Source organism: Muntiacus reevesi, chromosome 3, assembly GCF_963930625.1.
Source record: "Muntiacus reevesi chromosome 3, mMunRee1.1, whole genome shotgun sequence".
NCBI lineage: Eukaryota > Metazoa > Chordata > Mammalia > Artiodactyla > Cervidae > Muntiacus > Muntiacus reevesi.
In genome coordinates, this window is record NC_089251.1 from 246,056,693 (window position 1) to 246,128,781 (window position 72,089).

Below are 72,089 nucleotides of genomic sequence, written 5' to 3' on the forward strand. Positions count from 1 at the left end.
TCATCCATCTCATTAGAACTGATTCAAATGAATTCTTTTTAATGGCTGAGTAATATTCCATGGTGTATATGTACCACAGCTTCCTTATTCATTCATCTGCTGATGGGCATCTGGGTTGCTTCCATGTCCTGGCTATTATAAACAGTGCTGCGATGAACATTGGGGTGCACGTGTCTCTTTCAGATCTGGATTCCTCAGTATGTACGCCCAGAAGTGGGATTGCTGGGTCATATGGCAGTTCTATTTCCAGTTTTTTAAGAAATCTCCACACTGTTCTCCATAGTGGCTGTACTAGTTTGCATTCCCACCAACAGTGTAAGAGCGTTCCCTTTTCTCCACACCCTCTCCAGCATTTATTGCTTGTAGACTTTTGGATAGCAGCCATCCTGACTGGCGTGTAATGGTACCTCATTGTGGTTTTGATTTGCATTTCTCTGATAATGAGTGATGTTGAGCATCTTTTCATGTGTTTGTTAGCCATCTGTATGTCTTCTTTGGAGAAATGTCTGTTTAGTTCTTTGGCCCATTTTTTGATTGGGTCATTTATTTTTCTGGAATTGAGCTTCAGGAGTTGCTTGTATATTTTTGAGATTAATCCTTTGTCTGTTGCTTCATTTGCTATTATTTTCTCCCAATCTGAGGGCTGTCTTTTCACCTTACTTATAGTTTCCTTTGTTGTGCAAAAGCTTTTAATTTTCATTAGGTCCCATTTGTTTATTTTTGCTTTTATTTCCAATATTCTGGGAGGTGGGTCATAGAAGATCTTGCTGTGATTTATGTCGGAGAGTGTTTTGCCTATGTTCTCTTCTAGGAGTTTTATAGTTTCTGGTCTTACATTTAGATCTTTAATCCATTTTGAGTTTATTTTTGTGTATGGTGTTAGAAAGTGTTCTAGTTTCATTCTTTTACAAGTGGTTGACCAGTTTTCCCAGCACCACTTGTTAAAGAGATTGTCTTTTTTCCATTGTATATCCTTGCCTCCTTTGTCAAAGATAAGGTGTCCATAGGTTCGTGGATTTATCTCTGGGCTTTCTATTCTGTTCCATTGATCTATATTTCTGTCTTTGTGCCAGTACCATACTGTCTTGATGACTGTGGCTTTGTAGTAGAATCTGAAGTCAGGCAGGGTGATTCCTCCAGTTCCATTCTTCTTTCTCAAGATTACTTTGGCTATTCGAGGTTTTTTGTATTTCCATACAAATTGTGAAATTATTTGTTCTAGTTCTGTTTGCAGATGACATGATCCTCTACATAGAAAACCCTAAAGACTCTTCCAGAAAATTACTAGAGCTAATCAATGAATATAGTAAAGTTGCAGGATATAAAATTAACACGCAGAAATCCCTTGCATTCCTATATACTAACAATGAAAAAACAGAAAGAGAAATTAAGGAAACAATACCATTCACCATTGCAACAAAAAGAATAAAATACTTAGGAGTATATCTACCTAAAGAAACAAAAGACCTATACACAGAAAACTATAAAACATTGACGAAAGAAATCAAAGACGACACAAACAAATGGAGAAACATACCGTGTTCATGGATTGGAAGAATCAATATTGTCAAAATGGCTATTCTACCCATGACTTTGACTATATGGACCTTTGTTGGCAAAGTGATGACTCTGCTTTTTAATACACTGTCTAGGTTTATATACCTTTTCTTCCAAGGAACAAGCATCTCCTAATTTCATGGCTGCAGTCACCATCTGCAGTGATATTTTAGAGCCCAAGAAGATAAAAGTCTGTCACTGTTTGAATCCATCAACATAAGTAAATAAGTATAATTATATAATATATATTTTATATAATATATATAATATATATTATATAAATATATAAATAAGTAATAAGTATAATGGAATAAGTAAAATCCATCAACCCTAACACATCTCTAGAAGGATTATCAAAAGACATGTGGTTATTCAGATTTCCTTTCCTTAGATGGTTTATCCAATGAATTTCTCCCACCTCTCCCTTTAATTTCAAGCATACTTTACCTCCTACTTCACACACACAAATATGCAAATTATTACAGAAGGATTTTCCCAATTTCCTGCCTAGATTTGAGCCCTAGTCTAATTTAACACATGTTCTCTTAACTAGGCTAACAGCTTCAGCATTGTCTAAAAAAATAACCATTTTGTTGGTTAGTGCCTATCCCATAGAAAATGCTCAGTAAGATCATCACTAAGAGTGAGCAACTTAGCTAAGGTGACGCATTTAGAAAGTGACGGAGCCTTGATTCTGGCCCAGGTCTGCCCACATCAATTTCACACATTTCTTTTACACACTGATAACACATCCCGATCAGAGAAGTGTCCTTCCTCCCATCTATGGGAGGAGAACTCTTCCAGTCCTCTAGGACCCATTCCGGCACTTAACCTCTCCCTCGTCTTTATATCCAGCTTGCCTCATAAGTTCCTCACCCCCAGCATTTAGACATACTCAAGTCTTTCCCATTGTTAAAACCTATAAATAAACCAACTCCACAGTGGTCCTTTCCAATGACTGTATTTATTCAGTTATCATCTCTACTTCCTCATCACTGTTCTCATGAAGTCCCTTGTTCCAAAGCCATGACCCACCTTTTGGCTATTAAGTCTAAAGCATACTTCTCAGTTCTCATTTTACTTGACTGCTGGAGAATATTTAATGATAGCCAACACCCCCTCAATATTGAAAATGCTTTTTTCTTGGCCTCTACTATTGTCATCTCAAATATTTCTGCTGTGAGGGATTCTCTCTTGCCTCCAACACCGTTCCCAGGTGATCTCAACAATCCCAATTACCAGTAGAATTAGAGATAGTGGATTATCTCCCAATAGTCCTAGTAAGAATTTAAGATTGCCAATGACAGTGTTTTCTTATTCTTTGAAAATTTTATCTTAAGAGCTTGTAGATACCTTTAGACAGATATTAATCATCTTCTTCCTTGTGCATATAATAGGAAAATGTAAGTGAAATAAATTGGTTAAGATTTTCCAAGAACTTTTTCTTTATATTTTGAATCTTCCAAATTAACATTTAATTCAGAATAATATGCCTGCCAAAAAGTATTGTGATGCAGCATTTCTGAAGAGAGCGCTCCACAGTTCAGGATTTTCTTCCAGACAGCGGATACCCAGTCTGCAAGTTCTGATGATCAGACATCAGCAGGGTCAGTACCCGTACTGATAGGAATTGAGGACCCTGTCGATTTATGAAGTGTTAAAATGTGAAAGAAACAAAAAAGTATCAATGAACTATGGCAACTCACATTGTTCTGAAGAGGACATGAGCTTTTTACGCAATCTTCAGTTACAGGTTCCTGACAGACAGTGGGGGCACCCCCTCAGGCAGAACAAATGGAGAAGAACCCTTCCATGAAGCCTTTCGGTTGGTCTCCTGAGGGTGGGGGAGGCGTCTGGGAGGGCTGGAAAGCGACCAGGAAGCCAAAGACTAGCACTTCAGGCATAACGCTCTGCGTGGCCTGTGGTTATTCGCAAACTGAGGTGATGACTGCAGTCAGCTGTGTGCTTTGACAGAATCTTTAACAATTATAATCCAAAGTCCCACCTAAAGAACTTTCTTGGTGAGTTATGAATGAATGAAGGCCAACAAGCTTAGGGGCTTTGTGTCTTGCAGTAGGGAGGATTGGGTTTTTTGAGGCCCATGGTGGGAGGAGTCACATCTTTTTTCATTTTAGGGCCTCTGAAGGTCCTAATCTGAGTGACCTCTGCTGATCTCTGTAAAGTAGCCTCCATGCAACACGCACACACACACATACACACACACACAGAGTAGTCTGTTCTATTATTGTTATAGCCTGTAGCACTCTCTGAAATAATCATATACATTTATTCTCTGTCTTTAGCCCTTAGAATGGAAGTCCTGTAAGAGCTGGGACCTGGATGCTTTGTTCAGTGCTGTATGCCCAGAACCTAAAATCATGCCTGCCCAGCACACTGCATGTCTAAGGAAACATTTACAGAATGAGTGAACCCCAGAAGTAGGTACCTAGAAAACTCAGAATAAATGAAATGAAATAAATAAAGGGAAATTGATGGTGAAACTAGAAATTTGGAGCTTCCCACTCCAACAAAATTTTAAAGAGAACAACTTGAACTGTACTGATGGCATCCATAATCCAGACATCTGCAGACTTCTTGTCCCCAGAATTCGCTGAAATGGAAAATTCCAGCGTGTCCAGATCCAGAGACAGTGAACAGTGGACAATTCTCACTGTCCAGGTCTGTAAATTCTTGGGGGTTTTTGACCTTAGAGTCCCCTTCAACCCAACCACTGCTTAGGCTCCTCAAGTGCAAATGTTGCTCCAATTCTTATGCAAAATTCACCCTTTTTACCAATATGCACAAAAGACCCAGTCTCAACAATCTTTTTTTTTTTTTTTTTTTCGGTGAACTTTACTGAGGGTTCAGGAAGCTCCCTCTTTTTGAAACAGCCTTTACAATCACCACCTCCCCTCTCCCTGAGCTCTGCAAAGTGTATTCCTCTTCTAGATTCCTGCAAGGCTGTTCTGAGAGCGGTCCCTGGGGATCTCCCTCTCAACTCCAGCAGCTTATCAAATACCTCCTCCAGATAAATACAGGGTTTTCCTTGAAACAAGTCCTGGTGAGCAGGATGGCCTCCATGTCGCGGCACAGGTAATTACTTGAATGATGGTCTTCCTTTAAGGAAGGCAAATGTAGGTGGAATACAATGCACTGTTCAGAGCACAAGTTTTTAGGGTGTCTGATTCTGATTCACTGTCTTTGAGCTATTTATAATGGTAAATTGTAGGTAATACAACATAATTCTTGCCTTATTCAGTTGCTAAGCTGTGTCCGACTCTTTGTGACCTCATGGACTGTAGCATGCCAGGCTCCTCTGTCCTCCACTATCTCCCAGAGTTTGCTCAAACTCATGTCCATTGAGTCAGTGACTGCATCTAACCATCTCATCCTCTGTCACCCTCTCCTCCTCCTGCCCTCAATCTTTTCCAGCATCAGGGTCTTTTCCAATGAGTTGACTCTTCACATCAGGTGCCCAAAGTATTGGAGCTTCAGTTTCAACATCAGTCCTTCCAATGAATATTCAGGGTTGATTTCCTTTAAGATCTACTGGTTTGATTTCCCTGCTGTCCAAGAGATTCTTAAGAGTCTTCTCCAGCACCACAATTCAAAAGCAATAATATTTTGATACTCAGCCTTCTTTATGGTCCAACTCTCACATCTGTACATGACTACTGGAAAAACCTATATTCTTGCCTATGTCCATGCAAATATGTTCTATCAGTTAGAGGTGGAGGGTTCCTGACTCCTAAGGGGAAAAGCCAGTTTTATAGCCCTTTACAAATTCATTTCTGTAATCCTATTTTTTTTGCCTTCCCCTTGAACTGGTTGTAGTATCTTCTCTGAGTCTCTCATTTAATGAAAGTGTTAATTAAAATTTCAGTGTGTTCATTTTACTTTTTCAGCTTCATTGAGATATAATTGACAAAATCATAGGATATTAAAAGTAGTACACACCGCAATAGAGATGTGTTCATTTCATAGCTGCATGAAAGTCATGATTTTCTCTCTTTTGTAAGTTACCTTTGTAAAGCAGTAGTCAGGGTTCTGGGGCAGGAAATGGTAGCGCACTCAAAGGGGAAACTGAAGAGTGTTTTCAGGGACTCTTTATAGAGGTGTGGGCAGAGTAGCGATGGAGGTAGTGAAGCACCCCAACTAACAGGAGAGGGAAACTGGTACCACCTTTAGGGCTCCCTGGGTACAGGAAGGGAGCTGTGGCCATACTTAAAAGGGACATAAGTCATGGCCCAGCAGGAAGGAGCAGGAGAATGAATGATCACTTTTCTCTCCTCTTGTCCTCTGGGCCCCATGAAGCCACAGGATAAAGGACACAGGGTGGCATAGTTCAGCTTCTTTCCTATTGCTTTCTCCATGATTTTCAGTCAAATCAATCCAGCAATAATCACAAAATCTCTGAATTTAGAGAATCCAGCCCAAGTCTGCTATAAAGAATTTTTTTAGAGAGCCTTAAATTACAATTATACTTTATATGTACATGCTGCTGCTGCTAAGTCACTTCAGTCATGTCCGACTCTGTGCGACCCCATAGACGGCAACCTACCAGGCTCCTCCATCCCTGGGATTCTCCAGGCAAGAACACTGGAGTGGGTTGCCATTTCCTTCTCCACTACCTTGTCCATTGTGTACATAGTTAAATAATATAGCCCTTTGGTAAAAATTATGAAAGACATACCACCCTTTGATCACTTTCTACCTTTGAATACATATCTTATGTATTTATATCGCTTCATTCATATCACTCATATCGTTTCCTCTAGATTATTTTTTACCGTAGTCTTAATAACCGTCAAGTTAACAGATACCTGAAAAAACCTAACATTCTTTCCAGTTTCTGGATCCTCAGCCTTTGACCAAGAAGTGAAAAGCTGATGCAATTTTGCATCTGTTTTTATATACTCATTCTCTATAAGTTGGGTGGAAGCTTGGTGAATATGTTTTGGAGAAAAGAAAACTTGGATTGGTTTCTGGGTGAACAAACCTTGACATAATAAATCCTAAACTTTCTGCCTGGCTTTTGTGCTTTCACATAAGTTAATGTTCAGTTGAGCACCTCAACATGCTTGGGTGGAAAACAGCAGAGTTGCAAATCGATGCTGAGGAAGCCGATTATAGTGTGTATGATAGTGTGAGGAGAATTCGGAGCTCAGGGAGTAATCTGGAAGGAAGGGGAGAAGGAGGAAGGCCACATGACTGGAAGCTGCAGCAGAGCTGCGGAACAGTTGAGGACTATTTTAAGGATGGCTAATGTTCAGTTGTAAACTGTCTTTTACCAAACTTTTGGTAAAGTTGGCTTCATGAAAAATGTGTGTGAGTGCTTCTGATTAAACCCTAATAAGGAAATAATTTTTTTAACAAACAGCAGTAATGGTTAAAAAAAAAGAAAAGATGGAATCTGAATGTTTCGTATATCCTGGGCATTGTGCTAACACAGATGGCTACACTATCTATTCACAGTCACCCCCAATAAGACAGCCAGTATCCCCCCTTTTTGGGGAAGGAGGCTGATGCTCAGAGAGGTAGTTCACTCGAGGTCACATAACCAGTACATGAAAGAGGATCTGACACCAGAATCCAGGCTGTGTTCATAGCACCACACTGCTTTGCAATCATCCTCCCCACAGCCTCCTTAAAAAGCTGTCCTTTAGTCTCTGTTATTGACAAGAACCCCCTCCTCCTCCAAGGTCACCCATTTCACAGTCAAAGGGCTGTAACCAAAGTTTTTCCACATGTGGGTGAGATTTGTCTCCCTACAGTTTCTATCCCTAAGTCTTCCATCTGCTGTTTGGGTCACTCAGAGCAAACACAATCTTTATTTTATGGAGCAGGCTGTCTAATATTTGAAGATATGTATGAAACTTTGACGATGGTGGACTTTACATAATGTGCTTTCAACAAATATTCATAGAGTAGATGAAGGAAGGCCACATTTGGAGGGTACAGAGTATGGCTGCTAGGACAGCAAATATATAAACAAGATTTGATTACTTTCTCTGCTGCTGCTGCTGCTAAGTCACTTCAGTCATGTCCGACTCTATGCGACCCCATAGACGGCAGCCCACCAGGCTCCCCTGTCCCTGGGATTCTCCAGGCAAGACACTGGAGTGGGTTGCCGTTTCCTTCTCCAATGCATGAAAGTGAAAAGTGAAAGTGAAAAGTGAAAGTGAAGTTGCTCAGTCGTGTCTGACTCTTAGCGACCCCATGGACTGCAGCCTACCAGGCTCCTCCGTCCATGGGATTTTCCAGGCAAGAGTACTGGAGTGGGGTGCCATTGCCTTCTCCTACTTTCTCTACCTATCTCATAGTCTTATGTTCATACTGCTTCCTCTAAGAAATTTTTACTAAAATGGTAACAACAACCAGGTTAACAGGTATCTGAAAGAATTCTTAGACGCACCACTTTTGGAAAATATGTTTACGTGCTGCTTCTACCCGAACCCTCAACTACCTACACCTGTAAAGGTGGTCAGTGTTTTCCGTCAAGCCAAACCTGTGGGACTAATGAAACTGAGGGCAGTCATCAATTTGATCCCTTAAACTATAACTTTTGTTTAATCAGCAGTATCAGTAACTTCACAGATCAAACCTACCTTAACTGTTCCTGAACACTACACGCCCTTCGTCAGGCAGCTTAGACAATCATATGACTCCTTTAGCTGCCCTCTAGAGGCAGTACCTCTGATGGATGGGTCACTATAGTAATGGTTTCAAAAGTTGTTTTTCAGGAACATGGAGCTAGTCTTGCCCAGTTTTGATCAGTTGAGACCACCAACCATTCAGCTGGGCCTGCTAGAGTGCTGGATGGAGAACCTCTTGACATCAGAAGGCCAAACACTCCACCCTCAGATGATACCACCCTGCCATTTTCTTCACCTTTTCCTTCTCCAATCACCTTTCCCCAGGCCTCAGGTCACCCAACTTCTTTGTCCCATAAATATCCCAAGCTCTTACCCTTAGGGAAGGTGAATTTAAGATTTGGTTTCCCTTCTCCTCTCTTGGCTGCCTCATGACTAACAAACCTTTCCCCTGCAAACCTTGGCATCTCAGAGTGTGGCATGCTGCACGCTGGGCAAATGAATGTAGTTTAGTAACACTAATATACCCTAAAAAGACATTCATCTCATTCTTTACACATATATTTTTATACAACCCAAGATCGGACCATATGGAGAATAGAATTGTTATTGTAGACCAATAACTGCTGTAAATATTAATGTATATACATACACATATATATAAAATCTTAAAATTGTATAATATATAAAATATACATTTTAAATTAAACTACATACCCAAGGAAAAGTAATTTGTTGGCATCTAAGACATAACAAACCACTGGGATTAGATATATGGCGAAGGAGCAGTGACAAGGGACGGTGGTGATTTTCACGGTAGACAGCCTTTGCAGCTCTGAGGGATTAAATTGAAATTAAAAATTCTCTAGTCTTATATTCCCTATTTGGGAACTGCAAAGGTTGGAGCAATCAACTGTGACGCTAAGACAGTTCAAGAGAAGGCCAGTCGGAGTTGTGGGAGCCTTTATATACACTGCTGCCCAGGCCTAGAATGCCAGTAGAGAAAGCTTCAAGTTGAGCCTCCAATTCTCTTCTCTTGGGACAGGAGTCGTTGCGCTATTATTTAGGGCCACATTCTATAGTGATCACCATGTGTACTTATGTACCACTGTTTAGCAGTGGTCCGCTCCGAAAATTTTGGGGGTCTCATTTTGCTCCTCCGTAAAATATGGGCTTGTTCTTTGGACCGTTTCTGGAACATGCTCTAAGCAAGACACTGTGGTGCCTGGAAGCGGATATCGATCCTGTGCTAGAGCTTTTCGGCGGAGGGAGGACAGGAAACCTGAGGAAGCAGGAAAATGGGATTTGTTTCCAAGGGGCTTGTGACCGGGCGCGCCACACCACGAGAGGCTCGTAGCTGCCCGGCCTCCACGCGAAAGCCTGCCCTCCTGCTCGGGCCCCGCCCCGCGGCGCGGGGGGCGGGACTTTGACTCGGGGGCGGTCCGCACGCGATCCCCGCCTCTGTCTCCGCCTCCTTCCCCTCCCCGGGCCCCGCCCAGGGGGCTCTGGCAAGGGGGGCGGTGGCCGCGGCGGTGACAGCCGCTCCCCGCCCCCGAGGCCGCCACGTCCCTCACGTACCACCCGGCCAAGCGGCGGAGCGGCGACCTGGCGCCCGGGGCTCCGGCTGCTCCGACGCGGCTCGGCATGAGGCTAGCGCGGCTGCTTCGCGGAGCCACCTCGGCCGGCCCGGGCCCCGGGCTGCGCACCGCCGGCCCTAGCGTCAGCCGCAGCCTCACCTCGGACTCGGGCTCTGGCCCGGCGCCCGAACGCGGCGTTCCCGGCCAAGTGGACTTCTACGCGCGCTTCTCGCCATCCCCGCTCTCCATGAAGCAGTTCCTGGACTTCGGTGAGTGGGGCCCGGACTTCGGGCCTTCCTGCGCAACCCCAGCCGGGAGCTGCGGCCGCTAACCCGGGCCGGGCCCGGCCCGCGCGGGTGCCCTCCCGTCGCCGGCGCGCCCCCTTCCTCAACGTCTCTCCCCCGGCGCTTCGGACGCCACCTCCGTCCCTCGCGGACGGATCCCTCTGCTCAGGTGCAGGCGTCCGCGCCCCCGAGAGATAACTGGGAGAGTGTGCCTTTTTCCCGTGTATTGTTGAAAAACAAGCCTGGGGCCCGAGCCGCTTTTCAGCGCACGTGTGCACCTCCGCGCTCGCAGCCAGGCCCTTTCGGAAGAGCCCAGCCCGAGTGAGAAGCGAGTGTGCTGACACCTCCGGGAGTCGCGTTCAGATTCTGCAGAGTACTGATAAATACTCAGTTTTGCATATGATGATTACATAAAAGTGGCGTGCTGATAGGGGAAGCAGGTTCTGACTGGCCCGGTGTTTCATAGAATGTTTTCTTTGCCACTGGCTGAAGCGTTTCCACCAACCGTACAATTCATTCCGTCAGCAACAGTCCTCAGCACGTGTAAAGTGCATGAGTACAGTATGCTGTGGGGTTTGTTTACCAAAGTGATTCTCCGCTTTCCTCTTTCTCAGATGAGTGCTTCCTGGTTTTCTCTAGAAAAGATGTAGAGGAATTGAGAAGTCAGGCATTTAACTTTGACTTATAGCGGGGCGCTAAGGTGAAATGGGAAAACTAATCAAGTCAAAATTTCGAAGAGACAAGAGTTATCTTCTGCATTGTGAGTGTGGTTTGGTCACCAACGGATCACAAGTGGCTTGAAAGATAGCAGCGTAGTTAGCCACTTAATCTTAAACTTGTGGTTTACAGTGTTGATTTTGTTTGGCTCAAAGCTCTTGGTTTTTGTTTTTACCTTAAAATGACTAGTGTTATTAAGAGGGTGAATTTGACCTCTTTCCCAAGTATGCCATTAACCTTCCACAATAAAATGTTTTCTTTTAATACGAGTATTTCTATTGACAATCTAGTTTTTGCTATGGTTGTCTCTTGCTAAAAGAGCAAATCAGTGAGTTTAAAATTCATCACTGAAGTAACATGACTTTTTAGTTTACGTTTAAGTGGAACTGCTTGCCAAACGCGATTCTGCAGCTGTTCTGCTTAGCATCTTGAGTAGGAATGGAGGAAGGAGCAGATTGCTTTCCAAGAATCAGACAATTGAATAGAACCTACTGGGGAAGAAGCTTGAAGATGATCACAGAGCAGGCATTTGCAGCTTTTGCTTTCTGTTGCCGGAAAGACTCCTCTTCATTTACTGTTTGCTTATGGCAATTAGTATAGTGGTTCTACCTGGACTCAATGAATCTTCTCATGAAGATGTCAAAATTTCCACTGTTTCTTAGACAGGTTTTTCTTAAACCTAGAGTTAGGAAACAAGTTTTTAAAATGACAGCAGCAACAGGTTATAGAGGATAGGCTTTCTACAGGTCCTACGTTAATCAAACTGTGCCTTGCTCAGACTTGCCTAGGTTGTCTTAGTTCTAAGATGGGAGTTGTGAATAACGGAGACAGGAAAATAACCTCACTGATGCTCTACAGTGTGGATGGAAGGTGGTTCAGGATGTCGCACAGCCCTAGAGACTGGACTGTCTTGTCCCATCCTCCTCTTGCCTTGTCATTATGGTGATGATATCACTTGCCAAATAACTCTGTCTGCATTTCTCTGCCTTATGGCTTCCACTTACTGCTGTTCACACTGTATTTGGTTTCAGGATCTGTGAATGCTTGTGAAAAGACCTCATTTATGTTTCTGCGGCAAGAGCTGCCTGTGAGATTGGCAAATATAATGAAAGAAATAAGTCTTCTTCCAGATAATCTTCTCAGGACACCATCAGTTCAGTTGGTACAGAGCTGGTAAGATTCACTGTTCTTGTGTTTGCAGTTTAAGTGGAGTTGTAGACTTTACCCAAAGTTACAGCAAATACTTCTTTACTCTTCAATGGTGTCTCAAGGTAGTAGCAGCATTCCTCCTCCTCTGTTTGGGTGTGTCTGGCCTGGTCACTTGAATCCTGGACTGTACTACTTTTTGGTTTTAAAAAAACGATCAGAAATACAGACACTATATTTGAGATTTGTGTTATTAAATCTCCAAGGATGTTATTTCATAATGTAATAAAAATATCTACCATAAGTTGATAGCTAGAGATTTATATGCTTTACCTTTAATCACTTCAGTAACCCTGCCCAGTAGGCATTCATTTTACAGATGAAGAAATGGAGGTACCTACAGATTAAGTCCTTTGCCTAAGGCAAAACCATTCATAGTAGAGCTGGGATTCAAACTCAGATTTGCTTGTTTCTACTGTTGTATGCTGAAGTCAGATTAATAAAATGTCTTAAAGGGTGTAAATATTTTTTATAAACTGAATTTATCTTATTGAAGTATATCTTAATAAATCACAAAAGTTAAAATATTTATTCTACCATTTAAAGACAATTAGAAGTTACTAGAATTGTGTAGAAACTATGATCTCCATTCTAAAAAATGACAGTAGAGTTATTAAGGGTGTGCATGCATATGTGGCCACCTGTATACAACTTTTCTTGTTAATGTTATTAAAAGTGTTATTCTGCTAACCACTATACATTTCAAACAAAAGAGTTTGCCAGAGTTCAGTCTTCAATGGAAAAATTTAGTTGCAAGGCATTTCCCAATTATGATTTATGGAGATCCTAGCTTTCCTGTTGTAAGCATTATAATTATGGGAGAAGCTGATATAATGTCAACTTTTTAAAATAAGTGAAAGAAATATGACTGCTCCATAATTGATAATCAGAGACTCTCCAGTCCAAAAATGGAATAGTTAGAAATGTGATTTAAGTAAGAGACATTTGTTTAAGAACTCTGATGCAAGGAGGACAGATAATTTTCTATGGTGGTTTATTCCTTCTTTTTTAAAAAAATCATTAAAAATAGAATATTTTACATTTTTAAAATATCTGTGCCTAACACATTGTAGATGTTGACAATTTAATGTCAAAAACTCTGCCTCTGTTCACTGGTGCTGAATTGAATCTTGAAGCCAGAGTTTCAGGTGAAGTAGAAAATAATAGCTTTATTGCTTTGCCAGGCAAAGGAGGACACAACAGGATCTTGCCCTGAAAAACTGTGTCCCAACCCGGGGATGTTTGGTGAGGAGTTTTATAGCAGTGGTTCAAGGGAGAGGTTGCTGATAATGATCAGGGTACATGCAGGGCCTACAGGCCTTTAATCTGGCCTCAGGTGGTCTCCTGATATGCTTCTTGAGATTATCAAACCTTCTCTGGAATGAAAAATGCTAATATCTTTCTTTTGTTTGGGCGTTTTAGTGCTATCAAAGAATTCAAAGATGTGTATCTCTTGAGGTGAAACCGGACCGACTCCCAAGTCTGCACCATTGTTTCTTGGCTGCTTCTCCCTTGTCTCTGCATCCTTTCTCTTCCCTGATGAGCACCTGTTTGAACCTGCCCTTTGGACCTCAAGGAAGATCATGGAGACTGGAGTCTGTTGCCTACAAATATGAAATGGGGGCCAGGGAAAGGCTTCTGTGCCCAGGAGCCCCACAGGGTCCTGCTTGGTTTCAGTATCTTCTGAATAAAAGCATAATTGTTCTTGCCAGTGAAGAGTAAGGGTTAAGTCACAACAGTAGACTCAGAATCACTAGACTTTGGAATGCCTTGACATGCAGTAGGGCATATTGTTTGTCAGAAACAACTTTCCAAACCAACATGGAGATTTGCAGATTTTTAAAACACTTTCATCGCCCCTGGACACCTACTACAATATGGCAGCTGAAGGTCCAGCCAAAGCAGACCTTACACTAGAGGTCATTGACTGATAGGTGTTTTGGCTCTGGCCCTTCGCTGCCATTGTGCTCTGCAGCATGACCTTCAGTCATTTGACTTTGCTCATTTTGCTCCTTTCCCAGGTCATTTGCTCCATTGTATTTTTAAGTAAATTAAAAATGTGTATTTTCATGACTTTTGTGTTTTTGTTCAGTTGTTTAGAAGAACCATGTGTTAGATTGTAGACTTTCAATAAGCATTTGCCGACTGGATGTAACATCTACAATTACAGTTTTAAAATAATGACGTTTAAGTTAGATTCTTAGACCAAGGTAAGCTGGCCTCCACATTTTACTGAGACTAAGACAAGTTAAGTCATTTGCCCAAGATCACATAATTGTTGGTGACAGACTCAGTTCCCATGACCATCAGTATATTTATACTGTAATGTACAGTGGTAATTTTAAGAAATTTAAAAACTACTTAGAGTAGAGAACTGAAAAAAGAAATAGATTCTTAAATTTAACCTAAGCTTTTAGGAGAAAATGTACCTTCTAATTGCTGTCAGGCACTTTGCTTGAATGTGAATGGGTATACAAATCTCACTTCAATCATAATTTGCTAAAAATTAATTAACAGTAAAGAAATATTTAAAATGCCACTTGATCATTTTCATAATATCGGACTTTCAAAATATAAAAGAACAACCTTACAAGGGGTTGATTTACATTTTAGGTATATCCAGAGTCTTCAAGAGCTTCTTGAGTTTAAGGACAAAAGTGCTGAAGATGCTAAAACTATTTATGAGTAAGTACAGTTGTTTTGCCTTATTTGGACGTCATATAAAACATCATCATATACTCTTTGAACATCATATAAAAATGTAAATGTATTGCTATTGGATCATTTTAGGGAAATTGATTAACTTTTGGCTTTTTGCTACTTTAGAACATATGATGGTATATGTGTCTGTCGCAGTCCATATAGGCCAGCCAGATAACATAAATTCAGAAATTGGACTGGGCATAAGAAAAGCTTCATGTTTCTCTTCACTCGAGTGTAAAGAAAGATGCAGTTCAAATGTGGTGAGCAGGGGAAATCTTGATGTGGTCTCTGGGCCACTTGGATGGTAGGAGACTGGTGAAGACTTGGAGATGAGTGCGTGCTTCTGAAGGACAGCCTCTCAGCTCTACTGACCATTGCCGAGCAGAAACACTGCCCAGATCACATGATGTGTGTGTGTGTCTTGTGGGAAGTGGGTATAAGAAAAGCTGCAAGTCTAGTTATTTTTGTTTTTTTAAGTTAGATTTCCTAATTTTGAAAGATTGGAAACTAAACTTTCAACAAACACTGAAGGCCTGCAGGACAAAAACTTGTCTCTAGTTTATGACCTGTGGTCTGCAAGACAATGTAAGTAATGTGACCTATTAATAATCAACATGCCAGGACTAATAAGCCCCCTAGTCCCCTAAGGCAAGTTACCTGCTTATTCCAGTGAATGTTGCTCAGAACTTAAAGACTGTCTCTGTTGTTGTCCTCCAAGTCCATTACACATTTTTTTTTTCCTGTCTTTAAAGGTGATAGCAACATTTCACTTTTTAAACATGATTTTGGTCTGAAAATAACACCAAGAATTTGTGAAGGTATGCAGCAAAATTTACACAGATGATGTCATTTACTCTTTAAAATGACTCTACTGAAATAATACTATCTGTGCAAAAAGAGATACTGTCTGTGCACAAAAAGTCTTAAAATAGCATTAGTCTTAAATACTATTAACTCAGCAAATGGATTTAGACCCATCCAGTCTTACTTAAAGGTAAATGTTATGCTGAAAAACCTTCTGAAAATAGTCATTCAGAGCTGAATTTTAAAAAAATAATGTGGGCAGCCAGGCGGAATAATGCTATTTTGGTTTTGACAAAAGAGAGAGATGTGAAATAAATGATTAAGAAGTGACTAGAAATGATGAACTGTTTTTGAGGAGTTTTGTTGTTTGTATTTTGGATTAACAGTTTGGTTTTGAAACTAATTACAGACTAGGAATTCCAAAAATGTTTTGAGCAATGAGACCATCATTGGAATAGGTTAATAGTAATCAAGATGATGACTTTGAAGACTTTGAATGAGGAAGCAGTCATTTGAAAGTATGAGTTCTGATGGATATATTATTAGGTGGATTTTGTTACTCACAACTAAGACTTGTTTCCTCTTTCATTTAGTTCTTTAAATTAGCCATGCAGTTCAGTTCACTTCAGTCGCTGGGCTGTGTCCAACTCTTTGTGACCCCATGGACTGCAGCACACCAGGCTTCCCTGTCCATCACCAACTCCCAGAACTTGCTCAAACTCAGGTCCATTGAGTCAGTGATGCCATCCAACCATCTTATCCTCTGTCGTCCCCTTGTCCTGCTGCCTTCAATCTTTACCAGCATCAGGGTCTTTTCCAGTGAGTTATTTCTTTGCATCAGGTGGCCAAAGTATTGGAGCTTCAGCGTTAGCATCAGTCCTTTCAAAGAATAGTCAGGACTGATTTCCTTTAGGATTGACTGGTTGGATCTCCTTGCAGTCCAAGGGACTCTCAAGAGTCTTCTCCATCACCACAGTTCAAAAGCGTCAGTTCTTCAGCGCTCAGTCTTCTTTATGGTCCAGCTCTCACATCCATACATGACTACTGGAAAAACCATAGTTTTAGCTAGACGGACGTCTGTTGGCAAAGCCATGCAGTAGTGTCTTCAAGCAACAGTGTCTTCAAATGACAGAAATAGAAGTGCTGGATGATTTGAAGATTTTTCTTTGAACACACAGTCACTTTTTCTTCTCCCATTTTTTTTTAAACTCATAGAATGAATGGAATTAGAATTCCTTTCTACTTTTCTAAGTGGCCCTTTCTCTTTTGAACCTGGGGAATGGTTCCAAAACAGACAGCCTTTATTGGCTCATTCATCGTCATACCTTACAGAGCACGTGTTCCCTGGAAGCAAGTGCTCTGTCTTCTCTTATGCTGACTGTGCCTGGGTCCCATCCTCTTAGCAGGTGTTGAAATAATCTTAGTTGATGATGGTTAAAGAAAACCCTTCACATTTGGTAGGATTGTGTTTTGCGGCAGCCTTACTTTTAGGAGTTCCTAGAAAATAATTACATTTCACAAGTTTTATTTATTTTGGAGTTTCTTAACAACTCCATAGAGATGGTATATTTTATGATCTGAAATTTACTTAAGTGTAAGAAAACATGCCTTGATGCTGCTTTTACTGAATTAGGCATCTCTTGTCTAGTATAATTGGCTAAATTTAGATTTTAGTATCACATTCACTTGCCAAAATATTTGGTTGTTTTGACAGACAGCTTTGTTTAGCTTTACAGACACTGTGATACGGATTAGGAACCGACACAATGACGTGATACCCACAATGGCTGAAGGTGTGGTTGAATACAAGGAGAGCTTCGGGGTGGATCCTGTCACCAGCCAGAATGTTCAGTATTTTTTGGATCGTTTCTACATGAGTCGAATTTCAATTAGAATGTTACTTAATCAGCACTGTAAGTGTCTGGAAGTCAAGAGAAGAAGCTAAATAATCTGTGTTGATATATTTTACATTTATTTAGAAAACTTCCTTTTAGGGAGAACATTTAATTTTACTTTTTTTTTTTTTTATTAAGGAAAGCAAATAGACTGCCTTTGAAAGGTTTTTAAATTTATGTTTAACGTTACGTGAAATGTTTATGTTTTAAGGAAAATACTTGTTCTACTGTTTGGTACCAGTTAGAGAAACAGTATTCAAATCCAGACAGCGACATTGTGTATTTTAGCTTATTTTATTTGTTTTTTAATTTTTTATAGCTTTATTATTTGGTGGAAAAGGCAAAGGAAGCCTATCTCATCGCAAACATGTTGGAAGTATAAATCCAAATTGCAATGTGGTTGAAGTTATTAAAGGTAAATACATTTCTCCTTTCAGAAAGAATGCCAAAATCAAAATTGTTGCGTGTTTTTTCTTAAAACAGTTATTTGAATCATGAGATAAAATGATATAACCCATGCATGGGTTTAAAAATGACTTTATAATACTAATTGTGCACTGTGTATAGGATGAATGTTTTGTTGATACCATGCTTTATTAGGCAAAAGGTGGTGATATTATGAGGGTATCTATTTGACTTCAAAATATTTCCTTATTCCCTCCTAATTCCCTATATTGAAGCCATAATTCATAATAGTTTGGCTTGTATCTTGCCACAGCTTCTTCTGTTTGTACCATGTATGCTTGTGCACACACATAATTGTTGGTCTTACATTGCTGCTTTTGGAACATAAAATACTTTGTGTATGTTTTTCTGTAAATTTACAAACATTGTGCTGTGTGTAGTACATGTGGATATACACCAGGTTTTTGAATGACTGTTAGGGATGTATCAGAATGTATTAATCCATACTCCTCTTGATGCATATTTCTGTTGTTTCTATCACCAACAGTATTGCAGTAGACATCCTTATATATGTGATGACTTTTGCTAGTATTTTAGAAGGCAGGATTTCTATAATTAAAAATATTTAAAATGCATTTAAAATTTTATAACTCCAAACATGTATCAAACAATGAATGAGAGTGAGTATTCCCTAAACCCTTACCAACTCAAAATTTTTGTTACATGTATTGTAAATATTTTCTTCAATCTGCTGGTTTTCTTTTTACTTTGTTATGGTGTCTTTTCCCATACAGATATTTGAAAATTTTTTTGTAATCATATCTGTCACTTTTTGCTTTATATGGCCTTAGGTTTTGTCATGTCATATTTTAAAAAGACCTTCCCCAAACTAAGATTATTAAAGTATATATTTTTTTCTGTAGAAAGCTTTAAAATTTCATTTGTCTATATATTATTGCCATCTTCATGAAGCAGAAGTAAATTTATTTAATGACTTTTTTGTTTTGATTCGCACTAGATGGCTATGAAAATGCTAGGCGTCTGTGTGATTTGTATTATATTAACTCTCCCGAACTAGAACTTGAAGAACTAAATGGTAAGCCTGATGCCTTTTCCTTAATGATTAGTGTTATGATTACCTGAGAAGGAATGATAAGAAGTTAGATTTGTTTTAATATAAAACAACTTCTTTATTGGATATGAAAGCTGAGGGAGAGAAATCATATTAAAAATATATGTATTTATGTGTTTGTACGTATATATGTATATTTTTTAATTTAGTTGGATTTTTTCTGAAAGACATTTTGCCTTTTTCTTTCCCATTTTCATTATTTTAATTGATAATATTGATTCTTTGCTTATTTTTTATTTCCTGGTTAGTCACAGAAAAAAGTGATCCTTCTCTGGTGGCTCAGATGGTAAAGAATCTGCCTGCAATGCAGGAGACCCGGGTTTGATCCCTGGGTCAGGAAGACCCCTTGGAGAAGGGAATGGCTACCCACTCCAGTAGTCTTGCCTGGAGAATTCCATGGACAGAGGAGCCTGAGCCTGGTGGGCTACAGTCCATGGGGTCGCAAAGAGTCAGACACGACTGAGCGACTAATGCTTTCAAGAAAATTACATCTGACTTTTATATGTACTTCACTAATGTAAGGTTTACCCTTTAAGATTTCTACTTGCTGAGTTGTAAACCAACTTTTTATTGTCGAGGAAGTAAAAAAACTGGAGATGTAAAAGAAGAAAGAAAGATGTCCATCTGTTTGAGACTGATTATCTCTGATGGTCTTCTTTTGGACACAAAAGGTTTAGATGCCTTGGAAGGAGATTGATGAGTTGTCTCTGTTTTCCCTGGAGGTAGGGTAGTTTGACAGAGGGAGACAGTACCTCAGTTAAAATGACCCTGTAAGAAGAATAAAATTAAATAGGCTTCTGCTGAGTTGTATTCTGAACCTTAGAGTGGGAAGGCAGTGGAAGAAGTTGCCCCCTTGAAAATAGAGTTACCTGGTTTTTCTAAAGCCATAATAGTACTTTGAGTGAATAAGAACCTCAAGGCACAAGTAATAGTTTGGGAACCTGAACTGCTGTGGGCAGTTTCCAGATATACCATCTGTGTTTCCGAGAGCCAGTTTATTCATTGGAGAGTCCAGCTTATTGCCTGAATGAGAATTCTGAGGTATGGCGACTCTTACGCCTTCACTGAAAGTTCTGGTTTGCTTATTATCTGTTCTCTCCCCCCAACTGGGCTCCTGTTAAACATGTTTGAATGTAGAATTAGTGGCCCTTGATAAGTCAATGCTAACTCAAAGTTTTTATTTGAATCTATATGCACAGAAATGCCCAAAATAAAACAAAACATCCCACCTGGGTGAAACAATTAAAAAATAGCTTTTTAAAGAAAGAATGTATTTATGTGAGTTGGACCATGGAATTTAAAGACTTTAACACTTCTTTTTGGAAGGAAAAAATTCTGACCATAAGACTGAGTGTCTTAAACAGACTCAACCATCATAAACAAGAATGGGAAGATGGGTTGGTAGATGGTTATGCAGGATTGCAAGCGTGACTGCAGGACTCATGTTGTCACAGGCAGGTATAAATTGTGTGAGCCTGGCATTCAAACACAGATACAGTAAAGTAAAGGGTGTAGCCCTTCTCCCCCCCAGTAGTACTATCCTCCATAGTAAATGTTTTCTTTTCAGCACTACACAATATAGTCTTTAAAATGCTTTAAGCACATCTCTCTGTACTTTCATATTTTTCTCTTCTGCTCTGTAGCAAAATCACCAGGACAGCCAATACAAGTGGTTTATGTACCATCCCATCTCTATCACATGGTGTTTGAACTTTTCAAGGTTTGTAACATAGTATTACATCACCTTTATCAGTCCTTTCCTAAGATTAGGAATCTGCTTTGAAAGTTTAAATAGTCTACCAGGTTTTCCTCAGTTTCATTAAAAGATGCTGTTGGTGTTCAGCGTCATGGCACATCAATGGAGATAAGCTGTTGATCAACACTGATGCCCTCAGTGTAGTGGTAAGCTCAGACCTGGGACTCAGAGAGACCTGGATTTGAATTTCAGTTCAGCCACCTAAAATGTATGTGACCTTGTGGAGGTCCCTCAACCCCAAGCCTCAGTTTCCTCCTCTGTCAAACATGGATAACATGGATACTATTATCCAGGTTGTTAGGAAGATTGAGAATAACATCCTAAATGTCTTATACAATGGCAGCACATTATACGTGTTTGATACAATTTTATTTGTATTTTTACAAAGCAAAATATTTAGAATGATTCTCCACCCCTAAAGGACCACAGTCCTACTATCATATGCATTGTTGTATGCATTTTTTTGGAGAAAATCACTTACATTGACTTACGTGACTTCTGCTGTTATATTTGCTCTTTACAACAAATTTTGAAAACTAAATACAATTGTGCTCATAATGTTGAAAGTACATTTTTTCTCATCAGCATACCAAAGACAGTTGCTGGTAGACAGGAAAGTGGGTGATGAGGAGTATGGGTCCATGTGGCTGAAAATATTACCCCACATCAAGCCTGTAGTCTCTCTCAGTGTGATTAGCATGTCTTCAGCCAGGAGCAGGTGGAAGAGAGAAGAGGTGGCTTTCAGCCTGATCATGAAAAAAGAAAAATACACTGAAACATAGAAAAACTGGCTGACTGTCTTAGAATAGCAAAGATTGAAAAATGTTCTTGGTTCTAAGTCAGCAAGAATGTTTCTAATATCTTACAAAAAACTTTCTACCAAAGTGGTTAAATGAATAAATGATTTGCACTAAAAGTATTAAAAGTAATTTTTTCCTTGAAATTTCAGTCACCTAAAGATTTCGTTCCCTATGATGCTTAGTAAAAGAAATATTACCATATTATGTAATAGATTTTATATTATGTCTGTAATAATGGCTTCCATCTGAAACCTGATCTTAAATGACCTTCGGTAGAGAGGACAGAATCTCTTCCTCGGGGGACTGTGTCCTATTGGTGTTCCAGGGCTACACACTCCACGTGCAGTCCAGTCTTTTGTCTTTTAAACTGCATCTAGGCTTAGCAGTTCCTGCTTCAATGCTACATGTCATGTGATTGCTTAGTGCTTATGCTCTGTTGATGTTGTGTACCCTGTATCCTTTAGGAATTGGTCAAAACTGTCTTACTGTGTAAATAAATATTCTACTTTCCAATTAGTAGTAAATTAGATTCATTTCTACATCATAATAAGACCTGCTATTAGTACTAAATGAAAAAATTGCTTTTTCTTCAAGCAATTTATGACAATTAAAATGGTTCTTTAAAATAGAGATGAGACTGTTTTCAAAAATAAGGTTTGCCCATTATCTACCAAATTATAAAAATATTTGGGTAGAATTTTCTGCTTTCATATGAAGCTAGTTAAAAATGTTGCGGTTCTGATTTTAGAAAATATGCAGAATTTAGTTGGGATTTTTACCTACCAAGTCCTCTAAAATGACTTATTTTTTAGAAGTAGTTCTTTAAATTTAGTTATGAATTATGATTCTTAGGCATGTTTTCATTAAATTCTTTAAAAATATCAAGGAGTACATATTTACTTGAAAATTGTACTTAGTTTCTCTCTTTCTTTAAAGTTGTATTTTTAACGTAACCCTTATGTATTTCAGAATGCAATGAGAGCAACGATGGAGCATCATGCTGACAAAGGTGTTTATCCGCCTATTCAGGTCCACGTCACACTAGGTAAAGAGGATTTGACTGTGAAGGTAAGTGCTGGTTTTTTAAATTTTTAAAAATTAATGTACGGACATGTACATGTTTTCCAGAAGACGTAATTTATTTCCAGAAGAAGAAATCCTGTTCCTAATAGATAATAAGCACATCGTTTCATTTATTTGGCAGGTTATGAAATTTCCCTTTGAGTCTGTTTCTGTTCTGACCCTTCATCCAGATGATTCAGGTTAAAGTAAACCCTGGAGACAGACAGTTTTGCAAATTGATGTCTGTCCAGTTTGATATCTACTTTGATAAGTGAAATCTAAAATATTTGGGTATTTATAGTATTATGTAGATAGTACATAATTTCTGCTTTTTAAACAATGCTTTTAAATCTGCTTTTAAGTGTTTCATTTGATTTTCCTAACAGCTCTTCAGTAAGGGGCAAAGGTAATTTTATTCTCAATTTTACAGAAACTGGACACAGTGATTAGCTCATTATTAGATCGCAAATAAATGACACAGGACAGGATGTCAGTCCTGTGACCCCTGATAAGTTTCTGAGTCTTATCCAACTCTTTGTGATGCCATGGACTCCTGCATGCCAGACGCCTTTGTCCTCCATTATCTCCCTGAGTTTGCTCAAATTCATGTTCATTGACCCTAGTCCCAAGCCTTTTCTACTACATTTTTCTTAGATAGCTCAGCTTCTTAGAGTATGATGATGTTTCTCCTTTTTAAATAATCATTTTAAATTTTCTGTTGAATTAATAAATGCAGAGAGATGAAAATGAAATATGTCAGTTCCTTGTTATTTCTCTTAGTATTGCTGTAGTTGAAAGACATTTTCTAATATTGCTGTTTGTGAAATTAAAATTTTTTAAACAGCAAATATTGGCTTTTGGTTATGGTAGCTGAGGAGTTAGCTCTCTTAGAGCATCTCCCCTCTCAGTTGCCTAGCCTCAGTTGCCATTTTCCCAGTATTTAAGTTCATACATGGAATTCCAGACTAGAAATAATCATCTTTCAGGAATTTTGAAGATATCTAGTGTTCTTTTTTTATTTAATATACAATTCGGTGGTTTTTAGTGTGTTCACAAGGTTGTGTAACCATACCACTGTTTAATTTCAGAACATCTTCCTCACTCCCAAGAAAAAACCAGTGCTCAAAAACAGTCACTTCTCATTTCTCCCTCTCCCCACCCTTTGGCAACCACTAATCCATTTTCTGTGTACAGACTTTCCTATTTTGGACACTTCATAAAAATTCAGTCATACAATATGTAGTCTTTTGTGACTGACTTCTTTCACTCAATATAATGTTATAGCATGTATTCATTCATTTTTTTGTTATTATAAATAATGCTGCCATTTGTGTACAAGTGAACATTGGTTTTCGGGTCTCTTTTATGTATATACCTAAAAGCTGAATTGTTTATAGGTAACTCTGTTTAACTTCCGAGGAATACCAAACTCATTTTAAAAGTGACTTACCAATTTACATTTCCATCAGTAATGAATGAAGGTAGCAATTTTTCCACATCCTTACCAACATTTGTTATTGTCAGTCTTTTTAATTGTAGCCATTCTATGAGATTATAGCCATTCTGATTCTAATATCTCATGGTATTTTTTTTTTTAAAGAAGTGTCAATTAAGATCCTTTGTTCAGTTTTTAAGTAGGTTGCCTTTTTATTGTTGAATTGTAAGAGCTTTCTCCATTTGTTTATTTTCTATTGTTGATACTAGTCCCTGATGAGATACATGGTTTGCCAGTGTTCTCCCATTCCGTGGCTTACCTTTTCACTTTCTTGAGTGTTCTTTGAAACACAAAGGTTTTAATCTTGAAGAATTTTAATTATTCTGTTTTTTTCGTTTATTGCATGTACTTTTAGTGTCACATGTAGGAGGCCATTGCCTAATTCAAAAGTCACAATAATATATGCCTTTCTTTGTTTCTAAGAGTTTTAAAGTTTTAGTTCTTACATTTAGGTCTTTGATCCATTTTGAGTTAATTTTTGTAAATGATTTGAAGTAGGGACTCCAGTTTCATTCTTTTGCCTGTAAATTATCTGGTTGTCCCAGTAACATTTGTAAAAAGGCTACTTTTTCTCATTCGAATTTTCTTGTCATCATTGTCAAAATTCAATTGCTTATAAATATATAGGTTTATTTCTTGATTTTCAGTTCTGTCCCATTGGTCTGCATATCTTTCCTTAGGAACATTTTGATTATTATTTCTTGGTTGTAAATTTTGAAATTGGCAAATGTGATTCCTCAAACTTTGTTGTTCTCTTTCAATGTTTTTTGACTATTGTGGGTTCCACGCATATTCATAAGAATTTTAGTATCAGTGTTTCAGATTTTGCAAAAAAACATTAGCTTGAGTTTTTATGGGGATCAAGTTCAATGTTTAAATCAAGTAAATCTTCCAGTTTGTGAACAACAGGATGTCTTTCCACTTATTTAAATCTCTTTTTTTCAACAATGTTTTCTGATTTTCAGTGCACAAGTCTTATACTTCCATCTATTAAGTTTATTCTCAGATATTTCATTCTTTTGGGGGCTTTTTAAGTGGAATTGTTTTCTTAATTTTTGGATTATATATTGCCAGTATATAGGCATATAATTGGTTTTTATGTATTGATCTTGTATCTTGCAACCTTGCAAAAGTCATTTATAAGTTCTTATAATATTTTTTGTGAATGCCTTAGGATTTTCTCTACATAAGACCATGTCATCTGCAAATGGAGATAATTTTACTTCTTCCTTTCCAATCTGAATTTTTTTTTCCTTGCCTAATTGGTGTGGCTAGAACCTCCAGTGCGATGCTGAATAGAACTGGTATCCCTTTCTATTGCTGATCTTAGGAGAACTTTTAGTCTTTTTTTTCTTTCTTCCATGTTTTTTTTTGTTGTTCAGTCACTAAGTCATGTCCAACTCTTTGATATAATGAGCTATTTTTTTATTATGCCATTAAGAACAAACATTTATTTACTTATTCAACTGAATTCTTTAAGTATTTGATCTGGACTTAATAACGCTCTCAACTACTTATTTATTTCCTGGCTTTTGGCACATTTTAGACACCACCCTTATAGCAGAAAATGAAGAATAACTAAAGAGCCTCTTGATGAAAGTGAAAGAGGAGAGTGAAAAAGTTGGCTTAAAACTCAACGTTCAGAAAACCATGATCATGGGCATCTGGTCCCATCACTTCAAGGCAAATAGATGGGGAAACAATGGAAACAGTGAGAGACTATTTTTTTTGTCTCCAAAATCACTGCAGATGGTGACTGCAACTATGAAATTAAGACACTTGCACCTTGAAAGAAAAGCTATGACTAACCTAGACAGCATATTGAAAAGCAGAGACATTACTTTGCCACAAAGGTCCATCTAGTCAAAGCTATGGTTTTTCCAGTAGTCATGTATGGATGTGAGAGTTGGACCATAAAGAAAGCTGAGCACTGAATAATTGATGTTTTTGAACGGTTGGAGAAGACTCTTGAGAGTCCCTTGGACAGCAAGGAGATCCAACCAGTCCATCCTAAAGGAAATCAGTCCTGAATATTCATTGGAAGTACTGATGCTGAAACTGAAGCTCCAACACTTTGGCCACCTGATGCAAAGAACTGACTCATTGGAAAAGATCCTGATGCTAGAAAAGATTGAAGGCGGGAGGAGAGGAGAATGACAGAGGATGAGATGGTTGTATGGCATCACCGACTTAATGGACATGAGTTTGAGTAAACTCCGGGAGTTGGTGACTGATGGACGGGAAAGCCTGGTGTGCTGCAGTCCATGGGGTCACAAAAAGTTGGACACAACTGAGCGACTGAGCTGAACTGATGCACACAACTAGGGCTTCCCAGGTGGTGCTAGTACAAAGAACTTGCCTGCCAGTGCGGGAGACTAAGAGACTCCCATTTGATCCCTGGGTAGGGAGGATCCCCTGGAGGAGGAAATGGCAACCTGCTCCAGTATTCTTGCCTGGAAAATTCCATGGACAGAGGAGCCTGGATGGCTACAGTCCGTGAGGTCGCCAAGAGTTGGACACAACACACAGCACATATATACAAGTTATGTTTTCTTCTTTAAAAGTGAAAGCTTTCAGTCTTTCATCATTAAGTGTGATATCAGCTGTGGGTTTTTCATAAATACTGTTCATCAGCTTGAGAAAGCTTAGTTTCATTCCTAGTTTATTAAGTATATATCATGAAACTGGCTTTCCTGACTCAGTGGTGAAGAATCCACCTGCGAATGCGGGAGACACGAGTTTGATCTATGGGCTAGGAAGATCTCCTGGATAAGGAAATGGCAACCCACTCCAGTATTCTCACTGGGAAATACCATGGACAGAGGAACCTGGTGGGCTACCATCCATGGGGTCACAAAAGAGTCAGGCAGGACTCAGTGACTAAACAACAACTACAGCAGTATCATGAGAGGATGTTGGATTTTATCAGATGCCTTCGCTGGGTAGATTGAGATGATTATGTGGTGTTTGTTCTGAAGTCTACTAGTTGGTGTATTAGAATGATTGATTTTTGTGTGTTGAACCAACCATGCCTTTTGGGGCTAGGCCTCACTTTTTACATTTTTTTGAGGATTTTTGCACTGATATTCATAAGGGATATTTATCAGTATGTAGTTTCTTGTGATATCTTTGCCTGCTTTTGATAACAGGTAAAACTGGCCTCCTTGAATAAGTTGAGAAGTGCTCCCTCCTTGTCTGTATTTTAGAAGGTTTTGAAGGATTTGTATTGATTCTTTAAGTGTTTGGTAGAATCCACCAGTGAAGCCATTTGGGCCTTTTCGTTTCTTTGTGAGAAGAGTTTTGATTGCCAATTCAGTCTCTTCATTAGTTATACATCTATTCAGCTATTCTGTTTCTTTCTGAGTTACTTTCTGTAGTTTATCTAAGAATTTGTCCATTTCACCTGGGTTTTCTTATTTATTGGTATACAGTTGTTCATGGTTTTCCATCATAATCCCTTTTATTTTCTGTAATTTTGGTAGTTGTTGTTGTTCAGTCACCAAGTCATGTTTGACTCTTCATGACCCCATGGACTGCAGCACACCAAGCTTCCCTGTCCCTCGTCATCTCCTGGAGTATGCCCAAGTTCATGTCCATTGAGTCAGTGATGCCATCCAACCATCTCATCCTCTGTTATCCTTTTCTCCTCCTGCCTTCAATCTTTTCCAGCATCAGGATCTTTTCCGAGTCAGCTGGTCACATCAGGTGGCCAAAGAATTGGAGCTTCAGCTTCAGCATCAGTCCTTCCAATAAATATTCAGAGTTGATTTCCTTTAAGATTGACTGGTTTGATCTCCATGCTTTCCAAGGGACTCACAAGAGTCTTCTCCAGCACCACAATTCAAAAGCATCAGTTAATCAGCACTTTACCTTCTTTATTGTCCAGCTCTCACATCCATACATGACTGCTGGAAAGAACATAGCCTTGACTCTACAGACTTTTGTCAACAAAGTGATATCTTTGCTTTTTAACACACTGTCTAGGTTTCTCATAGCTTTCCTATTTGGAAGGAATCATCTTCTAATTTCATGGCTACAGTCACCATCCACAGTGAATTTAGAGTCCAAGAAAAGGAAATCAGTCTCTGCTTCCACCTTTTCCCCTTCTATTTGCCATGAAGTGATGGGACCAGATGCCATGATCTTCAGTTCAGTTCAGTTGCTCGGTCGTGTCTGACTCTTTGCGACCCCACAGACTGCAGTACGCGATGCCTCTCTGTCCATCACCAGCTCCTGGAGTTTACTCAAACTCATGCCCATTGAGTCAGTGATGCTACCTACCCAACCATCTCATCCTCTGTTGTCCCCTTCTCCTTCTGTCTTCAATCTTTCCCAGCATCAGAATCTTTTCAAATGAGTCAGCTCTTCGCATCAGGTGACCAAAGTATTGGAGTTTCAGCTTCAACATCAGTCCTTTCAGTGAATATTCAGGACTGATTTCCTTTAGGGTGGACTGGTTGGATCTCCTTGCAGTCCAAGGGACTCTCAAGAGTCTTCTCCAACACCACAGTCACATGCATGGGATCTTTTGAGGGAGGCCATGATCTTAGATTTTTTTTTAATATTGAGTTTTAAGCTGGCTTTTTCACTCTCTTCCTTCACCCTCATCTAGAGACTCTTTAGTTCCTCTTCGCTTTCTGCCATTAAGTGGTATCATCTGCATATCTGAGGTTGTTGATATTTCTCTTGGCAATCTTGATTCCAGCTTGTAACTCATCCAGCCCAGCATTTCGCATAATATGCTCTGTGTATAAGTTAAGCAAACAGGGTGACAAGAGCTTTGTGATACTCCTTTCTCAATCCTGAACCAGTCAGTTGTTCCATGTCTGGTTCTAACTTAGACTTCTTGACCTGTTTCTCAAGAGACAGGTAAGGTGGTCTGGTATTCTCATCTCTTTAAAAGTTTTCCATAGTTCGTTATGATCCACACAGTCAAAGGTTTTAGCACAGCCAATGAAACATAGGCAGACGTTTTTCTGGTATTCCCTTGCTTTTTCTATGATCCAGCGAATGTTTGATCTCTGGTTCCTCTGCCTTTTCTAAACCCAACTTGAACATCTGGAAGTGCTCGTTTCATGTAACTACAAAGCCTAGCTTGGTGGATTTTGAGCATAACCTTACTAGCATGGGGGGCTTCTTTGGGGACTCAGATGGTAAAGAATCTGCCTGCAATGCAGGAGACCCAGGTTTGCTCCCTAGGTCAGGAAGATCCCCTGGAGAAGGGCATGGCAACCCACTCTAGTATTCTTGCCTGGAGAATTCCGTGGACAGAGGAGCCTGACGGGCTACATACCATGGTGTTTCAAAGAGTTGGACATGACCGAGCAACTAACACATACTTACTAGCATGGGAGATGAGTGCAACTGTCTGGTGTTTGAACATTTTTTAGTACCGCCCTTCTTGAGATTTGGGATGAGCATTGACGTTTTCCAGCCCTGTGGCCACTGCTGGGTTTTCCAAATTTGCTGACATACTGAGTACAGCAGTTTAATAGCATCACAATTTAGGATTTTAAATAGCTGTGCTGGAATTCCATCACGTCCACTAACTTTATTGGCAGCAGTGCCTTCCTAAGGCCCACTTGACTTCACACGCAGTATGTCTGACTGAGTGAGAGACTGCACTGTCATGGTTATCCGGATCATTAAGAATTTTTTTGTACAGTTGTTTTGTGTATTCGTTCCATCTTTTCTTGATCTCTTCTGCTTCTGTTAGGTCTTTACAGTTTCTGGCCTTTACTGTGCTCATCTTTGGATGAAATGTTCCTTTGATATTCCCGGTTTTCTTGAAGAGATCTCTCGTCTTACCCTTTCTGTTGTTTGTCTGTTCCTTTGCATTGTTCATGGAAGCAGGCCCTCTTGTCTCTGCTTGCTGTTCTTTGGAGCTCTGCGTTTAGTTGGATGTACCTTTCCCTTTCTTCCTTGCTTTTCGCTTCTCTTCGTTCCTCAGCTATTTGTTTAGCCTCCTCAGACAACCACTTTGCCTTCTTGCATTTCGTTTTATTTGGAAAGTTTTGTTTGCTGCCTCCTGTAGATTGGTAGTACTATCCCCAGTTTCATTCCTGATTTTGCAAATTTGAGCCTTCTCCCTTGTGGCTCAGATGGTAACAAATCCACCTGCAATCCAGAAGACCTGGGTTCAATCCCTAGGTCAGGAAGATCCCCTGGAGAAGGGAATGGCAACCCACTCCAGTATTCTTGCCTGGAGAATTCCATGGACAGAGGAACCTGGTGGACCTATAGTCCATGAGGTCGCACAGATTCATATACAACTGAGCGACTAACACACACATACATACACACCCTTATTTTTGACTAGCTGAACTAAAATTTTGTCAATTTTGTTAATGTTTTCAAAAAGCCCCCTTTGGTTTCATTGAATTTTTCTCTGTTGTTTTTCTCTTCTTGATATAATTAATTTTACCTTTATTATTTTCTTCCTTTTGTCTGCTTTGTAAGTTTGTTCTTTTTTAGTATCTTAAGTTGGAAATTTAAGTTGATGATTTATTTTACAGCTATAAATTCCCTTTAGCACCGTGTTTTCTCTATCCCATAAATTTTTTATATTGTGTTTTTGTTTTTATTCATCTCAAAGTATTTTATGATTTCCTTGTGATTTCTTCTTGATGAACTCATTGATTGTTTAGGAGTGTGTGTTTAATTTCCACATGATGTGTCAGTGCTCCACATCTTGTTTTGTTATTGATTTCCAGTTTCATTTCATTGTGGCAGAAATATAGTTTATATGAATTCAGTTCTTTTACATTTTTTAAGACTTATTTTGTGACTTAACATATGGTTTATCCTGGAGACATTTCCATGTGTACTTGAAAAAAAATGTGTGTTTTGTTTTTGTTGGATGGAGTATTCTGTACATAGCTATTAGGCCTAGTTAGTTTACTGTTGTTCAGATCTTCTGTTTCCTTGTTTATTTTCTATTTGGCACACCCATAATTTAAAGTGGGGTATTGACATTTCCAACTATTAGTGTTGAAATTGGCTGCTTCTCCCTATAATTCTGTCAATTTTTGCTTTGCATATTTTGGAGCTCAGTTGTTAAATGTATGCATGTTTATAATTTTATGTTTTCTTGATGTATTGATCTCTTATCCTTGTAAAATGTCTTTCCTTATTTTTATCAACAATTTTTCTCTTCAGGTATATTCTGTCTGATAACCATCTCAACTCTCATTTGATTTCTGGTTTCATGGTGTCTATTTTTCCATATTTTTCCTTTTTTGTGTCATTGAATCTAAAGTGTGTCTCTTATAAACATCATATTGTTTCATCACCTTTTAATCCATCTTGCCAGTGTCCTCCTTTTAAATGTTCAAGTAGCATACATTTGACATAATTATTGTTAATCTAGAATTTACATTTTGCCATTTTGTCCTTTTTTGTTGATATATCTCATGTCTTTTTTGGTCCTTTATTTCACCATTACTGCTACTCTTTTTGGTTAGAATAATATTTCCTAGTATATCATTTTAATTTCCTCTTGTTTTTTAATTATATTTGAGTTATTTTCTTAGTAGTTGTCCTGAGATTATAATTAACATGTTAATTTATAACAGTTTAGTTCAGATTATATACTAACTTAATTTCAATAGTGTACACAGACTTTGATTCTAGATAGGTCTGTTCCCTCACCCTCCCCATTATTGGGTTGTTATCGTCATATAACATGTCATTATACATTGTATGCTCATCTACACAGGTTTATAATTATTGCCCTATAGAATTTATCTTTTAATACTGGAGAAAAAAGTTAAGAACAAAAAAATACACTTAAACTATTCTTTATATTTATCTATGTGGTTACCTTTCCTGGTGCTCTTTATTTATTCATATGGATTTGATTTACTGTGTAGTATTCTTTCATTTTAGGCTGAAGGACTCCCTTTAGCATTTCTTGATGGGAGAGTTCTACCGATGGTGAACTTTCAGTTTTTGCTTATCTGAGAATGTCTCAATTTATCCTTCATTTTTGAAGGATAATTTTACTGACTATGGAATTTTTGTTTGATAGGCTTTAGCTTTCTATATTCATTTCTTTGAATATGTTAATCCTTCTACTCCACCATCTTGAAGGAGGCATCACTACGAACAAAGTTAGTGGAGGTGATGGAATTCCAGCTGAGCTATTTCAAATCCTGAAAGGTGGTGCTGTTAAAGTGCTGCACTCAATATGCCAGCAAATATAGGAAACTCAGCAGTGGCCACAGGACTGGAAAAGGTCTGTTTTCATTCCAATCCCAAAGAAAGGCAATGCCAAAGAATGCTCAAACTACCGCACAATTGCACTCATCTCACACGCTAGTAAAGTAATACTCAAAATCACTGCAGACAGTGAGTGCAGCCATGAAATTAAAAGACACTTGCTGTTTGGAAGAAGGACTATGACAAATCTAAACCACATATTAAAAAGCAGAGACATCACTTGGCCAACAAAGTTCCATATAGTCAAAGCTGTGGTTTTTTGAGTAGTCATTATGGATGTGAGTGTTAGATCATAAAGAAGGCTGAGTGCTGAAGGATTGATGCTTTTGAATTGTGGTGCCAGAGAAGACTGTTGAGAGTCCCTTGAAAAGCAGGGAGATCAAACCAGTTAATCCTAAAGAAAATCAACCCTGAATATTCACTGGAAGGACTGATGCTGAATCTGAAGCTCCCATACTTTGGCCACCTGATGCAAAGAAAGGACTCATTGTAAAAGACCCTCATGCTGGGAAAGATTGAGGACAGGAGGAGAAAGGGGCAACAGAGGATGAGATGATTGGATGATATCACTGACTCAATGGACATGAGTTTGAGCAAATTCTCGGAAATGGTGGAGGACAAGGAAGCCTCACATGCTGCAGTCCATAGGGTCACAAAGAGTTGGACGTGACTTAGTGACTGACAATAGCAGCAGTGTTAATCTTGCTGCCTTTTAGTCTTCCTGGTTTCTGATCAGAAACCAGCTGCTACTCTTATTTGGATCTTTTGCATGTGAGAGTCACTTTTCTTGTGCTTTTAAGATTCTTTCTTCTTGGTTTTTGACAGTTTGATTATAATCTGTCCAGGTGTTGATCTGTCTCATTGAGTTTGTTATACTTGGAGTTTGAAGAGCTTCATCTTTTTCATCAGAATTAGGAAGTTTCACTTGTCATTTCTTCAAATATTATTTTTGTTCTTTTCTCTTTTTGCTCCTGGAATTCTCAATATGTGCATGTCTGTACATTTGATGGAGTCCCACAGGTCTTTTATACTTTGTTCATTTTCTTTCCTTTTTTTCTTTGTTTTTCAGACTGGATTTCACTTGAGCTGTTTCACTATTGATGAGTCTACCTTCCATGTGTTTAAATCTGCTGTTGAGCCCTCCTAGTGATTTTTTTTTCAGTTGTTATAATGGCATTTCTCAGCTCCAGAATTTCTATTACATTCTCTCATATAATTTCTATATTTTTATGCTATTATTTGGTGAAGCATCATCCTCATAATTCTTTAGAAATGATTTCTTTTAGATCTGTGAACATATTTTACATAGCTGATTCAAAATTTTTGTTTAGAAAATTTGAGTTTCCTCAAGTTTAGTCTCTGTTGATTCCTTTTTCACCCCTGTGATATGTATATAATTTTTGTTGAAAACAGACATTTAAGAGAATATTATGTAACAAGTCTAAAAATCACTTGCTTCCCTGCTCCCTAAAGTTGATTGTTGTTTGTTTCAGTTCAGTTAGTTTAGTTGCTCAGTTGTATCCAACTTTTTGTGACCGGAAGGACTGCAGCACACCAGGCCTCCCTGTCCATCTCCAACTCCTGGAGTTTACTCAAACTCATGCCCATTGAGTCGGTGATGCCATCCAACCATCTCATCCTCTGTCGTCCCCTTTTCCTCCTGCCTTCAATTTTTCCCAGCATCAAGGTCTTTTCAAGTGAGTCAGCTCTTTGTAGCAGGTGGCCAAAGTATTGGAGTTTCAGCTTCAGCATCCGTCCTTCCAATCAATATTTGGGACTAATCTCCTTTAGGATGGACTGGTTGGATCTCCTTGCAGTCCAAGGGACACTCAAGAGTGTTGGAGAAGCCAACACCACAGTTCACAAGCATCAATTCTTCGGCACTCAGCTTGCTTCATAGTCCAATTCTCACATCCATACGTGACTACTGGAAAAACCATAGCTTTGACTAGAAGGACCTTTGTTGGCAAAATAATGTCTCTGCTTTTTAATATACTGTCTAGGTTGGTTATAACTTTTCTTCCAAGGAGCAAGCGTCTTTTAATTTCATGACTGCAGTCACCATCTGCAGTGATTTTGGAGCCCAGAAAAATAAAGTCAGCCACTGTTTCCACTGTTTCCCCATCTATTTGCCATGAAGTGATGGGGCCAGATGCCATGATCTTAGTTTTCTTAATGTTTAGTTTTAAGCCAGCTTTTTCACTCCTTTCATGTTCATCAAGAGGTTCTTTAGTTCTTCTTCGCTTTCTGTCTTAAATGTGGTGTCATCTGCAATATCTGAGGTTACTGATATTTCTTCCTGCAATCTTGATTCCAGCTTGTACTTCATCCTGCCCAGCGTTTCTCATGATGTACTCTGCATATAAGTTAAATAAGCAGGGTGACAATATACAGCCTTGACGTACTCCTTTCCCTATTTGGAACCAGTCTGTTGTTCCATGTCCAGTTCTAACTGTTGCTTCGTGACCTGCATACAGATTTCTCAAGAGGCAGGTCAGGTGGTCTGGTATTCCCATCTCTTTAAGAATTTTCCATAGTTTGTTGTGATCCACACAGTCAAAAGCTTTGGCATAGTCAATAAAGCAAATGTCAATGTTTTTCTTGAACTCTTGCTTTTTCGATGATCCAGCGGATGTTGGCAATTTGATCTCTGGTTCCTCTGCCTTTTCTAAATCCAGCTTGAACATCTGGAAGTTCACGGTTCATGTACTGTTGAGGCCTGGCTTGGAGAATTTTAAGCATTACTTTACTAGGGTGTGAGATGAGTGCAATTGTGCGGTAGTTTGAGCATTCTTTGACATTGCCTTTCTTTGAGATTGGAGTGAAAACTGACCTTTCCAGTCCTGTGGCCACTGCTGAGTTTTCCAAATTTTCTGGTATATTGAGTACGCACTTTCACAGCATCATCTTTTAGGATTTGAAATAGCTCAACTAGAATTCCATCACCTCCACTAGCTTTGTTTGTATTGATGCTTCCTAAGGCCAACTTGACTTTACATTCCAGGATGTCTGGCTCTAGGTTGGTGATCACACCATCGTGATTATCTGGGTCATGAAGATCTTTTTGTATAGTTCTCCTGTGTATTCTTGCCACCTCTTCTTAATATCTTCTGCTTCTGTTATGTCCATACCATTTCTGTCCTTTATTGTGCCCATCTTTGCATGAAAAGTTCCCTTGGTATCTCTAATTTTCTTGAAGAGATCTCTAGTCTTTCCCATTCTGTTGTTTTCCTCTATTTCTTTGCACTGATAGCTGAGGAAGGCTTTCTTATCTCTCCTTGCTATTCTTTGGAACTCTTGCATTCAAATGGGAATACCTTCCCCTTTCTCCTTTCACGTCCTTTGCCTTTCACTTCTCTTCTTTTCTCAGCTGTTTATAAGACCTCCTCAGACAACCAATTTGCCTTTATGCATTGCTTTTCCTTGGGGATGGCCTTGATCCCTGCCTCCTGTACAATGTCTCCAACCTCTGTTCATAGTTCTTCAGGCACTCTATCAGATCTAATCCCTTGAATCTATATGTCACTTCCACTGTATAATTGTAAGGGATTTGATTTAGGTCATACCTCAATGGTCTAGTGGTTTTCCCCACTTTCTTCAATTTAAGTCTGAATGTGGCAATAAGGAATTCATGATCTGAGCCACAGTCAGCTCCCGGTCTTATTTTTGCTGACTCTATAGAACTTCTCCGTCTTTGGCTGCAAAGAATATAATCAATATAATTTTGGTATTGACCATCTGGTGATGTTCATGTGTAGAGTCTTCTCTTTGTTGTTGGAAGAAAATGTTTGCTATGACCAGTGCGTTCTCTTGGCAAAACTCTATTAGCCTTTGCCCTGCTTCATTCTGTACTGCAAGGCCAAATTTGCCTGTTACTCCAGGTATTTCTTGACTTCCTACCCTTACATGCAGTCCCCTATAATGAAAAGAACATCTTTTTTGGGGTGTTAGTTCTAGAAAGTCTTGTAGGTCTTTATAGAACCATTCAGCTTCAGCTTCTTCAGCATTACTGGTTGGGGCATAGACTTGGATTACTGTGATATTGAATGGTTTGCCTTGGAAACAAACAGAGATCATTCTGTCGTTTTCGAGATTGCATCCAAATACTACATTTCGGACTCTCTTGTTGACTATGATGGCTACTCCATTTCTTCTAAGGGTTTCTTGCCCACAGTAGTAGATATAATGGTCATCTGAGTTAAATTCACCCATTCCAGTCTATTTTAGTTTGCTGATTCCTGAAATGTTAATGTTCACTGTTGCCATCTCCTCTTTGTCCACTTCCAATTTGCCTTGATTCATGGACCTAACATTCCAGGTTCCTATGCATTATTGCTTTTTATAGCATTGGACTTTACTGCCATCACCAGTAACATCCACAACTGTGTGTTGTTTTTTCTTTGGCTCCATCTCTTTATTTTTTCTGGAGTTATTTTTCCACTGATCTCCAGTAGCATATTGGATACCAACAGATCTGGGGAGTTTATCTTTCAGTATTCTATCTTTTTGCCTTTTCATACTATTCATGGGGTTCTCAAGACAAGAATACTGAAGTGGTTTGCCATTCCCTTCTCCAGTCAACCATGTTTTGTCAGAACTCTCCGCCATGACCCGTCTGTCTTGGGTGGCTCTACAAGGCATGACTCATTTCATTGAGTTAGACAACCCTCTGGTCCTTGTGATCAGCTTGGTTAGTTTCCTGTGGTTGTGGTTTTCAGTCTGTCTGCCCTCTGATGGAGAAGGGTAAGAGGTTTATGGAAGCTTCCTGATGGGAGAGACTGACTGAGGGGGAGATTGGGTCTTGTTCTGATGTGCAGGGCCATGTTCAGTAAATCTTCAATCCAATTTTCTATTGATGGGTGGGGCTGTATTCCCTCCCTGTTATTTACCTGGGCCAAACTATGGTGAAGGTAGTGAAGACAGACCTCCTTCAAAAGGTCCCATGCATGCACTGCTACACTCAGTGCCCCCAGCCCTGCATCAGGCCACTGCTGACCCACGCCTCTGCCAGAGACTCCTGGACACTTACGAGCAAATCTGGGTCAGTCTCTTGTGGGGTCACTGCTCCTTTCTTCTGGGTCCTGGTACGCACAAAGTTCTGTTTATGCCCGCCAAGAGTTTGTTTCCCAGTTCTGTGTAAGTTCTGGCAACTCTATGGTGGGGTTAATGGCAACCTCCTCCAAGAGGGCTTATGCCGGGCCGAAGTCTGCTGCACCCAGAGCCCCTGCCCCTGCGGCAGTCCAGTGCTGACCCGTTCCTCCACAGGAGCCACTCAGACACAGTTCTGTCTCAGTCTCTGTGGGGTCTCTGGGTCCTGGTTGCGCGCAAGGTTTGTTTGAGCCCTCTGAGCGTTTCTGGTGGGTATGGGGTTTGATTCTAGATGCAGTTTCGCCCCTCCTCTCATCTTGCTGGAGTTTCTCCTTTGTTCTCGGACACTGTTTGTTTAATGACTTTTTGAAACTAATTCTGTGAAGTCTGTATTCTTTGTTGTGTGTGCTTTCTGCTTAGTGGTCAACTAATGATAGAACTGAAGTTTCCTTAAATGCCTTCTCCCAGTCTTTGTCAAGGGATTCTGTGTGCACTTTGGGACACATCTTCAATGTTGAATCAGGCTGTTAAAAGCTCTTGACTTAACCTTTATATTCCGCTTGTACAGAGCTTCAAGGTCAGGTGGAGGTGAATGCTTAGGACTCTTCAGGTCCTTACTGAACATAACCCTGAGCATGAGCATGACCTTCTAGATCCCCAGGATATCCTTGAGTTTTTCTAAGCACCTATGGACATCTCATTCCTTAGCTTTTCCTACTAAGATTTTTGGGTAGCTGAAGGAAATGGCAACCCGCTCCAGTACTCTTGCCTGGAAAATTCCATGGATGGATAAGCCTGGTAGGCTCTGTTGTGAAATTTCATAATGATGTGATGTGAAGTGGCCTTTTTGTACTCATTGAGCTGGGCCTTTTGGAATTTCCACTGTTTCCTTGGTACTTTCTTCTTTTCTGCTTATCTTTCTGATAGTTATAGCTTCAAAAACTCTGGGCTTCATGAAATGGCCCTCTAATTTATTCTTATCTTTTCTTCTTGTCTTTTATATCTTCAGCTTTTCATTCTACTCTGAGATTTCTTGACTTTGAATTCCCAACTCTTATTGAATTTTTATTTCTATTATTATAAGTTTCCCAGGAACTATTATTTTTATTATTTTTTCATAGCATTCTGTCCTGGTTTCCTCTTTTATCACTCTGAGGATAGTAATATTAGTTGCTTTTTAAAAAATTAATATGCCTCAGCTCTCTGTACTATTTCCTCTGAACTTTTTTTCTATTTATCCCTCTTGGCTATTCATATAAAAGAATGAATCACAAATAAATGTATGGCAATATCATCTGTTAGCTAAAAAACTAATATGAATATGTCACTTTTTTCCAGTCCAGCTGTTAATATGTGTCTTTTGGTTAGTTACATGTCAGCTACTTGCCCATTCAGGTTTATTTGATTCAAAATAAGCCGCCTGTCTTCTGCTTTGGGACAACATCTGTGCTACAGCAGGGTCTTTCTCATACCTTTTCCTGCTCCTGTTTTATGTGCTTGACCATGCTGGTCTGCAGTTGCATTCCTTTACTTGTGGTCATCCATCACTGCATGGATCAGTATTCACTGAGCTCTTAGGCACTCAGAGACTTGTTCTGTGCTGGTTGACAGGCTTTGCTAAGGGAGTCTGCCTGTTTGGTGTAAAGAAATGTTCATGATAACCCAGCAGTTACACTCCTAGATATATACCCGCAAAGCTTGAAAACAGGTATTTAAGCAATGAGTGTTCATAGTAACATTAGTCACAGGAGTCAAGAGCTAAAAACAACCCAGATGTTCATCAGCTGAATAATAAATCAACAAAAAATGTGGTATATAGTGGAATATTATTTGCCCATAAAAAGAGTGAGGTATTGGTGCATGCTACAACATGAATGCTACAACATTAAAAATATGTCAAGTAAAAAAAAACTAAACACAAAAGGCCACACATTATATATGATTTCATTTAAATGAAATGTCCAGAACAGACAAATATATTAAGGACAAGAAATACATTAGTGGTTACTTAGGAGTGTAATCAATTAGGAGTCCAGGGTTTCTTTTTGAGGTAATGAAAATATTCTGAAATTGACTGGGGAAATGGTTGCACGTACCTATGAATGTAGGCATACCTTGCCTTGTTTTACTTAATTGCACTTTGCAGATACTGCATTTTTTACAAATGGAAGGTTTGTGGCAACCCTGCATTGACCAAGTCTGTCAGCATCATTTTAACCAACAGCATTTGCTCACTTCATTTCTCTGTGTCACATTTTGGCAATTCTTGCAATATTTCAAACTTTCTCATTATCATGTTTGTTATAGTGATCAATGATCTTTGATATTATTCTAATTGGTTTTTTGTTTTTTATTTTTAAATTAATGGATATGTACATTTTTTAGACCTAATGCATTTGCACACTTTATAGACTACAGTATAAATGTAAACATAACTTTTATAGGCACTGGGAAACCAAAAAATTCAAGTGAATCGGTTTATTGCAATATTTGCTTTTTTGTGGTGTCTGGAACTGAACTTGCAATATCTCAGAGATATGCCTGTTTGTTAAAAAGCCACGGTATTATACACTTCTCTGAAAATTTAATTGTTTATTTTTTTATATTTATTTTTATTAATTTGGCTGTGCTGGGTCTTAATTGCAGCACATGGCATGCAAACTGTAGCTGCGGCATGTGGGATCTAGTTCCCTGGCCAGGCATTGAACCCAGGCCCCCTCCATTGGGAGTATAGAGTCTTAGCCACTGGCCCACCAGGGAAGTCCCTGAATTGTACACTTTAAATGGGTGGACAGTATGGTATGTGAATTATATTTTCATCAATCTGTTTTAAAAAAGCAAAGCTCATAAGGGTCTTAAACAGACTGTTCCCGAAGTGTTTGTAAAAGGTCTTAGCTGTATTAGGCTCTACCTCTTCAAATCCAGGTCGCATGACTACATCTACTGTTGTTAGCTCTTTACATAGAGCTTTGAACCCCATCCCTTACTCTAGACTTTCAGGATCAAGACCTGGATTTTTTTTCCCATTCTTTTCACTATTCAAATTATTGACATTTCTAACTTATTATCCCTCTGCTAAGTTAGAATTATTTTTTTCTAACTTACAAGTCTAACTGCTCTTTCAGATTTGGTGTTTGGTCCAATTGCAATAAGTGACATAAGTATTATAGCCACATATCTGATAAATTAAAACTTATACATCTTGATTCATTCACTGTTGGCAATTTTTTTTTTTATACACCTGACCTTGAAAAAGCTGTTGTATAAGAAACTTCGGGAGCTATGGGTGAGTTCAAGGTTAGTAAATTTCCTGCCTTCAGAACTGTCATCAAGTTAGTAATGGTTCGTTTCCTTGGACCTGAAAATCCACATATGTTAGCCAGGGAGCCTAGCGTTATGAGAACCAGGACATTGGGGATGGCAGGTCTCAGTTGCGTGACATTGAGAAGTGGTGGTTTCATGCACCGAGGAGAAAACTTTGTAAGTAATTGGCAAACTTCTCTTCCTCTGCCTTCCTGTTGACGTGACTCCACACCACCCTCCACTTTCACATTCTCTTTCCTTTCCCTTGACATAGTCTTGTGTTTCTATGATTCTCAAATTTTTCTTCAAATAGTCTTCAAAGATTTTTAAATTTCCACATCTCTTTCACAATATACTTGTCATCAGAGTGCCGTTCTTGTCTTGAAGATACACAGACCAAATGTCTGTCTCTCCATTATTCCCTCCTTCCCTTTCCCCTCAAGAACTCAGGTTCTCTGATATAATATCTGTCAACAAGTTTCGTGGAAACACTTTTTACCACTTTAAAACTGGCCCCAGCTTTGGTTGCAATGTATTATTACATTTTTGGCTACAGAACAAAAGCAGTTACCTTTATCAGTTTTTAACTATGCTCCTATGGCTTAGATGACCCCTTTACCTCTAATGAGATGGCACTTTTCAAAGGCACCTCTGCCCTTTCTGTTCCACTCTGCTTTTATCCTACTGTCCCCATGGCTAGAAATCACTTCTTGTGTTATATTTGCTGGATTGCTGTACTGTTTCTGGCCAGAAGGTTAAGGAAAATCACAAAATATTTGTTGAACTGTACCTTCTTATCTTAGTATCTATTCTAATTTGTTTTTTACTTACTTAATATTTGTAGAACCATGCTTCTGATTCATGTTACCAGTAAATATGTAGCAGAGCATTAAATTGAAGGATGAATAATTAACAAATTGATGCATTTCAGAAAATTCCCAGAGCCCTTTATTCATCTTGCTAAAATAAATCTCTTCACAGGGCTTTGAATTCATAGCCAAGAATAATTTCAAGCATAATGCTACATACAAGTTCCTAATAATGTTCTTGTATATTTTTATACTGCAATTATCTAATTATAGACATATCAGAGGCAAGTCTTCAAATGGCATTTCAAAGCAGATTTTTATTTTAAAAATTAAAATATCTGTGAATTTCTACTGTGAGAGTAATATATGTGTGTACACACCCACACACAGTTTTCTGACTCAACTGACATGAGTTTGAGCAAGCTCCGGGAGTTGGTGATGGACAGGGAAGCCTGGTGTGCTGCAGTCAATGGGGTCGCAAAGAGTTGGACACGACTGAATGAGTGACTGAGCTGAACTGAAAGTTTTTTGAGACTATGAAAACTCAAAAAAAAAAACAAACCCCAAAACTCAACTATATGTTGTTACTGAGCAACTAACACTGCAAGCCATTCAAGTTGACTTTCTATTTCATATAATTCAGTATGGTTTTTATCTATACGTCAATATGTCAAAAGCAGGTTCGTTTGAAAATCACAACCATGTTAATATTATAGATGGTAGAATCAATTTAGATTTTGTGACAAGAGAAAATAGCTATAGTAGATTAGAAGACAAAGCTATACAATGTGTTGTTGCTGTTCGGTTGCAAAGTCGTGTCCAACACTTGGTGATGCCATGGACTGCAGCACTCCAGGCTCCTCTGTCCTCCACTGTCTCCTGGAGTTTGCTCAAGTTCATGTCCATTGAGTTGGTGATGCCATCGAACCATCTCATCATCTGCCTCCCCCTTCTCCTGCCCTCAGTCTTTCCGAGCACCCATATCTTTTTCTGAGTTGACTCTTTGCCTCAGGTGGCCAAAGTATTGGAGCTTCAGCATCAGTCCTTCCAATGAATATTCAGGGTTGATTTCCTTTAGGGGTTATTGGCTTGATCGATTGGCTTGATCTTGCAGTCCAGGAGACTCTCAAGACAAGCTAGGAAAATATGTTCCATGTTAATTGAACATAATTGACATAATGAAGACAATCTGTAAATAAATTACCAAATTCAGTATAGCATATGATTTGAGTTGGAAAAGGACATAAGAACAACACAAAGAACTGTGTCCTTTATAACTCACCAAAAAGTTGTCTGGGAGACTATGCTGTGACATTGATGAGACTCTTAAAACAATGAAATGGTTCTATTTTTTCCTCCCTGAAAATTATACTTTTTTACAATAATAGAAGTAATTGTGGGAAAAAATTAAGAAACTAAAGCCCCCAAAGAAGAAAATCACTTATAATTCCATTGAAATAAAATTGTATTTATTCATAGACTTCTGTAATTTTTATGGAATTAGAATGTTATAAATGCTTCTCCATCTTTTTGCTACTTAACAATATTTTGTGAACATCCCATGTCAATACATATAGTTCTACATAATATTTAATGCCCAGATAGTATTCTATTTTAGAATGTATATTAGTTTACTTAAATAGCCCCCTGTTTAGGTGGTAATCCAGTTTTAGCTGTTCTACACAGTGCTGTGATGAATATTCTCATACATACTTTGCATCCTTTTCTCATAATTTTCTTAAGATAAACATTGTTGGGTCAAAGGGTACATGCATGTTTAATCGGGTTGCCTAACTACCTGTCAGAGAGGAATTACAAATTTGTTGTTATCCAAGATAAGCTAAACCCGTTCCCCATTGTGTCCTGCATCTTTAGTGTGGCTGCAGTAATTACACAAAACCACAGCATTGAAAGCAGGCTTCCCAGGTGTCTCGGTGATGGAGCATGCGAACCATCCCTTTTGGGAGATGCAGGTTCAATCCCTGGCCTGGTAAGATCCCCTAGAGAAGGAAGTGGCAACCCACTCCAATATTCTTACCTAGAGAAGCTCACGGACAGGGGAGCCTGGCAAGCTACAGTCTGTGGGGTTGCAAAAGAGTCAAACATGATTTAGCCACTAAACAACAGCATTGAAAATTTATATCACAGTGGAGTTCTTTATATCTTAAAATTCTGTGTATCACAGGGACTAAGTCTAGCAGTGGGGGAAATGTTTATGTTTGTAACTTGGATCGCCTGGTATTCATTTTGAAAAGCAGGGCTCATCAGCCACAGTTAAATGGTGACATCGCATGCATGGGTATTTTGCTGTTTCTTGGACTTGGTCACAGGGCATAATCCTTTCTCTTCCTAGATGAGTGACCGAGGAGGTGGTGTTCCTCTGAGGAAGATTGACCGACTCTTTAACTACATGTACTCCACTGCGCCCCGGCCCCGTGTGGAGACGTCCCGAGCGGTGCCCCTGGTGTGTGACCAAAAATTCGTGAAGTGGGTTTTTGTGACTCGGTAAAACAGAGGTTACCACATAAATCAGTTAAGCCATTGTGTGGGCTTCACAAACAGGATGAAGGGAAGCTATTAGAGAAAAACAGCAGCAACACTTTCCCCTAAATTTATAGTTTTTGAGATGCTTTTTTAAAAATGATAAGGGTTTTAGAGTTCTTATTGCCAAGCTTGATAGTGGTGTGTCAGTAGTGTCCGTGTGGTAAACCACATTTTGATAAACTGTTACTAATGTGAAGTCTAAATTACCAGCTTTACTAGTATTTGGTCAACACTGATTCAATCTTTAGTATTTTTTTTTCCCCTCAAGTACTTGTAATTAGAAAGACTACATATTTGAGGCCCAGAAGTAATACTAGAGTTCTAATCAGTTTAATCGCCTGTGGCTCAAATAACAATTGTGTTGATGGCTTTTAAAAAAAAAAACATCAGTCACCTCTTTTCAGATTAGTAAGATTAGCTTTTGAATGGACTCAGTCCTGGTCCTCCAACCCTCAGAAAAGTACTTTGCCAAATCTCTCACCCAAAACTCTTGTTGTTCCAGGCTTTGAAGGTTCTCTGGCATATACACTGGAGTTATTTTGTAATATGATGAAAAAAACAGTCTAAGATGGGTTTATTTTAGACTCTTTCCTAGGAAGTCACTGAAAGGACTTCATTCAAACTGCACGGCACATTCTAGTTAAACAGCACAGATGTCTTACCAAACCTTTTAAATGATTGCTCTAGCTGAGATATGGGTAGGCATCCATGTGCCCAAGGACAGAAAAGGTGAAATAAACATGAGTATCTTCTTAGATTCTGGTTTTACTCTAAGAAGTGGAGAAAAGGGATATGCTCCTTTTGTAGTAAACAGATTTTGTAGAGTTTTTGTGGAGAGCAGCAGAGCGTCCTCGTCCAGACTGTAAACTTAAACTGTTTGCTCCATCCTCAGCCCCACCACAGCCTAGCTGTTCAGCCATGGGAATATCATTGACCCTTCAGTACCACAGTTTCCCCAGCCTTAAAGGTTGAATTATTGTGAAGATGAAGTTAATATATGTAAACACATTATTTAATAGTACCTGGTACATAGTAGATGCTGTGTAAGTGTTGTTGTTTAGGATGCAAGATTTATGTGAATTTCTAAGTAAAACAAGAGGATTGACATGACAGGCTGCCCACACACCCCCGCAGCCTTCCCGAGGGTAAGCCTGTTGTTGAGCTTTTACAGAGCCTCCCTCCTGCTCTCATGACCCCTTTGTAAGTGGACCAGTAAGCAAGCCATCAGGTCACACTGATTCCTGAGAGCTGTCTTCACATGGGTGCCTTCAGGTGCGCATCTGCATGGACAGAATGTCTTCTGGCCGTAAGCCCATTCAAAAAGGACTGTCCACATTTCCCTCTTCCTTGTCAGTTATCCAGTTTTGTTCTTTCCAAGTCTCTGACCAGCCAGCCCATTTGCCGCTGCCGTGGTCCATGTAGGTGTTCCTCTCCGAGTTCCACCCACTGGTAGGATCTGCTTTCAGTCCTGTCTTTCGGGCCTGGCCCTGAGAGGCTGCAGGGGCAGGGCAGCCCGCTTTTGGCTGGTGTGGGACGCTGTGCAGACCCAGCAGTGGGCCGAGCCCACAGTGTTAGTTAGCGTTAGTTAGACAAAACTTAGTTTCTTCCAACTACTTACAGGGAAGCCTGAAGGGGCCGCAGGTGTGTAGTTGAGGGAGAGGCAGTGATGAAGTAGATCAGGTACTGCGGGATCCTGAGCCACCTGCTCATGCAGAAATGGAACCAGCTAATGTATCAGTCAGAGTCTCACTTGGAAAGAGATAGTTCACATTATGATAATTCATGGAAGGCTTATCTATAAAGAGACAAATTACAGAAAGAGGGATGGGATAGTACGGGAATCCAGGCTAGCAGCAGCAGAGCTGTCGCCACCTGACTCAGGGAGAAGTCAGCAGAACCCAGAAGGGAGTGTTAGCAGCTGCTTACTCCCCAGGGCCTAGCCCGCCCAGGAGAAGGGGGAGATGACCCTGAATGGCTCCCTGCGGACCCCTGCTGGGTTCCCCACTGGCTAGACACAGAAGCAGAGGGCACAGAAACCCACTCACATCAACTCAGGTCAGCCTCCCAGGACAAGGAGAAATGTGGAGAATGGCTAGTTCATTTGGAGGGGCAAACAGAAACTCTGGTTTAAGAAGTCAAGTAAAAAATGGTGGAGGTAGATAAGGCCAGAGCCTGAATTTGTTAATAGCACCGATTCTGGAATCACATACACTCTTCACTAAACTATTATATGAAATGTCATTAAACACCTGGGTTGGTGATAAAAAACTTTTTTTTTTTTTTTTTACACTTATCCAAATGTTCTGCTTCATATTAAAGAATTGATAGGATTTATCCAGGTAAAAGCCATTCCAGATACTGGGAACAGAATGAGCAAAGATACAGCTGTGAAAAATAACATGATGTGCTTGAGGAACTTAGGAGCAGGAGGTTTACTTCAGCTGGACTGGAAAGTGGGAGGCACAGACCTGATCTTATTAAATCTTGAAAGCTCTCTTTTAGAAGCTTAGATTTTTATCTCAAGGCAATGGGTTGGAGATGGTGAGGGTCGGTGGGTGTTGGGGTGCTTTGAAGATTTTTAAGTGGGGGAGATGACCTGTCAGTGAGTATTAAGAGAGGAGACCTATTAGGGATCTCTCCAGGTTCAGAACTCAGGCTGGAATTCATAGTATGAAGTCATGAAATGTATCTGTTAGGTTGCCACCAGGTATTTTTCTACTCTTGCTCCTGAAAGAGAGAATGTGTTTTAAATTATATAGCTGAAAGTATAGGGATACTCTGGAGCAGGCCAGTAAGGAAGAGAGAAGCATCCTTTTTCTAGACCCCCACAGGTTGTTCTATAGGAAAAAGAGAAATTTCAAATGACCAGAGGGAAGCCATCTAATACAGTGCTCAACTAGGCTGCAGCTTGATCACTTTTACTAGTTAATTATTAACAGATCTTTTAGATGCAGGCTCTTAATAGCCCGGGGATACTCCAGTAGTATTTATTTTAACTAGAAAAGTATTTCAGTGTGTGGCTTTCTGAATAAAATTTCATTTTTCTCAAACAGGCTGGTTTTGGTTATGGATTGCCCATATCACGCCTTTATGCACAGTATTTCCAAGGAGACCTGAAGCTCTATTCCCTAGAGGGCTATGGGACAGATGCAGTCATTTACATTAAGGTAAAGACCATAGTCTTCTGGACTTAATGGCACTTCTGGACTTTTTGATTGTAAGATACCAGTATTTAACTGTAATGAGACTTTCTTCTACCTCATACTATTAAAATGCAAACATATGTGTTTTGTTTCTTTTTTTCAACAAGGCTCTCATCTGTTTTGACAAATGATCTCTTTGTGGGAAAGAAATGCTCTTACCCATAGTGATCAGTACCATGATTGTTAGTAGAAGAAAAATTGGGTTAAAGTGGGCAGTCAAAAGTTATATTAAAATTAAACTTGTAATTTAAGATGCTTGAATGGACATTGATTGACCAGTCTTTGATACACTTGCTAAGGCCTTTCATTTGCATATGGGTCTTCAGATTGAAGTTTTAATTGTCTTTCTTACAGAAGCTATACCTACAATACATTGTTTTGGTTTCTTTAATCAAAGCAACAGCCAAGTGCATAATCATTACTGATTTTTATGCAGTTCCTTACAGTTGTCTTCTTTTTTTTGAGAGCAGTTTTTATAGAACTTTGCTTCATGAGTCTTTATGAAACGTCATCTTAGTTTTCAGAGAACCTTCCCCCCACGCCACCCCTGCATTTTTGTGTGCTTGGTTAAAAGCAGTACTTAGATTAAGTAACAGTGACAGATTTAAGTATGTTAACAAATTTAGGAACAGTTACAGGTGATCCTTGGTAGGCATACAGCTCACCTGGTGGAAGCAGACTCACCTGGGATGTGTTTATTTGACACATCAGCGAATATTACAGGGATAGAAAGCCCTCAGCCCCACCAGTGTGCTGGATTAGCTCAGCAGCAGACTGGTTGTAGGTACCTCCATTTTTAGTGACTTTAGTTACTCTTATTCTGGCCACTAGATGGCACCTATTTGATAGGAAATGCTGAAAACTTTACATTAGAAAAAGTAAATTAGTCTGAAAATAAGTTCTTTGAAGATAATAGCTTTCTTTCTTAACCATCTCAATTGTGAGGAACTTAAAAATATTGCCTTCATGTTGCCTTTTTTATCATCAAATATAATGTTTTTGTTTGTTTTTGTTATAGATCAAGGAGTTGTGGCAGTTCTGGCATTAAAAAATATAAGTATAGGTGAAAGATTTTTAGCTTCATTTTGGAAAAAAATAGAATACAGGAGGTCTTACAGAATAATTAAAACTAAGGTCCTTCCTTACCATTATTGGAATGAAACTTCTAGTTTAATATTTTCTACATCTTAGGGAATACTTTTTGCTTAAAGTTGAAATCTTAACAACTTACCCTAATTTGAAGATAATGAGGAACGTAATTTATCTCAGTGAAACACAGGAACCTGAAATAGAACAGTGACTTAATGGTGATAATGTTGGAAATATGAAAATACAGTCTGCCTTCTTTATCCCCAAGTTCTGTATAGATCCAAGCATGAATCAAAAATATTTGAAGAAAAAAATACCAGAACATTGCAAAAAGCAAAACTTGATTTTCTTGCACATCAGCAACTATTTACATAATATTTATTGTATTTGTATAGCATTTACATTGTATTAGTTACTCTAGTTAATCTTGAGATGATTTATAGGGTGCAGGAGGATGTGTGTAGATGATATGCAGATGTTGCAGCAATTTTTATATAAGGGACTTGAGCATCAGCAGCTTTTGGTATCCATGTGGGGTGGGGAGTGATACTGAGGGTCAGCTATGCATGATGTGGAAATCACATATGCTGTAACTAAAATTGGTGACTTTAATGGTAGGAAAAGACACAGGCTCAAACCCAGATTTCATTAAATGCTTTTACATTACATATATTAAGGTACCTATGTGAATTTTTATGCTTTTACACTTAACTGACTTTTTCAACTTCTGTTGCAAACAAACTTCTGTTGATCAAATTTTATAAGAATGTCTATCACACTTGTGTAAAACTCCAAACCAGCAACTTTTAGGCTGGTGAGAGAATTACTGCATGCTATAAACTCAACATGCGCACTAAGCAGTTGCCATAAGCTTTTAGTAAGTAGCATGTTTCAAATGTGTGCTCTATTTTAAACTGTATGTAGATGGTTTTATGATTGATAAAATACAAATCCAATATAGAGTATGGTTTAATTTGTAGTAAAATTTTTGCCATTGTAGATTTTTCTCAAATAATGGATTCCCCCAAAAGTGCCTGACTTAGCTCCTGCTTTTCCTCTCAGGCTCTGTCAACAGAATCAGTAGAAAGACTCCCGGTGTATAACAAAGCTGCCTGGAAGCATTACAACACCAACCACGAGGCTGACGACTGGTGTGTCCCCAGCCGAGAACCAAAAGACATGACGACATTCCGCAGTGCCTAGACACACTTGGGACCCCTGGAAAAATCCGGATGTGGCTTTTTATTAAATTTGGAAGGGGTGGTATCAGAACTACATTATACCAAATACTTCATGCGTCGTGTTCACAGTTAACTATTTGCATAGGTAGAATAGGTGGAAGATTAATTTCATTTACACTTGTTGAATCTCGTAAAGGACGAAGTTGTACCTATTTTACACCTATATTTTCACAGTTAATTGAACATATTTTTAAGCAACAGTAGTTTTGGTCAACTCTCTCTTTATGGTAGACTTCAGAAGCATGAAAGTGCATTTCTACAGGAAGCTGTGTGGTTGTTTTTTAAAAAATACTTTTATGTCTACTAGAAGCAGTTCCTTAATATGGAGTAGCCGGTTAGCCATTTTTCTGTTTTAGAGGAGTTCTGCCAGATTTTATTTAGTAACGACAGATGCAATTAGAATGATCCTTAGACTATGATTAAGGCAACAAACAGGCCCCCTGTAAGTGTAGAACCAGCCACCTTTCAGCATCTACATGCATTGTCTTCACTCTGAAGTTAATTCATCATTTTTTAATTTTATTGCAAAGGATTGTAATGACTAGTTTCCTATGGAGTTAAGCCAAGGTCATGGGCAGTCTACTTTGAATGTGCTTATGATTAATGCAGTGGGAAATTTTTGTACTAAAAATGACCAGCTGCTAAAATTCTAAATTGAATTTAAGAAATTGAGGGCAGAACATTGAGTCCTAGAAACTATACTAATGATTGTTGAGATTACCTAGGGGAGCTTTTGAGAAGGTTTTTCTGGGCCCCACTCTAGACATACAGAATCAGACTCTGTAGCCATAGCCCAGAAATCTCAATTTTTACAACACTTCCTAGATGAGTCTGATGCCTTGCCTAGTTAGAAAATCACACTTTTAAAGTGAGTAAGGATGATACCACATTTGCTAAAGCAACAGATCTTTAGGTTTGGTTTTCTTCTATGGAAAGGTCAGACTTCTGGACTCTAAGAGACACAAAATGTTGCAATTAGAAGCATAATTAGAAGCAGGAGACAGGTTGACAACAGGAGAAGAGTCACAGAACCAAAGGATTAAAACCATAAATGCACAAGTATTGATGAAAAACTTGTTATAAAACTTACCTATCTATACTTCATCAGGAAAGAAAGTCACCTTGGGCTTATCACAAAAATCATTTGCATTCATATGGTAATTTGTAGTATACAAATTTTTGGTGTATCTGGTATATAATGATAACTCTGTCGGACTTAAGAAATACCAAACAGGTGGTATCATCTTCGTTTTGAGACTCAGAGTGTGGCCCAGAGCTGCCCTGATGGAGTCAGGTCTCAAGCAATATCTGCCGATCACCGTCAGCTACCTAGCCTAGGAGACCAGGATCCTGCCAGACTTAAGTTGTTAGTCTTCCCTCATCTTTCAAGGTGAAGGGAAATACATTGAGAATAAATTTTAAAGTAAGATTTTAAATGTTAAAAGAACAGCTACAATACTTAAATGGGGAAATTTATCTGGAAAATGCAAGTTGAAACACCTCATTCTCAAAAGGATTATGTAAGCTTAACGATTCTACACAAATTTGTAAATGGGAAGGGATGTTAAAGGGCTGTTAGCCCAGGATCCTCAGGTAAGAGAGGAGGATCTTGAGGTTCCAGGTGTGTGGGGTTTGCCCAGGGCTGATTAGCTAATGTGACCGAACATTGAGAAAAGATCTTTGACCTATTACTCCTTAATTATGCATTTTATGAGAAACAATAGGATATGCTAGTGGATGATTTGTATTAGTTCAATGTGTTACAATTTTTTAGCTTAAAATTTGACACTTTTCTTGTAGTGATGAAATATTTTAAAATCCTCTGAATCAAAGCTTCCCTTTCTTTCCTAAATGAAACTTTTGTACAACTGACATAAACTTGATATTTTTATGAAACAACCCCCCCCAACACACACAAAGTGAAAATTTCTCTCTTTAAGAGGTAAGAAGTGGTGTTTTCAAAGGAGAAGTGAAATCTTTTCCTTTTTAGCTTCTTTTTAAGGTATAATGATTTTTTACTTTGTTACTGTGGTTAAGGGACAGAAAATCACATACAAAAGTATTTGGGGAGGGGGATGCTTTCTCCTAGTTGGTTTTAAATTACTCTGCTACCTGAGAAGGTTTTTAGAGTCTTACACTCTGTTTCCCACCAGCATTTAGTATGATGCTATGTAGATTTTAAAAATATACTGAAGGGTAAGAAGTGATACTAAATGATTTTTTGTAACCTGGGCATTTAATGAGTGTGCCAACATTTTTTAGAAAGAATCACAAAAAAATATCCTGCCCTATAATTAAAATATCAGCTGGCTTTAGATGTCTTCATACTTACTAATAATCACTTACTTGCACTGTGAAGTTTTTACATGAAGATGTTGAAGTGGCAGTCTACCCTATTATTTTTTATAAAATGATTTGTGTATGGCAATAAATTGAAAACATGGATCAACTCTTAACCTGAAAATAAAGTGACCCAATTTAGGTTTTTTAAAATATACTTGTTTTAAAAATAAAGGTCTCTTTCATCATCAAGAGTCAGCATTTTGTAAATATACAAGAAGTCGCAGGTAGCTGGCTCATACTGCCCCTCACTACACTTGGTAGAGGAAGTGTTTTGAACTGAGATTTCCAATGTGTGTATTCTGATGGCAAGAGCAAGTGGTAGAGTTCGTATGGATTGAGTTATGCTAGATTTCCATTATCCACACATCTACAGATGACTAACTTACTACATAAACATTTTCCACCATGTGATTTTTAAATAGGTTATATGAGTGTACACTTTTAGTAACTTTTCACAGCATAAGTGTATAGGAAAAGGCTTAATTTAACTAGCATTGCCCTCTGTACCAGCTGTAAGTCGGAATTAAACTCCTTTAATCCAAGATAGGTCCCTGTCCCATTCCTGATTGATGGGATATGACCATCAATCTTCCCTTCATTGTTGAAACCAACAAGTTCCATAATGGGACTATGTAAGTGAAGACCAGGGGAAAGACTTACTAGTGTTACAGGCCCTTTGTGGCCTTGTGAGCAGCCAGTCAGAGAGGAAGCCAAAAAACAAGTCAAACAACTTCAACTTGTACCTTCAATTTCTGTGCCATAACTGTGAAGTTTTAACAGATGAGTAACGAGAGTTGTGTTATGCTGGTTTGCCAACAGCTTTTCTTGAAACTTTTTTTCAGCATACTGTATGTGATTAATTTCTGGCCCCCCAAATGAATTTTCTTATAGTTAAACCCAGTGCACTTGAAAAAATGTGGTGTGAAGGACTTTATATATATCGAAAAAGAACACACCACTGGTTTGCTTGGTCCTGGCATTCTTACACTACTGCACCTTTTGTTCTACTACACATTTGGAGAGAATTAGGCATATCATACCACACACTCTGCACATTCCTTTAGCAGTCATTAACCATAGGCTTCCAACAGTAAGAGACAAGAATGCCAGTTTTTGAAAATTGTATGACGTGAGATTTAGTCTGTATTCATATATGCATGTGCTTATCAAATAGTAAACAATATATTATCATCATTATTATTACTATTAACACTTTTCTTCACTGGTGCCAATATCATAATTAGTCCAACTATATTATGTTCAGAACGGAGGTTCCATTTTAGTGGAGTTTGGAATGTGTGTCTAAGTCCCTTCATCCTGGGGCAAGATTGCCAGTTTGTGCTGCAAAACTTGTCTTTTCTTGTCTTGGAAAAGCTGTTATTTATACTGAGGAATAGTGGCAGCTATCTTTTACTTTGTTAGGAGATGTTTAAGCAAAACTATACAATGTTCATCCCAATAAGGTCAACCAGAGAGCTTCCATTTGAAAGTTGCATTCACTCAGTTATTTTCTGCAAGTGTATGAGTCAAGACAAATCAAGACAATGTGCTACAGTTGTCATAGAATATTGTCAGTGCTTCAAAACTATAAAATTCCCATACCACAAAAAATTTCAGGCCAATATCACTGATGAACATAGACACAAAAATAAAATACTAGCCAATAAAAGCCAACAGTGTGTTAAAAGGGTCATACACCATGATCAAGTGGGCTTTACCCCAAGTGTGCAAGAATTCTTCAATACCCACAAATGAATCAGTATGATACACCACATCAACAAACTGAAAGAACTAAAACCATATGATCATCTCAGTAGATGCAGGAAAATTTCCCCCAATTCAACAACCATCTATATATGACAAAACCCACTGAAAAAACAAACAAACAAACAAAAAAACAACCATCTATGAAGTCCAGAACCATAGAAGTCCAGAACATGGACATCGAGGGAGCATACCTCAACATGATAAAGAACATATACGAAAAACCCACAGCTAACATCATTCTCAGTGGTGCAAAGCTAAAAGCATATCCTCTGAGATCAGGAACAAGACAAGAAAGTCCGCTGTTGCCACTTTTGTTCAACCTAGTTTTGGAAGTCCTAGCCACAGCAATCAGGAAAAGAAAGAAAGAGACTCCAAAGTGGAAAAGAAGTAAAACTGTCAATTTTCATAGATGACATGATGGTATACATAGAAAATTCTAAAGATGCTACCAGGAAACTATTAGAGCTCATCAGTGAATCCGTTTGATAAAGCCAACCCTCTCTAGCTGTGGAGTGGCAAATTAAATTCTGGAGAAAAAGTTCCCTTTCATCTCAAAAGGGACCCTCAGTGACCAACAAAATAACCAGTAGGAACAATCGTTAGATTATGATAGTTCATTTTCTGTGGTGCACAGCTGACCTTGATTATTGTTACTGGGTCCCAATATGTCTTCACAAGGACTTAGCCAATGGGAAGGTAGAACTAAGTCCTTGTAAGCAATGCCCGTCAAACTTGAATGGACACGTGAATCACCTGGAAATCTTGGTAAAACAGATTCTCATTCAGCAGCTCTGCAGTGAAGTCTGAGATTCTACATTTCTAACGAGCTTCTAGGTAATACTGATGCTGCTGATCCGCAGACCACACTTTGAATAGCAACAATTTTAAAGCCTATGGGATAAACTGCTCAGCATCCAAAAGGGCCAACTGGAGAGGTTAAACTGGTTGAATTATGAGTAGGGAGTCAGATATAGCTAGTAATTTGATTCTTAGAGTGTGAAGAAGGACTAGGAGTGATCCATTCCTGATATCTGGAGTACTTAGTGGGGTATACCCATGAACTTGAAGTCCTATTTCTATTTGTTAACTTATTTTTGATGAAATCTCAGTTTTAAGGATCTTACCCAGTGGAACGTGTAAGTAATGAAAGTCCCAGTTAATGCAAGGAAGTGATACTCGTGTGTAATGTTTATCTTCATATCCATTTCATAGGAGGGTCATGGGAGATAACGGGAAATAATAGCAACTCCACTAACATCCCGTTGTCTTCTGGTGGTGGTAAGCATGGACCCAATCCTTCAAGCTTTGGCACTTTTCAGCAATGATGGGGCAAAGAGGACTTGGGATGGCCCCTTAAGCAAGGTCCAAGTGATAGTTTCTCTGGTGAACCTAGGTGGTGGTTCAGTCTCCAGGATGTGAGTCTTGGAATAACACATCAAGGTCAGCGAATAATACCTCATATCTGTGACTGGAGCACTTCATTAGTGTTTTGCAATAATGCAGCAGATGATTGCAATGACTTAGCATAATCAAATACATGACTATCCTGTAAGTCGTTAACTGCTAAGGGTATAGTAAAGGAGATTTTGTTTATAATTTGGTTAGAAAACTGATGCCCTTGTCACTGTTAATGGGAAAAGATATTAAAATCAGTATCTGGAAAATTCATACTGAGATTTTGGTTGTGATGTGTTAAATTTGTAGATCAATATGGGGAAAATTTACATCTTAACAATATTGATACTTTCAGTCTATGAACATAATATATCTCAATTTATTTAGATTGATTTTGGTTCCTTTCAGTGTTTTGTAGTTTTCAGCATACAGATTCTGAACATATTTCATTAGAATTAAACATTTAATTTTTGGAACTATATCCTTTAAAAATATTTTTCTTTCCAGTTGTTCCTTGCTCATACATTTCACCCTTCAAATCTCAAGTATATCCCCTCAAAACAAATCGTGCTTTCTGGGGTTTTACTGAGGACTAGACATAGCAGAATAAGATAGTTCCATCTGTGTTGACTTGGTCCTTGATGTGGTTCATAATTGAGTAAGCGGCAGGATGTCCAATCTAATGTTGGGTTGCCATGAACTTGCCCATGCCTTTCTTTCTAGCCCTCTCCTCTTTGACTACCTGTTGTTTACTTCACTTGGGAGGGATCAACAGTATTATTTTGCTGTCTCACCCCAGGGCTGTTTGAATTTTCTTGTCTTGTACCACAATTTGGTATGATCAGACTACTTTTCTAGTTCTACTTTAACTGAGATTGGAGGTTTATATTGATTATGTCTTTATCCAAGCATCATCTGGGGCACTCATCTCTGATACCCTCTGCCACTCATCTCCAAAATGACAGACAGGAGATGACACTATTAAGCAAGTATAAGAGGTTCAAGATTTCAGCCCAAAGCCTGTGAGTCAGATTATACTCTGTGTGAGCATAAAATTGTATATTATTATAGATATAAAGTCACTTAGGGGAGGGAGCATCAAGATGGTGCAGTGGGAGGACCTATAGCTCACCTACCCCCATAAACACATCAAAAATACAGCTCCATGTAGAACAATTCTCTCATAAAACCAGTTGAAAGCTGGCAAAAGACCACTTACACAACCAAAGCTGAAAAAAGATTTTCATGTAACTGGATAGGACCAAAAAAAATAAAAGGCATCAGGTTGGGATCCGCACCCTTGGAAGGGATCTGTGAAGCAGGGAAGGTCCACATGGGCAGGCTCTCGCCCTGGGGAGCCCTCTTGCCTGCTGCGAGGTCTGTGGGTCAAAGAAGCTGGAGTGGCCCAGACTCTGCTTGCAGGGCGTGTGTACATGTTGCCTTGCCAGCAATCAGAGTGGAGAGAGGCCAGTGCTGACAGCTGCCACCTCACCACCTTTCTCAGTCCCAAAGGTGTGTGGAGCAGGGCCGCTAGAATGTAGAGCAGGTAGACGTTAAATCTCCAGCAGAGAGGCCCTGGGATAGGACTCTGTCTAAGTGTGTGGAGACAGCCTGCAGGGCCTGGGGTGTGGTTCAGGCTGAACCTCAGAGCCCCGTGTCAGCACATGCACAGTGGGGACAGGTCCAGCATTGGAACCCACTGTCAGGGCACGTGGTGGGGGATTTTGTCAGCCCACACACAGGGCAGTGCCATGCATATCTCTGGGCAGACAGCCCCTGGAGAGGAATACATATGGCTTGTTTCACACTATGAGTGGGAGCTCTCCAGTGCCACCCAGCCCACACTGTAACTTGAAGCCAGATCTGGGGTGGTCAGGTCTTGGGAGAGGCCTGTGTGCAGGCAGCTTAAGTCCCAAGTGGTAGCACAATCACCTCCATTCCCAACCACAGCAGCCAGGCCTTAGCACCAGCCCACTCCACACTATAGCTGACAGGTTTTCAGCTTTTCTCTGTTGAGTATCATGTTGGCTATGTGTCTGAGGCCATATGACACCAAAGGCAACCATCAACAAACAGACAACCTATATAATGGGAGAGAATACTTGCAAATGATGCAACCAACAAGTGGTTAATATCCAAACAGCTCAAATGATTCAATATCAAAAAACCCAATGTATTCATAAAATGAGCAGAAGACCCAAACAGACATTTCTCCAAAGAAGACATACAGATAGCCAACAGGCACATGAAAAGACACTTGACATCACTAATTATTAGAGAAATGGAAGTCGAAACCACAATGATGCATCACATAACACTGACCTGAATGGCTATCAAAAAATCTACAAATAATTAGATGCCGGAGAGGGTATGGGGAAAAGGAACCCTTGTACATTGTTGGTTGGAATGTAAATCGGTGCAGCCATTGTGGAAAACAGCGTGGAGATTCCTTCAAAAACTAAATAGAGCTACCATATCATCTAGCAATCTCAATCCCAGGCATATATCCAGAGAAAACTCAAATTTTCTAATTTGAAAAGATACATTCACCCCAATGTTCATAGCAGCACTATTTACAATATCCAAGATATGAAAAAAACCCAAGTACCCATCAACAGATGAATGGTTTAAGATGTGGTATACATGCAATGGAATATTACTCAGCCATAAGAAAGAATGAAGTAATGCTATTTGCTGCAACATGAATGGACCTAGAGATTATCATACTAAGGGAAGAAAGTCAGAGAAAAACAAACAACACATGTGGAATCTAAAAAATAATACCTTTTAATTTTTAAAATTAATTTATTTTAATTAGAGGCTAATTACTTTACAATATTGTGGCGATTTTTGCCATACATCAACATGAATCTGATAAATCTATATACAAAACCCAAACAAACGAGAAACTAAACTTATGATTACCGAAGGGCAAAGGGAAGTATGGATAAATTGTGAGTATGAGATTAACAGGTATGATCTACTACACATAAAATAGATAAGCAACAAGGATTTACCCTGTAAAATAGGGAACTCTATTCAATATCTTGTAATAACCTATAATGGAAAATAATCTAAAAATATATATAACAAATTACTTTGCTGTATGCCTAATACTAATCTCATATTTCAATCAGCTACACTTCCATTAAAAATACATAAAAGCATTTAATTTTGTGAATAACTTCTTGGGTGGCATCTCTAGTGCCCCCTCTAAGATAGGTCAATGGTTAAGCATACTTCCTGCGAAATGATGCCAGGAAGAAGGACGCAGGCCAATTTAACAAGTGATGGAGTATATACTCCAAATAATATTGTAGTATAATGACCCCCCCACACACAAAGAAATGGTGTTGTTATGAAACCAAGCTTTTGCCTGGTCTTCTGATAAAAGGTGCTGAGATCTCCTCTCTCTTAGGCTTAAATTCTCAGTCAGTATCCATGACATCTACATGGCAAGGAGGATGTAGTAAGTCATACAGTCATACCATCTCTTGAATGGCCTTCTATAGTTTACTAAATCTCCATATCATGGGTCGTCCTTCCTCAAGTCTACTTTGCTGCTAGAAGACAGACAGTAACCTGTGTGTTAGCGATTAGAAAGCCTGCACTAAGAAATGTGAAGAAACAAGCTCTACGTGATGTCCCATATGCCGCTGTGAATCACAGCAAGCCTGTCTGCCCTTCAGAGGGCATCGTGGTTGCAAGGATCATGTTTGTGAAATGGCATTGGTGTTCATGTGGCAGGAAAGTCAAGTTTCTAGATTTTAGTGCTCACAGGTGGCAGAACATGGTGGCGATTTTTTCCTCTTTCCCTTTGTCATTGTCCTTTTCACTTTTTTTTCTTGAGGTGAAATTCATATAACCTAAAACTAACCATTTTAAAGTAATTCAGAGGCATCCAGTACAGCTGTACAAACACCACTTCTCCCTAGTTCCAAAACATTTTCATCACCCTAAAGGAAGCCCTGCTGTTAAGCAGTGGTGGTTTCTTTCTCATGTCAGTTTTGTAGTAAGATTTGCGATATTTTTCCTGGGAGCTGATCCTAGAATCATTTTCTGCAGTGGTAAATTACATAAAGTTTGAAAATATACAAGGGTAATCCTATAGAACAGTTTGTGCCTAGATTTGTTTGTGGATATTTTATCCCCAAGAGGAATGTTTTAAACCAGCTGAAGACTAACACCGATATGCTTACATTTTGGGTCCATTTTAAATTCAAAATCTAACATAGTAAGTACATTTTTAAAATTTTTTTGTGTTTGGAAATACAATCAAACAATTGTGAAAATGTAATTGGGTAAGTTATGTGTATAGTTCTTTCTCAAATCCCTGCTGTTCATACTTTTCTCCAAGATGTAGTTTGACCCAGTCAAGAATGATGGCTTCGACATGCCCCTGGTTATCTTGGCATTCCTGGGTTTGCCTCAAACAAACATAAGATGCGGTGTTAGCCTGAGGCAAGCCAACTCTCATTGCACTGGCAGAGTCATCACTGTGGCTACAGTCTGCCCCACGGTGCCAGGCTCTATGTTCTTTCTTACTACTGGAATGAAGTGCTCTTTCCCAGCAGCATGTGACAGTGAACTTAGGAGTGTGGCACTTGGAGTGAGGTTGGCCACACTCCAAGTAGAGGCTGACCCCACGTCTAGCCATAGCAGGGCCAGCGCTAAATGAGCAGGTTGGGCAGCAGTCAACTTTAAGGACCTTGCAGGCAGCAGGTGAGGGATGGGGAGCAGAAAGAAGGGGATCTCCCAGAAAGAGAATAAGAATTGACAACTGACATTTGGAATCTGCAACTTTCAGTTCAGGACAGGATGGTGTACCATTTCCAGTGTATACGTCCTCTCCAGTATGTTTCTTGGGCAATTATCTAGAAAAAAATACTTTTGAAAAGAAGTTATGTTCAGTAGTAGACCATAGGTGTCCAAGTCCTTTGAGATGGTATGTAGTTTTCATAATGTAAAGCAAAAATCTCAGTAATTATCTAAGGTTTACTAGTTGTAGCCTAGTTAATATTTGACTCACCTGAGGGTAAGATACCTAAGGCAAAAAGGTCAATTCAAAAATTCCATAATACTTAATTGCGTGTTTATGAGTCACTATATTTTTAGTCTGTCCATGTGAAACCAAATCCATATGTTTATCAAAGGCTGTTTTACCAACTCCAAACTTGTTTTTTAATTTATTTTGAATTTGTTTTTTTGCTTGTTCCATTTCCTTCTGTTTAAGTCATTAGTATTCTTTTGTATTATATAATTCATCTGTGTGTGAGGCACCTAGACATTTTGAGAAAAAAATAAGAAGCTATTTGAATATGAAAGTGAAAGTGTTAATTGCTCGGTGGTGTTGGACTCTTTGTGACCCCATGGGTTGTAGCTTGCCAGGCTGCTCTGTCCATGGAATCCTCCAAGCAAGAATACTAGAGTGGGTTACCATTTCCTTCTCCAGGAGATCTTCCGGATCCAGGGATCAAACTTGTGTCTCCCACACATGTAGGCAGATTTTTCAGTCTGAGCCACCAGGGAAACCAAGTGAATATGATTTGCTCGTTAATGAACATGTATTTTTTGAGTGTCTGCTGTAGAGCAGGCTTAATGAAAGGCACTAGGCCTAAAAAGACAACAAGAAAAGCACCCTCCTCAAATGGCTTTCCTAGGTCATGGAATTAAATTTCTCTTTCCCAGTATCATTGAATTGCCACTCAGTTGATTGGGTTCCTTTTTTATTAGAATGTTTGGAGGCTCATTGATATTGGATATCCAATAGATAATTGGATATTTTCATAAACCACATTAAAGTGTATACTTTTAAATTTCTATAATGAAAAAAGAATGTAAGTCCCAAATCATGGATTATTGTGAGTTATTATAAAAGCTGAAAATATTTTTGCCTCAGACCTATGTTTCGTCAAGTTAATAATGGATGACTTTGAAAGCGCCCTAAATGCACTTTTAATTTCCAATCAGCAGATAGCAGCAGTTGAATTCAAAACAAAGTTACAATAGTGTTCTGTTTAATACTATGATAAGTACACTCAAAATTTTTAGAAAATGATTCTTAAGTGAAAACAACACCTTCAAACTGAAGCTCCTATTTGTCTCAGAAGGGGGAAGATTGCAATTCTTTGATCAAGTATCTAATTAAACAAAGTAAAAGACTGATTTTACCACTCGTCAATAATTCAAACAACTGACCTTTTCCCTGTTAAGTATCATATTAAACAATCCAAGATTTTCTTTTCAATAAAGGAAATAAAATTTACATTTTTCTCTGATTAACTTTTACCAGGAGCATTGTAATGAAGTTAATTTGATTTACTGCAATTTATAGTGTTACTGCTGCCAGCATTACACTAGCCAATGCACCCAATAAATCAAGACCACACAGAAGAAATACTCCCAAACAATTCAGAGATGTAAAAAAGGAAACATTCTTGAATATTGGGTTTATAAAATGAATATATGCATTTTCTTAAATGCTCATCATCATTGGAAGGCATGTTTATCCTGCTGTTTGTATTTGTGTATGAGACCAATACAACTGTAAAAATACAAACACGTAGCTGCCCTGGTGGCTCAGCGGTAAAGAATCCACCTACCAACACGGGATACATGAGTTCGATCCCTGGGCCCGGAAAATCCCCTGGAGAAGGAAATGGCAACCCACTTTAGTATTCTTGCCTGCAAAGCCCCATAGACAGAGGATCCTGGCAGGGGCTATAGTCCAGGGGTTTGAAAAGAGTTGGACATGACTTAGTGACTAAACAACAACAATCTGGAGCATTATTTCAATAGCAGAAGATGCTTCTATTTTCTAGACTCCATGTATGAAAGGACCTTGGGGTTTGAGATGCATAAAAATTGAATCATTTACTTTCAATAATCTGAAAAGAGAACCAAGAAAATCAGAAATTTGGGATGAAAGGAAGAAAAACCAATAAACAAGGCCCTCAGTGTTGCACTTAGCAATGGTTTAGATTCATGATTAACAACTCCATAATAGTTAAATCCTGAGTAGAAGATACTTCACACTCTGCAAGTGTCTCAGATTACTAGTAAAATCTACATATTATATGTGACTCTCTTGTTTAATGTTTTCCTCTTTCCTTTAAAAACAGCCAGAGAAAAACCACAAAATATCAAAACTCAACCAGCATGAATTAATCTACATGATTTTTTAAACATGAAATTTGTAATCTGAAAGCCAAAGAAAAAGAATCTCCAGGCCCAGATTGTTCCATGGGAAAATTCTATCAAATGTTTAAAGAGATTAATGTATGTTTTACATAAACAAATTAATGTTTTATAGACTTTTCCAGAAAATAGAAGGAAAGGGGGCACTTTCCAAATCATTTTATAAAGCCAGTATTACTCTGATACCAAAACCAGACAAAAACAGTACAAAAAGCAATCTACATCCGTTTCTCTCAAGAACTTAGATGCGGAACTTCCTTGGTGGTCCAGTGGTTGAAAATCCACCTGCTGATACAGAGGACACAGGTTCCACTGGTCCAGGAAGATCTTGTATGCCACAGGCAGGCAACCAAGCCCATGTGCCTCAAATACTGAAGCCCCAGCACCCTAGAGCCTGTGCTTAACAATAAAAGAAGACACCGTAATGAGAAGCCTGTGTTCTGCAACTAGAGTGTAGCCCCTGCTTGCCACAGCTGGAAGAAGACCATGTGCAGCAATGAAGGAACAAAAAAGAAGTTAGATGCAAAATCCTCAATAAAATATTAGCAAAGCAAATCCAACAATTTGTTAAAAAAAAAAAAAGCATATACCATTACCAAGTGGGATTTATTCCACACAGGCAAGGATAGTTCAACATTAAAAAAACAAAAACCAACATAATCCACCATATAAACAGGCTAAAGAAGAAAAATCAATGATAGGAAAAGCATTTGACTAAATCCAACCTCATTCCAAATAGTCAGGGGTCCATACCTTGGGACTTGGTAGTGCTGACCCCACTCTCAGGCAACTTTTCCTATTCTTGATATACTCCCTATTGGGCTGCATCCCGAAGGCCTGCAAGCCTTGCAGTTGCCCAGCCTCAAGACCAAAGGAAGAGCCCAGAGATGGCAACTGAGCCATCAACGGTTTATTGGATAGGGGATCTTTCACCCACCTCTGAAGCAAAAGGTCCTGGGGCAACATCCCACGGTAGATGGCAGACAGGACATGGTGTCTTCACTAGTGGGTGTGGGGGGTAAGGAAGCTATAATTTACAGGCAGAATTGAGGTCAGGTTGGCTCATCAGTTACCAGGGAAATCACCATCTAGGGCATGTCCCTAAAATCTCCTCAGATTAACAACCCTCACAACCATCCCGAGGGCAGATGTATCCCTTTAATAAACTAGCAGGTGGAGTCATTCTAGAATAATCGGTAGGTGGCAGGATGGGAGGGGAAATCATGTTCACCAGGCGCTGGTCAAGCAGGGGATGTACAGAGAGCAAGAGAATAGCCATTCTGAGTGGCCCGACGGTACACTACGTAAGAAAAATGTATTTCTTATCCATTGACTCAGATTTCAAAAGAAATACATGAATGGAAATGGTATAAATCAAACACAGATTTATCATAATTTTCCAAGCCACGTGTTAGAAATGTGATTCTTTTCACCTAGAGAAAATAGTACTTTCTCTAAATAAAGTAGTTACAAAGTTCATAATTACCCTTACAGTATACACTTTACTGGACTAAGCTAATAAACTCTGTAACATTTCTGTTCTCAAGATCCACCATTGTACATTAACATTTAAATGAACACATTCATTATATAGGCAGGATAGCAATTTCCAGATCTAGTGCTAATGTACTTCCTGGCTAGAGCTGAAACTCTTAAGAGCAATTAACTAATTCATGAGTTAATATTGTTTAGACATCAGTCTTTAGAACTAAATGGGATAATGTATGTAAAATGCTTAGCACATTTCCTGCCATAGAGTCAGTACTCAATAAATGATAGCCACTAATATCAGTATTATCAAGTAATGATGCCATGAAGTTTTGTATATTGAATATTGCCACTTATAAAAAAATTTTTTTAATGTAAAGCATTTTCAAGCTATGGATACATTTCTCAAATCCATGGTTTTATATGATGGAAACATTTGCTTGCTTTCAAAAGCCCCATCACTACTCTATCAATCCAAAGTCAATTAAAATAGTTACTAAGAGTTTTTCCCTGTAGTAGACTTCAGTCATCTACATATTATATATGCATGTCACTAAAAACAAGTGCTACCATCCAGCATTTTACTTAAAGATGTGTCAGTTGGGTACTGGGGGAAGCTGACACCAAAACAGAGTTAGGAGGGCAAAAGGCTGGTTGAGGGGTAGCCAGAACGAAATTTAGAGATGAACTGGGGAGGGAGTGCCTCAGACCATGACAGCAGGACAGTCTTGGCTAACATAATGGGGAGCTCAAGAGCAAAGCTTGCCCACGAGGATCCCCCCTTAGGGCAGAAATGGCCAGTGTCTTCACCATGCCAAGCCATAGACCGAGGTCTACCCTGGATGAGTGACCTTGGTTTGAAGGCTGAAGCAGAGTCTGAGGCACCAACAGATGGAGCTGATTGGCTAGTTGCACTTTTTACAGCTGATGAGAGATTCTTACATAATGAGGTATGGGGAAGTCATCCTGAGTTACACACACATTAACTTGAATTTTATGCTAATATATTCTGTTTACAGCCTATCAAACATACATTGTACATCTGCTTTAATTATTAAAGAAAAAGGTAACTGACCAGAAGAGAAGAATGTCCATGTTGAAGACAAAGATTAAATGCCTCCTTTCCTGGGATGCCCACGCTGGTTTTCTTTCAGTGATAAAACTCCCTTTCTAGGTGTCAAGGCCTTACTGACTTGCTGAGCTGATTGTTTTTTGTTTTTTAACATTTAAGAAACATACCACTGACTCCTTTGATATTCTTTGTTCTGACAAGATATATAACTGTACTGAAAAACATGTTTCTCCAGAGTAGTTCTTCGGAGTTATCTAAGAGGCTGTCTCCTGGGCTATATCCTCAGTGTGGTTCAAATAAAGCTTTCTTATTTCTGTTATAGATTGCTTGTTGATTATTTCTGTCGATCCAGCTAAATGTTAAGTTTTTTCTGGAGGGAGACCTGAGCAGAACATTCCCATAACATCCTTAGGAGATATGCTGGAGAAGACATGTAGAAGTAAAACTCCTATTTGACCTTTTTTTTTTTTTTTTTTTGGCTGTGCCAGGTCCCAGCTGCCAAATGCAGGATATTTAGCTGTGGCGTGTGGAATCTAACTCCCTGATCAGGTATCAAACCCCGGTCCCCTGCACTGGGACCACAGAGTCCTAGCCACTGGACCACCAAGGAAATCCCAACTTGTTTGTTTTTTTGCTGTCAAATGCCTTCCTTACTTAATTGGTCTCCCTAGAGAAAGGTAGTTTTTTAATCATGCTTCTGTGGAACACCTGTCAGACAGAATTTTCTAATAATCACCTGTTTCTAATTTGGAAATAATTAGGAAAAAAATCATAAAAATAAAGCTAATTGATAGAATTTTCTCAATATTGTTTTCTTCTAATGACATATCTGTTCACAAGAATTAGTACACAACAGGGACAGGGATAGCTGTTTACACTTTTCTTGAACAGAATAAAATCATATCCACAAAAATATTTAAAGTACTCATTTCCTGTTAGAAAAAGTCCTGCTAATTTGTTTGCTGGAATTAGATCCAATATTCATGTTTTTCTGAAAAAATGTTTAATTCTGAGAACAGAAGCACAATTTGCATTGTTTAGCTACTAGAACAAAATTTAGAACTCCTCTGTTACTATTAAAAGTAAATAATAGAACTTCCCCAAAGATAATCTGAAAAAATCATCTTTAAGATAATTATATAAAGACTTTTTAAAATAAAAAATCCATCATGCAAAAGAATAAGCTCAGTTATCAATCAGTTATATAACATTGACTATACAATGAAAGTAAACTACTATGCAAAGGAGTAGGGCCCATGGTTCTTTGTGGTTAAACATCATTCTTAAATTAACAAGTGCATCTCTAAAGTCTTATTTTGCTGCATGAGAATTCATCCATTTATTCAATAAACATTTATGAAGTGCCTACAATGTAAGGGCATTGTAAGTAGACAACTATGAACAGGAGCTTTACAAAAGAAAAACGCAGGTAGCCAAACCACATATGAAAAAGTGATCAATCACTTTAGTAAATAAAATAGGAATTAAGACCGAATTTGAAATACTGCTAATATGTGGCTCAGGTGGTAAAGAATCTGTCTGCAATGCAGGAGACCCTGGTTCGATCCCTCAGTCAAGAAGATCCCCTGGAGAAGGAAATGGCAACCCACTCCAGTATTCTTTCCTGGAGAATTCCAAGGACAGAGGAGCCTGGCAGGCTATAGTTCATAGGGTTGCACAGAGTCGGGCACTACTGAGTGACTGACTTTACTACTAGATTAAACACCTGTCAAAGCCAAGGATGAGAATGTGGAAAAACATGAATTTTCAGTGTATATTATGATGTACAGTACGTGTAAATTATGTCACTTTTTAAACTAATTTGGCAATTTCTTATAAATCTGCCTAGATTCCAAAAGTCCACTCCTATGTATACATCCTAGAGAAATTTGCACATATTTTGGAATGTTCATAGCAGCGCTTTCTGTAGCAGCAGAAACAATTGGAAATATCCCCCAAATCCAATGACAGGAAATAAATTTTGGTAGTCTATTTATTCAATGAAGTAATACACAGCAGTGAAAATCAGTGAACTACAGCTACCCACAAGGATAAGTCTTAGAAACATAATTCTGAGTGAAAAGCAATTCCCAGAAGACTCATACTGTATGAGACCACCACTCAAAAACAAACAAGACAAAATGTGTTGCTGAGGCATGTGTAAAACTATATGTTTTCAAAAGTGAGAGGAAGTTAAATGCAAAACTCAGGCAGATGGTTACATGGACAGGATAGCAAGGGAGGAGAATGTGGGTTAATGTCAAATTTGAAGATTTTGTGCTGGATACCAAATTCATGGAGAGACATAATATCATGTCACATAATTTACATATGCTACATATATGTTCTTTAATAATGTACAAATATTTTAAAATTATTTGGATACTTAAAAATATTTCTTTATCAAAGTATAGTTGATTTACAATGCTGTTTTCATTTCAGGTGTACGGTAAAGGAATCAGTTATACATATACATATAAAAATTTGGAAAAAATTTAAAGCAATGAAATAATGCTACCTCTTGGATAACCTATTTCTATATCTAAATTGGTTTATAGCAGAACTGACAGTAAAACTCAGATTCATCTCTGAGGCTAGTGATCTTGAAAAGCCCAGTTTAAAATAAACAGACTAGAGCAGAATAGTTACACTACATGTTCTCACTGAAGTGCTCTTTTTAAAATTTATTAAAATAATGATTTGTTATTATAAAAAGTCAAATATTTAAGAATATTAAATGAGAATAAATTCTTCTGTGCACTTCTCAAATCCCACAGTTCCATTCCCCAGATATGATTACTGTTAATACACTAATATACATTATTCCTGATGTTTTCTATGCATACATGAACATATGTGTATTTATATATATATATATATATATACACCAAACACATATTCTTTTAAAAATAAAAACACAAAACCTGTTTGCCTATAAATACTCTTCAATAACTTATTCTTTTATTTGACAATGACAGTTTTCATGTCATGATTTTACCCATAAATCACCCTGAATATTTTTAGTGGTCTTATGGTTTTCCATTGTATTGGATATGTTGGTTGAATTTAAACACTGACTTCATGACAGGTATTTAAGTTATTGCCTATTAGACAGGGCATTAAATGAGACTTTTCTATGTCAGTTTCAGCTGAGGCTTTCAAGCCTGCAAATAAAACAGAAGGTGCCAGCTACCCCTACAATATGAAGTGATCTCCCAGAACTCAGGTGGGACTTGCAGAAGAGTTCTCTATAAACTGGTTGGGGACCTGAAGTCATCATCCATCTTAAGATATACAATTACTGAAGTTTATATGATTGAAAAATAAAAGATAAAACCTTAGAAGGAGATTACATTTTGAAAAACACCAAAGACAAAGCAAGGAGTCATTTTACTTTACTGAAGAGAAGATGACCAAAAGGTACAAACTTCCAGCTATAAAATAAATAAGACATGAGGGTGCGATGGACAGCATGGTGACTCTAGTTAATACTGGACTGCATATGTGAAAACTGTTAAGAGAATAGCTCTTAAAAAGAAAAAATGATGGCCAAGGAGACACTGGTCTAATGTTTGGACAATGATGGTAACAAGCTATACAAAATGTTAAAACACTCCATTCCTATTTTGTTTCACTTTCATAATCATTATCAGACTGAAGAGAGGAGAAGTGAAACATGTTCAAGAGAACTGAAGCCAAAGATGAGCAGAGTTAAAAAAGTATATGCACCAGGAATCTCTAAAATAAATATCTCCAAACCTGGAAAAATTATGTTTGATGCAGAATTATGAGTTCTCAAATTACAAGCTCAGTTATGTGGATGTCTTAGATTGGGTTTCCTGGAAACAGAATGAAATGGAGAACTGAGCTTGAAATTTTACTGGGGAGAGTTCTTAGGAGATAAACCTGGAAGGAAGTGAGGGAGGCAGGAATGGGCAGAGCAGGAAACTTTCCTGCAAAGTGGTTGCATTCAGCTGACTGATTCTCAGACAATCCTTCTGAGAATTCTAGAATTGGGATGGCTCTTCAGAGTTGTCTCAAACTGAGGTGAGATGGTGGGGCCATTTTATTCTTGCATCAGTTAGTACTGGACAGAGGTCACTTCCTGGAGTGGGGGCGGGGGCATAGGTGTTGAAGATGGTATTCCCAGCAGCTGGAGATTTGATGAACTGACACTAGGAAGGGAATCTGGGTGAAGTAACACAGTATCTACTTGTACTCACCAATTTCTGTTTTAAGCCTCTATTTTAGCATGACTTTCAACTTCTGTGCTATCCTCAGGCTCAAGGAAAATCATTCTGCCATGTTCCAAGTTGCACTGGAAAAAGCAGGGCTTTGTGAGGCTATCTTTGGTTGCCTGGATATATCACTTAGATACCTCCACCCATTCTGCTCCTTCTGGGTAGGAGAAAACCCTCACGTCTGGCATCTTTCTCAGGGGTGCCCATGTTTTCTTCTGGTCTTGGATTTCCAAACATACAGAGGGTTTCTCCTTTCTCTTTCTCTAATCTGAACAAATTTATGTAGCTCAACAGACCGCAGGTAGAGATGAAGAGAAGCAGGGGGTGTGACAGCAAGAAAAGCAGACTCTGACTACAGATAACACAACTTTCCCCATCTAATTTTTATGACCTGAGTTCCCTCTGGGTCGAGGGGTTTTTTTGAACGTCTAAAAGCACAAGCTTCAGAGATTTAAAAAGCTTTTCTTTGCTTTTCTGCTGTAACAACCTCTCCTGGAGGCAATGAATGCATTGACTAAATGAATAAAGTCAAAAAGTAAAAGAAATTCAGGAAAGAAAATCTTTGGTAACATCTCAGAATATTATCCTGCCACAATTACATCCAAGGATCCTATCAGGACCTGTGGATGAGATCAATGAAACCTTGTAATAGTCTTTGATGGTTCAGGGAGAAAGAAAAAATGACCCAATGATCAAAGTCAGAGAAGAGTCTCCCTTAAAGTAGGAAGAAAGAGGATGCTGCAAACCATAGACTGATATTAATGTCCACATAGAAAAAATGCCAGACAAAGCTCATCTTGGTTTTTTTTGACTCTTTGTTTTGGTCCAGAAAAGGCCTTGAAATAAGGTATCTGGCCTCCAGCAAATAATTGACTTGTCTCCTGAGATATCACTGTGAATAAGATGCATAAATGGGGACCAGAAAACAAAGGGAACTGACAAATTTAAATACAATGAACAACTATCCCCAGTGAACATAGGAACATGGCCAAAGTCAAGTAGTCAAGATCCAGATGGTTAAGGCAACTATGACACACGCAGAAAGTTGGACAGAACAGAGGACATGATGCTTGAGGAAGTGAACCCCAGGAAGACAGGTCATCTGGAAATGAGAAGTGTAGCATCTGCCACGTGGAGGCTAATTGAGTCTCCAGGCAAGAATACTGGAGTGGGTTGCTGTACCCTCCTCCAGGGGACCTTCCTGGCACAGGGATCAAAACTGTGTTTCTACATAGGAAAAACACACTCCGACATAAATCACAGCAAGATCTTCTATGACCCACCTCCCAGAATATTGGAAATAAAAGCAAAAATAAACAAATGGGACCTAATGAAAATTAAAAGCTTTTGCACAACAAAGGAAACTATAAGTAAGGTGAAAAGACAGCCCTCAGATTGGGAGAAAATAATAGCAAATGAGGAAACAGATACAGGATTAATCTCAAAAATATACAAGCAACTCCTGAAGCTCAATTCCAGAAAAATAAATGACCCAATCAAAAAATGGGCCAAAGAACTAAACAGACATTTCTCCAAAGAAGACATACAGATGGCTAACAAACACATGAAAAGATGCTCCACATCACTCATTATCAGAGAAATGCAAATCAAAACCACAATGAGGTACCATTACACGCCAGTCAGGATGACTGCTATCCAAAAGTCTACAAGCAATAAATGCTGGAGAGGGTGTGGAGAAAAGGGAACCCTCTTACACTGTTGGTGGGAATGCAAACTAGTACAGCCACTATGGAAAACAGTGTGGAGATTTCTTAAAAAACTGGAAATAGAACTGCCATATGACCCAGCAATCCCACTTCTGGGCATACACACTGAGAAATCCAGATCTGAAAGAGACACGTGCACCCCAATGTTCATCGCAGCACTGTTTATAATAGCCAGGACATGGAAGCAACCTAGATGCCCATCAGCAGACGAATGGATAAGGAAGCTGTGGTACATATACACCATGGAATATTACTCAGCCGTTAAAAAGAATTCATTTGAATCAGTTCTAATGAGATGGATGAAACTGGAGCCCATTATACAGAGTGAAGTAAGCCAGAAAGATAAAGAACATTACAGTATACTAACACATATATACGGAATTTAGAAAGATGGTAACGATAACCCTATATGCAAAACAGAAAAAGAGACACAGAAGTACAGAACAGACTTTTGAACTCTGTGGGAGAAGGTGAGGGTGGGATGTTTCAAAAGAACAGCATGTATATTATCTATGGTGAAACAGATCACTAGCCCAGGTGGGATGCATGAGTCAAGTGCTCGGGCCTGGTGGGCTGGGAAGACCCAGAGGAATCGGGTGGAGAGGGAGGTGGGAGGGGGGATCGGGATGGGGAATATGTGTAACTCTATGGCTGATTCATATCAATGTATGACAAAACCCACTGAAAAATTAAAAAAAAAAAAAAAAAAAAAAAAACCTGTGTTTCTTACATCTCTTGCATTGACATGTGGATTCTTTATCACTAGCGCCACCTGGGAAGCCCCAAAAGAAAAACAATCAGGGCAAATTTCTGATTGATAGAGCTCTATCTATCAGACAGAGCAAACAACAAAAGCAAGCAAATAACAACAAAAGAAACCTAGGAGGTTGTGAGGTAATATGTTTACCAGCAGCATGGTGTCATGGAGATTCATTCATTCTACTAACAGTATCGATTGCCTGCACTCCCCTTGGAAGAAATGGATAGGATCTGATGACTTCTAAGTGCCCCCTCAGCTGTGAGCAGCTCTGATTCAACTCTCAGAAAATGTGAATGCTAAACCAAAACCATCTGGATTTTCACTCTTTTACAAAGATGTTTTACATCTTTTACAGAAAAACTAGTGATTCAGAAAGAGTTTCATAAAAGCCTGTGGATACACTCAGAGTTGATTTTATGGCTCATGACTGGCAATATTAATGGAAGCACTAATAAAAGTTATGATATGTAGTCATAAAACACCTAAGCATGAATTCATAACTCATGTTCCAACAGGGTAAGGCAGATCATTTTTCCTTTATGATTTAATGCCGAGTAGATTTTAAACTTAGCTTTCCACAGGAGACCCATAAACCTCAGTGTAGGTTAAGATCGAA

At 38.8% G+C, this 72,089-nt stretch overlaps 1 protein-coding gene across 1 annotated transcript; it reads left to right on the forward strand.

The window, feature by feature from the left end:
• Nucleotides 1-9,641: 9,641 nt before the first annotated feature.
• PDK1 (pyruvate dehydrogenase kinase 1) lies at nt 9,642-55,261 on the forward strand. The gene is made up of 11 exons (XM_065931766.1): nt 9,642-9,996; nt 11,760-11,901; nt 14,548-14,619; nt 17,170-17,354; nt 17,656-17,751; nt 18,760-18,837; nt 20,517-20,593; nt 22,399-22,497; nt 43,760-43,870; nt 47,004-47,117; nt 49,305-55,261. The coding sequence occupies exons 1-11, from the start codon at nt 9,795-9,797 to the stop codon at nt 49,443-49,445; spliced, it is 1,317 nt and encodes a 438-aa protein (XP_065787838.1). The 5' UTR covers nt 9,642-9,794; the 3' UTR covers nt 49,446-55,261.
• The last annotated feature ends 16,828 nt before the right edge of the window (nt 55,262-72,089 follow it).

What these genes read in the sequence shown, in the direction of transcription:
- PDK1 (XM_065931766.1), top strand. Translation starts at nt 9,795, where the DNA reads ATGAGGCTAGCGCGGCTGCTTCGCGGAGCCACCTCGGCCGGCCCGGGC. An exon ending in AGAACTTGAAGAACTAAATG is followed by an intron (nt 18,838 to 20,516) that starts GTAAGCCTGATG and finishes TCTGCTCTGTAG; the next exon opens with CAAAATCACCAGGACAGCCA. An exon ending in TGGTGTTTGAACTTTTCAAG is followed by an intron (nt 20,594 to 22,398) that starts GTTTGTAACATA and finishes TATGTATTTCAG; the next exon opens with AATGCAATGAGAGCAACGAT.